At 39.7% G+C, this 72,089-nt stretch overlaps 1 protein-coding gene across 6 annotated transcripts; it reads left to right on the top strand.

The window, feature by feature from the left end:
• Positions 1-12,095: 12,095 nt before the first annotated feature.
• LOC128119316 (zinc finger protein 431-like) lies at positions 12,096-67,636 on the top strand. Of its 6 annotated transcripts, XM_052752729.1 has the most exons (7): positions 12,110-12,308; positions 21,093-21,246; positions 54,626-55,044; positions 56,667-56,745; positions 63,076-63,202; positions 63,404-63,464; positions 64,628-67,636. In XM_052752729.1, exons 5-7 carry the CDS (start codon positions 63,169-63,171, stop codon positions 65,838-65,840), a joined length of 1,308 nt encoding a protein of 435 aa, XP_052608689.1. In that variant the 5' UTR covers positions 12,110-12,308; positions 21,093-21,246; positions 54,626-55,044; positions 56,667-56,745; positions 63,076-63,168; the 3' UTR covers positions 65,841-67,636. The 6 variants fall into 6 exon arrangements, with proteins under 6 accessions (XP_052608691.1, XP_052608689.1, XP_052608690.1 ...); XM_052752730.1 differs by lacking the exon at positions 56,667-56,745; XM_052752731.1 differs by lacking the exons at positions 21,093-21,246; positions 54,626-55,044 and having other exon boundaries at positions 12,096-12,212.
• Positions 67,637-72,089: the final 4,453 nt, after the last annotated feature.

Here is a 72,089-nt window from a genome sequence, read left to right as displayed (position 1 = left end):
AACATTCTTATATTCCAAGGTCCCACAGAACAGCTCACTGAGCTCTCAATACCCAGTGGCTTTTCTGGCCTGAAGTCCCAAAATCCTCCCACAGTATTCCCCAAAAGAACATGGCCAGGTCTGTCACAGGAACACCCACTTATGTTACCAACTTATCTTAGGGTTACTATTGCTGAGAAGAAACACAATGACCAAAGCAACTTGGGGATGTTACTAGAGTTTTCCTGGTCCTGCCTGGCCCATGGTCAAGACAAATCTCTCTTACCCACCAGTCCCCAAGCTGCTCAGACCCAACTAAGTAAACACACAGAGATTTATATTACTTATAAACTGTATGACCATGGCAGGCTTCTTGCTATCTAGTTCTTCTATCTTAAATTAACCCATTTCTATTAATCTCTACCTTGCCACGTGGCATGAGGCTCACCGACATCTTCACATGTTGCTTGTCATGGTGGCGGCTGGCAGCATCTCTTCTTCAGCCTTCCACTTCCCAGAATTCTCCTCCCTCCTTGTCCCACCTATACTTCCTGCCTGGCTACTGGCCAATCAGCACTTTATTTATTAACCAATCAGAGCAACATTTCACAGCATACAGTTATCTACAGCACTTCCCTTTTTCTTTTTTTTCAAAAAGGAAGGTTTTAATTTTAACATAGTAAAACTACATATAACAAAACAATTATCAAACAAGAATTACAGTTACAATATCTAGTTTATTTATAATTCTAGTCTATTTGTATTTGGTAAAATTAAAGAAGATACCCTATCTATCTTATACTTGTGAGGCTAAGGTTTCATATCTAACTTATCTTTTATCATAACTAAGGAAAATTATAACTAGTCTTCAACTACATCAAAGACCCCAGAAAGATATACTATTACCTGAGAAACAGAAGGATGCAAGCAACTTTCAGGAGTCTTGCAGGGTAGACAGAGACAGCTGGCAGCCTGGATAGTCACCTAATGTTCCTTTGTAAAGTTGGTGCATCTGTCTTCAACCCACAGGACCAGAGTCTCTCAGTCACTTCTCTCTATGTCCTGTAGAATGTCTGGCAGTTTCCTCTGTGAAGCAAGTAACCTAAAGAACCATTTTGTCAAGCAAAGTTCAGTGGTCACCTTTCTATGGGTCCTGCATGTCCAGTTGATCAAGCAATTCAGGCAAGAACAGTTTCTTGTCCAAATGGCTATTTTTGCCAAGAAGAAGATAAACTCCATATGGAGTGTCTTCGATGTCCATCCTCCTCTCTGAAGTAAATCCAGTGCTGCCAGGAGCAGACATACCTCACTGTCCAAAAAGACTAAATTTTTAAAACATTTTAAATGCCATATTCTGTAGGTCTTTGAAGTGTTTGAAGATTACCTACCTAATTGAATTATATCTATGTATACCTAGAAAACAACATAACTATAATTTTGACTATCATAGAAGACTAATTATTAATTTATATAATATATATTTCTTAATTATCCATTACAATTTAAATGAGTCACATAAACATAATACCTCAAATGAGAATAGAAACATATATATAGTATAACAAAATTAAGTTTAAACTTGTATCAATAAACTAAAATCTATACCAATGTAAAACATTTCAAACAAGTTGTTGTTCTTTACAAGTAGGTTCATTAATCTACCCATTCATCCTATCATATCTAAACTATCTCCTTTTCTTCTTTAGAAAGAGATTGCATTTATAATCAACCTGTTTTAAATAAACATATTGGTTTTTCTCTGTCCCACACCAGAGGGCTCTTCTGATATGGGACAAAAGAATTTTTCAAACTTTTTTTTTTTTTTGCAATATGCTTGGGTTTAGAGAAAGAGTGAACCAATTCCATCTCCAAAGCAGCTTGGTATATTTGGGAATTTGGGCATAGCTTCTCTTACTACTTCCTGCTGGAGGGGGACTCTGTATCTTATGGGGACACAAAGAAAATTTTAAAATTATAGAGTAGTCCATGAGGGTGTATCGTCTGAGCCAGTTGCCTTGAAACAGTTCTGGATGTTGGATCATCTGGACCATGGAGTCATCAGAGACCTTTCAGGGGATCTTAGTTGGTCAAACCTGATGTATCTTAATCTGGAACAAATCCATAGCCTCTTGCTTTCTGTGGAAACAAAAGCAGAGCCTACTTTCCAAAGCAACATATCCTTACATCCAAACTTTGAAGTCAAGGTACCTTTAAAATATCCATATTGGTTTAACTCAACAGCTTTTACGATCAAATGTTTTTCTGCAGTTAAAAATCCCAAAGACAACACAATCCAGACTCTCTGTGTAATATCCATCTTTATTGGCTTATTTTTATACTACCTTACTGTCTCTTTAAAGACTTTATTTTTAAAAACTATGTATTTATTTATATAACTGTATATATTCCTTTTTCTCTCTCTTCCAAGCCTATGTACATTTTTACACACATTGTAAAGCATTTAAAGTCTTGTTTCATCTGAATCTGCCTTATTGTGTAACTATTGCTTTAAACTGCCGCATTTGTAAGACCAAAATGACCGCTGTGGCTGTTGGCTCTGCCCACCTCAGCTTCCCAACATGGCAGTGGTACGTTTTCCACCAGTTCTGGGAGCCATCAACTCTTGGAAACAGTGGGTCTTTGCTTTTATCATAGCAGCGTGTAAGCCCAGAAACCTCTTCTTTTTTTTTTTTACTAACAAAAACTATATCCAACACACAGCATAGTGCACAGCTTGGAGACACCTCTGTGTAACATAGTGTAAGACAAGCTCGCACACATGCATGCATGCCATAAACTTGCCATAGAGTAGCTCAAACATGTAGACTGCAGCTAATTTGAGACAGACAACTAAGAAGCTGTTTTAGCTCTGTTTTAGAATCGTCTTTCTCAGGTTTTAGGTAGAAACTCGCTCGAGCTGTTGAAGCTGAGAAAGAACTGGCCTTGGTAGAAAAGAAAGTACATAAAGGGACATGTGGATCATATCAATCCAAAGCTGGATTGCATTTTGGTTATTTTACCGTCGAGACATTCTCCTACAGGAATATTAATGCAGAGGGAAGATATTATATTGGAGTGGATATTTTTACCAAATAAACTGAATAAAAAATTTAAAAATTTATGTGGAAAAAATCTCTGACTTGATTTTGAAAGGAAAATTGAGACTTTGTCAATTAGCAGGAATAGACCCAGAAGAAATTTTCATACCTTTAACTAAGGAGGACATTGAAAAATTATGGACAGAAAATGAATCTTGGCAAAGAGCTTGCAGTAATTTTTTGGGAGAAATTAACAGCAAATATCCCAAAAGTGATAGAATTGATCTTATAAAGAGAGCTGATTGGATCTTGCCTCAAATTGTACAGAAAAAACCCATATCTGGATTTCGTACATTTTATACAGATGCAAACAAACAAGGAAAGGCAGGTTATAAATCAGAAAATTTAAGTAAAGTGGTTCAAAGTCCTTATAATTCAGTTCAAAAATCAGAATTGTATGCTATTCTGTTGGTATTAATAGATTTTTCAGAACCTCTCAACATAGTTACTGACTCTCAGTATGCTGAAAGAGTGGTATTACATATTGAGACTGCAGAATTTATCCCTGATGCTTCAGAATTAACTTCACTATTTATTCAGTTACAAGATACAATCAGGAAAAGGAGTCATCCTTTATATATAACTCACATCCAATCCCATACTGGTCTGCCAGGTCCTCTAGCACAAGGTAATGATGAGATTGATAAATTATTGATAGGAAATGTGCTGGAGGCCTCAGAATTTCATAAAAAAAAACATGTAAAGGTTTAAAAAAGGATTTTTCCATAACCTGGCAACAAGCCAAGGAAATTGTAAGGAAATGTCCTACTTGTTTCTTTTACAATCAGACGCCATTACCAGCAGGATGTAAACAAAAGGGTACTCAGAGGAATGAAATCCGGCAGATGAATGTGTTTCACTTTGCAGAATTTGGAAACTTGAAATATGTACACCACACCATTGATATTTATTCAGGATTTCAATGGGCAACTGCTTTGAGTTCTGAGAAAGCTGATTCTGTAATCACTCATTTGCTAGAAGTTATGGCCATCATGGGTATACCTGCACAAATTAAAACTGACAATGCCCCCATGTTGGGCACCATTTGTTGCTAGAGTTTTTCCTGGTCCTGCCTGGCCCACAGTCAGGACAAATCTCTCTTACCCACCAGTCCCCAAGCTGCTCAGACCCAACTAAGTAAACACACAGAGATTTATATTACTTATAAACTGTATGGCCATGGCAGGGCTTCTTGCTATCTAGTTCTTCTATCTTAAATTAACCCATTTCTATTCATCTCTACCCTTGCCACGTGGCTCAAGGCTCACCAGCATCTTCAAATGTTGCCTGTCATGGCAGTGGCTGGCAGCGTCTCTTCCTCAGCTTTCCACTTCCCAGAATTCTCCTCCCTCCTTGTCCTACCTATACTTCTAGCCTGGCTGCTGGCCAATCAGTGTTTTATTTATTAACCAATCAGAGCAACACATTTAGCATACAGAACATCCCACAGCATGGGGAGGAATGGATTTATTTGGCTTCCAGTTCCACATCATAGTCTATCATTGAAGGAAACCAGGACAGGAACGCAAACAAAACTGTAACCTAGAGGCAAGCTCCCAATCAAAGACCATGGAGGGGTGCAGCTTACTGGCTTGCTCCCCATGGCTTGTTCAACCTGCTTTCTTTTCAGCATACTGTCTCTCATGATAACAGCTCTGGTCCCCCAGGACTCCTTAATCAAGCATGACCCCACTCATATCAATCACTAGTTAAGAAAATGCCTTATGGGCTTGCCTGTAGCCTGATCTTATGGAGGCATTTTCTCAGCTGAGGCTCCCTGTCTCTAATGATTCTAGCTTGTATCAAGTTGACATAAAACTAGCCAGGACAGTATATACATTACATTCATGGCTGGTAGCCAAGAAGTCCAGAAAGGCAAGTCATATTCCTCCCAATTTGAGTTACAGATGGCCATGGGCTGACAAAGAATGACTCCAATGGCTCAAAGAGCTAGAGTAGAGGAGGCTTGCACAAGTGTTCTCACTTTCTTTTTTGAGAAAAGGTTTTGCTTATAGCCTGAGCTTGCCTAACCCTCACAGTGATACTCCTGTATCTGTATGCTCAGTACAGAGGTTACAGTTGGCTCCCAACCCTAGCTGCTTTTTTAAAAAATAGATACGCAGAATTTATTAGCTTTCTACTGACTTTGCCCTAAGTCCCCCTGAAAATAGTGTATTAGAAGCTGTACTTCTGCAACTTGTTTGGCATGAGGTATGAGCTTATACCAGACCTACTGATCCCAAAGCTTCTATCGTTCTCTTCCCATCCTTGGTCCAAATCTTCAACACTTAATCTTTTGGGACCCCAATTTCAGGGGTTTCAGGTCATAGCCCAAGCTGGATTTAACTTTTGATGTCTTGCCTCCACTTTCCAAGTGCGGCATGATAGGCCAGTGCCACTGCAGAAGGTTCAGAAAGTGTTAATGTTTTAGGTGACAAAAGTTAAGGTAAGAAAGGTGTGAAAAATCCTAAGCTTGTCTTGTTAAAATTATCAATGCCTGGTGAATATCATCTGGGTGGTTTAAATTTGGCCTGTGGTTTGGCTAGACACTCTTCCACCTGTGAGACAGGGGAATGACTCCACTTCATATTGTGTGTATCCTAGCAGCTCTGTGCCCAGGAGGAAGAAGGGAAAGTGCATATAGAGTACAGGAAGACAGCAGGGGTTAGATATTAGAGGCTGGGGAGGAGTTCTACTATTATGCAAATCTCTGAAGAACTGGGACAGGTCTATGCCTGAGGTGGAAGCCAAGGATCAGAACTAAAGTGCCCAACCCTTCAGCATACTGTCTCTCATGATAACAGCTCTGGTCCCCCAGGCCTCACTAACCAATCAAAGCCTCTGGGAGGACCAGTCACTCAGATTGGGTGGAGGACTCTTCTACGCTCCATGCTTGCTGACTCAGCTCCTGTACTAAGGGATTTCACAATGAGCCCTTGTGCTGCAATGTGAACATGACTGCTGGGAACTGTATCGAAGTACAAGTGAGTTCAGATGCCACTACATGGTGAGCAAGGGGCTTCTGTCCTCAGAGAGGGATGAGCAGCAACCTGAGCCTCAGAAGCTAGTGTGGTAGGTCCTCCATAAGGATGAGTTGAAACTAGTAGCCAGATGCTGAGCCAAATGCCCTGCGGCAATTCTCTGACCACTGTTGATTTTGTCAACCAGATTTGCACTTAACTATTTAGAAGTCTTGCCCACTTGGAAACTAAATATTGAGGCTCAAGCTAACCTCTCAAAATTGTACAGCCAATTTTTTTCTGCCTTTATCCCCATAGTATGAATTAATTCATCTGGGGAAATTACACAGAAAGTCACTCACTCTGCCCCAGAAGGTCCTTCTTTATTGTGGAGACCCCTGCAGTTCACTGTCTTAAACTTCAGTTTGTGATCTGGCTATTGTCTAATCTGTTTCCCCCTGCAGTGTACACAGCACACTGTTCCTCCTCTTCTAGTCTGAAAGGAGAAGCCATGCTCCACACACAAATCCTTTTCCTATTACTACCATAGACAACTCACTGTGTGACTCCAAACTGGTAATTTTAGACTCTGTGGTTCTATATATCTGTAATCCAAGGATTTAGGGTGGTTAGTCAGGAGGATAACAAGGGCAATTTCCTGTGAAGCTACAGACAGGGTTCAAGTCCACCTCAATCAACATTGGAGATGTTGACTCAAAACTACTTTTCAAAAATGCTGGAGATGCAGTTGTTCTATAATTAATATGCCATCCTAGGGAGAAATCATATCACCCATTTAGAGATTAATAAAGAAAAATCTCTTTAATAGCAGTGCAAATTCAAGTCTGACTAATGCTTAAAGAGGAGCTGGTCTGGAATAGATTTTGATAACTTATGTATACCTTAGGTCTATGCATTCCACACACCCATAAATCTTAATCCTTAAATCTCTTAAATCTCTTTCAGATCTGGCCCCTTGTTATACTTTAAACAGCTGAAATAGAGACAGAAGACTGCAAGTCCAGTCCTTAGTTAGAGGGGAGATTTATACCCTAAAGATATTTCCAGGATAATTTTTTGAACAAAATATCAGCTGCTGAAGTCCTATGTCATCCTGTGCTGTCCTTGCTTCAATGCAAGGTCAAACAGTATCTTGCTAATGGCATTCTCTCTATGGGGAAGCACTACTTTAATTCAAAGTCAGTATATCTAAGAGTTCTTCTAATTATTTTTATCCTTTTAAAAAGTCAAATATTTGTATCACTTTTAAATTTCATTTTCTGTACAAGGATCACTGCTCTAATCACTATTTGTTTCTGTTCTCCAATGTTTCCCAGTCATTAAGAATTTCACTTCCATTTTCTCCAGTGGTTATTATTCACTTATTTCTGTTTGGAACAATGTCTCCTATAACCCACACTTGCCTCACACTGTGTCATTGAGAATGACTTTGAACACCAATCATGTCTCTGCCACCCAGTGATGTGAAGACACATATGTCAATCATTCCGGCCTTGGCCCTGACTGGTCAGTGAGGAGGAAAAGGAGACAGTGTTCTAATGCAGCCCAGGCTTTTATTGGGGAGTACCAATGCAGAGGTGTTTGTGTAAGAATGGGAATTCATTGTCCATACATTACAAGCTGTTATAGTCCCAGCATAGAAAGGGAAGGGAGGCAGGAAGGAACTTTAAAGTTTTCCAGTTTTGTCTGTAGTTGGGATCACCAATGGGCAAACAGTAAACCAATTATACTTGATCAATAAATGTCACAAGTGGCCATTTCTTGGGCTCTACAGAGCAGGTTTCTTGGCCAGGAGATTGACCCATTGAAATGTTAGGTCTACACCCAGGACAGAGATTTTATTCTCTTGACCAAGGGCCTTTATCTCTTAACAGGCATTCTTTACTACTTTTAAGTTTCCTCCTTCCTAAGGTTTCCAGAATCACTTAGCATTATAGATCAGAATTCCCAAAACACTTTTGGCATCTTTGGCCTCTGACTAGGATAGAATTGCAAGAGTCACAGTGACTCTTCTGGCTTTTAGTCAAGAAAGCAACTAGTTAATTTTCTTTGGGGTCTTTTTACTCTAAACTGCCTAGTTGATTGCTAACTCCAGTTCTTATCCCACCTCCCTCTGAAGAGATAACCCAAACTGCCATTATGGGATTAGAGCAATGACTGATCTGTCCCTTCCAACCGAATTTGAGGTATCAGGTGGCAGTATTGGCTACCCTTCCAGAGGGCCTCTCACAAGGACCAATCTCTCAGATTCAGACAGGAAAGGAATTCCTTTACTGGTGTCTGGAAAGGACTAAAATGTCCAAAGTCCATGAGACATTCTTGATGGGCTCACAGTAGCCCCTGTTTATTAGATATTTCCCTTTAACCTCTATAGTTGGTCTCCAGAGTGATGAACCTACAGTAAGCTTTCACACTCTTTCAAGGCTGTTTCATCAGCCAAAAGTTAGCATGAAGCCCTTCCCATGTAGCTTCTGGAGAGGGAGAGAAGAGGTATTTAGCATCATTTAATTTTGGGATTAAAACAATCATGGACCTGTCTTTCTTGGCTGTGGGCAGGTGCTCAGGGAGCCAAGGTCTGACATCTCACATGTGGGCAACATCTTTTTATGAAGAAGAAAATATTAGTGAAATTGGTTGTCTAAATAATATCTCATGTAGAATTAAGTTGAATGTCTGTGGAGTGCAATTCCTTGGGCTTTACCAGTTCCCTTAGTCTTTGGTTATACTTTCCTGCTGAGTGATAAGAACCATGCAGGTAGGTAAAATTAATCTTTCTTTCTGTGCTGTCAAGGCTAGTTGAGCAACTAGTCCTCAGGGGTCACTTGGGCTTGAGGGGAACCTGTAGTTGGAAAGTTTCTCTGGTCCCACTAGGACCCTGCAGTCCCATAGCCCGCTTATAAAATAATCACTCAGAATCTTATATTAATTATAACTACTCCACCATTTGCTCAGGATTATTACTGACTAGCTCTTACACTCAAATTAACTCATAATTCCTGTCTATATTTAGCCACGTGGCTTGATACCTTTTCTCAGTTCTGCCTTCTCATCTTGCTTCCTCTGTATCTGGCTGGCAACTCCTGACTCAGCCTTCCCCCAGAATTCTCCTTATCTGCTTGTCCTGCCTATACTTCCTGCCTGGCTATTGGCCAATCAGCATTTTATTTATCAACCAATCAGAGTAACATACATTCACAGCATACAGAAAAATATCCCATAGCAGGAACCTCAGACTCTTAGCCTTTCTTTTACCAGTTGTCCACCAATGTGAGGATAAGTCAAAGGCTTTGTTTTATGTACTGTGGCTTCCTTTGAAGCCTTGAGGAAATCTTCCTCCACATTGACCCTCCTTTTTGTAGACAAGACAGTATTTCAAATTTATTGAGTGGGGTCACAGTAGGGTCTCGATAGCCTCCATGAACAAGACAATAAGTGATCAATGGCCTTAGTCCCCAGGGACCTCATTGACCTTGTAGGGAAAGGGGAGAAATATTCTCCCTTTTAATCCTTTTAACCATATTAGAACAGCCTCCAAAAATGATTATGAAACACCAGAAGATCATTTTTATACCAGCTTGGTTCTTTTAATTACTGTATACTATTTTAGTAGCCACATTTAACTCAATAAACTTTTGTTTGACATACATTTTAGCCAGTCCTTGGAATAGTTGATATCTGACCTTACCAACTTTAATACAATATATGATCTCTAAATCTCGTCTTTTATGTACCTTAACTTATTCAGACCTTCATAACTTGCAAAAGCTTTCTAGTCTTTTTTATTCTGGAGCCACCCAGTCATTATCATTTTTATATATCTAAGTCCTTTCCTAAGGCCATTTCCATGTTTATATTCTTCTATCTTGTTATTTTATGTACTTGTTCCTTTTTATAATACCAGGAGACATAAGAACATTAACAAATATATTTATGATCTATTGTGAGAATTTTCTCCCCTGTGGAGGGGGACGAAGCAATGTCTATACCATCCCCATAAGTCCCAATGACAATGCAAAATACAATTTCACAAAAGTCCACCCTTGGGGGAACCAATGAGTTTATTGAGCTTACTTACTGAACATGATTGAGGAGATACTTACAGGAGTTTGGATACTGTGGTGGTTTGAATCAAAATGATCCCTAAAGTCCCATAGGGAGTGACACTCTTAGGAAGTGTGGTCTTGTTTGAGGAAAAGTGTCATAGTCACTTTCTGCTGCCTGTTGATCTGGATGTAGAACTCTGAATTCTTTCCTCAGCACTAATCTGCCTACATACCATCATGCTTCCTGTCATGATGATAATGGACTAAATCCTTTGAAAATGTAAGCCAGCTCCAATGAAATGTTTTCCTTATAAGAGTTGCCATAGTCATGGTGTCTCTTTGCAGAAATAGAAACTCTAATTAAGACAGATATCCAAAAGCAGCAACACATGAATGTTTTCATTCAGTATGTACAATGGCTTTCCCACACCTGTATATGTGGATGTCAACTTCTCCTTACTCTTCTACTGCCTATATATTCTACCATTACATTACATTTCTCAGTGTACCTGGATAACTTTCTTATAAATGCAAATACAGAATCCACCTCCTCCCAAGTCTTTCCCAGGCTATGTGCTGTAGCTCCTCCCCAAACCACAAGGTCACATGTCATTAGGGTTGAATTGCATACAGTTGCCTGGGAAAGAAGCTGTATACTCAGAAGGAGGGGATACCTCCTTCAATGATGAACTATCAACAGTCAGCAAACCTGGTTGTGGTCATTCTTTGTAAGCAGGCATAGCTGAACATCAGAAGATGCCAACTGTTTGTCTTAAGACATTGCTGAGCAACAAGAATTAAATAAAAGACAGCTGAATAGAAACTGCATATAAAATAATGTAATAAATTACACATTTCCTAGTACAATCTGTTAAACTAAACTTTAAAGAAAACATAAGACAGTCTTCATAGAATACATGGCATTACTACTATAAACATGCCTTTGGTTTTTAATGGGTGTATGTTGGCAATATAAAGAAACAGCAAATACATAACAAAACATTATCAAATTGATGTGTACAGCAGCTAGTACAAAACAACTAAGAAATCCCTCTTTAAACTGTGATGCTCCAGCTTACTATAGCGAGATCTTTACACAGAACATTCTCTCTATCCTCTCCATAGATGAGCATCCCATTACCTGCTTTTACTACAGACATGTGAACAATAACAATATACATAAAAGGTGAATAAACATTTACATTTTAGCATCCTAATCTCTAACAGGCCTGGTTAATACACTAGTTATCTTTGGGATATTTTAGAAGTAGCCATCCCTTAGCTAAATTATACTTTGTGTAACTTACTATCTCCTAAGCAATGGTAAGTCCTTTATATTACCAGTTCTACTTTTCTACATCACAGCTAGTAGTGGAGTGTTACCCAGTACATGAGATGCCCTTTACAACCTCCACAAAATTAACTCCAACTGAATCTCCTAAATGTCAAACTGGAAGTGCAGAGCTTCTAGAAGATACTTGAAACTAGGCCTTTATGAATTTGGCAACCTGTCTAGGCCTTGGGAGGTTTCTCTAAGGCCCTGATGTATAGAGAACAAAACAGAGCTCTTTGTCTAAAACCAGGAATATGCTTGGGAGAGCTGGTCATGTTCTGAGGTCAGGGCCTTTAGGAAGGATTGCTTCAGATCCTGAGAACTCAAGTCTTTCCCCACATGGGGTTGTGGTTATCAGTCCCAATGCCACTGTGAACTTTGTTTATAATGTTCTTGAGACACCCTGTTTTCTTTTTGAGCAACATTGATTAGCCTCCTGAATTTGTGTACTTCCTTTTAAAACTGTACCCTTTGGTTTACATTAACAAGAGGCTTGCTGTTGAATTTGGTGCAAATCTCCAGCCCATTTGAGATAGGTCTGTGCTGAGAGTGGAAGCCAGGGCTGGGAACCACTATGCCTTGTTCCTTCCACTCACCCTATCCAGTCACTCAGGCTTCACTAGCCAATCAGAGCCTCCAGCAGACCGATGGGCGGGTTCTTCCGATAGCAAGGCTTCTTGCTCAGCTCCTCTGCTGAGGAAGTAGGAAGTTGTCTCTAGTGTTGTACCTTGTGCTCCGTTGTGGGGAGAGCGTGAGTGAGCTCGGCAGCTACACCATGGTGAGCAAGGGACTGTTGTGTCTTGACTGGGTGGAGCAGCCTGCTACGGTGATAGAGGGGCCATTGTCCCCAGACTGGGTGGAGCAGCCAGCCACGGTGAGCGAGTGTCTATTTGCAGTCCCCAGGCGGGGAGGAGTGGCCGGCCGTGGTGAATGAGGGGCTGCTGTCCCCAGACTGGGTGGAGTGGCTCGATGAGCCTCGGGAGCTGGTGTAATGGGTCCTCCCCCAGCTGGGTAGGAGCTAGTGGCCAGACGCAGAGGTTCGGCGTGTTCCTGCCTGGTGCTGCGTGCCCTGCGTGATCCTGAGTGGTCTTGCGTGGTCCTGCGTGATCCTTGCAATTCCCTGGGCTGGTGGGGCAGCCTCTGAATAACTTCTCTGCATGGGCTAAGTATGCACAGAGCATTGGAGCGGGACTGTGCTTAGAAATACCTAGTTGTTGACATCACTGTGAAATGTTGGTGCCTGTAGTGCTTGTATTGTCTTTATGGAAGACAGATTTGCCAAACTCAGGGAGCCCTGGTCCCTCTAGTAGCTTACAGAAGTCCTCCATGTTTAACATTTAACATTTATGCTTAGGATCCATCTAGAGTTAATTTTGTGGACCTTGTAAATGGTATCTCCTATGTAAAGTAGCACTCCACTGCTAAACTGTGATATAGAAGAGTAGAATTAATGGTAATAGGATTGATGGCATAAGAATTTACCAAATCATATGAGACATTAAGTCACATAAAGCAGAATTTAGCTAAGGAAAAGCTCCCTTCCAAATACCCCAAAGATAAGTAGTATGCTAACCATGCCTGTTAGAAATTAAGTAGCGTGGTAAGATGTAAATGTTTGTTCACCAGGATTAATCAGCCATTAAACTCCATTCTCATAACAAAGGAGATAACCCTGATTTACAACCAGGCAAAATGCCCAACTCTCATCAAAGAACAGGCCTCTAACTTGCTGCTCAAGGGTTTATTACAGGGTCACAACCAACATTAAGTCCTGATGTGCCATAAAGGTATATTAATTCTAGAACAGCTGCATCTCTAGCCTTTTTCAAAAGTGGTTTTGAGTTAAGGTCTCCCATGTTGATTGAGGTGGACTTGAACCATGTTTGTAGCCTCACAGGGCATTGCCCTTGCTATCCTCCTGACTAACCACCCTAAATCCTTGTAGCACCACAGAGTTCTAAAATTACCCATTCAAGTCACATAGTGGACTGTCCTTTGCAGCAACAAGAAAAGGATTTGTGTGTAGAGTATGGCTTCTCCCTTCAGACCAGAAGAGGAGGAACAGTGTACTGTGTACACTGCAGGGGGAAACAGACTAGATAACAGCTTGATCACAGAATGAAGTTTAAGGCAGTGAGCTGCAGGGGTCTCCATCATAAAGAAGGACCTGATGGGGCAGCATGAGTGATTGTCTGTGTAATTTCCCAGCATGTATTAATTCCTTCCATGTGAATGAAGGCAGACAGAATTTGGGGGTATACAATTTAGGGAGCATAGCTTGAACTACTGAGTATTCAGTTTTCAGTTAGGAAACTCTCTTATGCAGTTTTGTGCAGCCCTGTATGACACAGTTAAGCAATTAAGTCAGCTCAGAGGTTTGAGACATAGGCCATTGGCTGTAACTCTGTGTGTCAGCTTACAGCACTCAGTGACTAACATTTTACATGGGACAAAGTCATAAAGTCTCTTTTTAATGGCATTCTCTGTAGCAGGGAAGTGTCTATTCCATTTCAAAGTCAGTATAGCTAAGTGTTCTTCCAATTATTTTTATCATTCTAAAAAGTCAATTATTGGTATCATTTTTAAATTTTCATTTTTTAAATTAATTACTGCTCTAATCTCTATTTGTTTCTATTTTCTAATGTTTCCTGGTCACTAGGAGTTTCATTCCATTATTTTCTTAAGTGCTATTTATTTATTTAGTTAGTTATTAGTTTGTTTATTTAGATCAGTTTAGAGCAGTGATTCTCAACCTGAGGTGGTGAAGGCATCCTTTTGGGGGATCAAATGACCCTGTCACAGAAGTCACCTAAGACCATTAGAAAACACAGATATTTATATTACAATTCATAACAGTAGCAAAATTACAGTTATGAAGTAGCAGTGGAAATAATTTTAGAGTTGGGGTGGTCACCACTGTTATGATATATTATGTGGGAGGAACCCCAAGGGTATCCTGCGTGTGCAGGAAAACATGCTGGCATGCAGGGCAGATGCAGCAGCGGGCTGGTGGGTGACCCACTCCATGTGGGCATGGCAGCAGGATGGCAGGTGGACATTCACAACTCAGATGCTACATCTGCGTGTTAATGGTTTATTATAATAGGGATACAAAAAGAAGATAGGAAAGAGGAAGAGAAAAGAGAAAAGAGGGGGTTGAAGAGTGCACACCTCATGGGACTGGAGGGAGAGAGAAAGGGGCGGAGTTCTTCCTTAAGAAGAGGCTTCTACATCAGGACACAGGGCGGCACCAAGGAGCAGGTCAGAGTATTAACAACCACAACATGAAGAACCTATATTAAAGGTTCACACCATTAGGAAGGTTGAGAACCACTGGTTTAGATCAATGTCTCCTGTTGCTCAGGCTTGCCTCACACTATGTAGTTGAGAATTGCTTGAACATTTAATCCTGCCTCTGCTGCCCAGTGCTGGGAACACAGTCCTGCTACTCATTCTAGGCTGGGCTTTGACTGGTTTGTGAGAAGGAAAAATGGACCAGTTAATGAGTGTCCTCCAACCTCTCTGGCTTTTATTGGGAACTTAAAATGAAGAGAGACCTGTGTCGGAATTACATTCACTGACCAACTGTAAAGCAGGTGTAGTCACAGCACAGAAAGGGATGGGCAGGAAGGAGGGTTTCCTGCTATGACAGTAGTTGTCATTAGCAGTAAGTAGTGAGGCAATCAACCTTAGATGTTCCATAAATGTTCTGACTGGCCATTTCTCAGTTTCACAGACCAGACAGTCAAGAATCTGGATAAAGAACTGAACTTTGATGAAACCAAATTACTGTAGTTACACTAGTTCAACCAAAATAAAAGAATTGGATAAAATGGTATGGCCTTGCCTAACACATTATTATTTTCAAAGTTTAAGATGTTCGGCCTGAGAGAAATGGCATGAGTAGTACTTGGTGCTCTAATACAAACCCCTAGTCTCTGGATCACATGGCCATAAAGCCTGTTTCTACTTTTTAACATATTTTTTTGGATTATATTTATATCATTCCCACTATCTCTTTCCTGCCTTCAAGCCCTCCCATAGACCCTTTTGTTTATGCCCAGATAAAGGGGACCCCCAAAAGACCACCATGGAGACCAAATCCCATATGTAAAAGCAAAGAGCCTTTATTTCAAGCTCACAGCTTGGACTCTCTCTCTGACACAGTGGTGAGAGCAGAGAGCCCTGAGCCCAGGCAGGGTGGGGTTTTTATCATTGCAGAGGTTGGGGTGAGGAAATTTCCAGGGTTCGGGACCCTGATTGGCTGTCATGTGTTTAGGGGTATAGGGAAGGTTTGGAATGTCAGGTATTTCCCCTTAGATGCAAGCCCTCCCTGGGTGGGGTTAGCTCATGGCTTCTCCTGCATCCTGGTATTGCCTGCCAGTAAGCCTGTCACAGAGGCTGTGTCTGGGCCTCTAAGCCTGTCATGGCAGTTGTGTGGTCAAGCTGTTTGGGGCTCCCCGACACCTTTATTGTTTTCTAATCCATGGCCTCTTTTGGCTTTAACAATTACTGTTTGAATGTGGCCTGTGCTTTGCTGCAGGATTCGCAGCAATGAAGCAAAGAGTTGGCTGCACTGAATATTGAGTGTGTAATGGCATGTGCACACAAAGGACCCTGTGCCTTAGAAGAGGAACAGGAAGTGCTCTGAGAGAATGAAAGATTCTACTAAAGTACAAATTTCTTAGACTAGAGCCTTGTCTGACCCTAGAGTGGAAGGGCAGAGCTGGGAAGACCTGTGTTTTCTGAGTCATTCGATCTTTCTTCACCCAGTAGGGTAACTGCTAAAGTCCTGAAGCCCAGCTAGGTGGTCCTAGCTAACAAGGGACTCTGGGAAGGCATAGCAATCAGGAGCACCAGTGGGAGGTAGCTTGCAGGTTCTTTCTAGGATTCTCCTCTAGTTCTGTTATAGGGAGCTCTAATGAAGACCATAAGCCATGCCATGGTGAGTTTGGGGCCACTGTCTCCGGATCAGGAAGAGCAAGTGGGCTGAGCTGTCAGAGGCCTAACTGTTGGGACTGGGATGGACCATCAGTCAGACTGTGGTTCTGTTTGTCCATGTGATGACTTGAGCCTTGGCCCTTGACTTCTGAGCCTCCCTGAGTGTGGATTTCCTGGGGAGAGGAAGGTTCTGCCACCCTGGCATGGGAGGCTGTGGTGCCTGTACTATCACTGTCCAGTGTGCACACATAGGCATTGCTTTTGATATGCAGTGGAAAGACAGATTGGAAAACTGAAGGTCTGGTTTCTAGAAGTTCTGAATGTTATATTCCACTTTCAGGTTTGTCTTATAAATGTTACAGATAGTTTAGAAACTGGTAGAAAGGAGGTGATGGGGATCATCCTTCAGCAATACATGATTAGAATGCTTTTAACTTTCTGCTACTGCCAGCCATCATGGTGTGATTCAGGGAAGTTCAGTTCCAGGAGACAAAAGGAGTTTCTGAGTTCTGGAGGTATCTCAGTTTTTCATGGTTGGGCGTGTAAATAGGGCAGATGCCACATCTTGTGCCATAGTCTGTGTGGCAAGAAGCAGACATTAAATTATTCTTCTACATTATTTTGTGATTGAACATCATTGGGGCGGGTTTTGCCTGAAACCATAAGGGAGCCTGAGGTACTGTAGAGCCCTAGTAGGCTTTGGAGGAAATCACCTTCATTTGAAGAGAGAACTCTAGAGCATGGAACCCCTCTGGAAGAAATATCAGTAGCTTATCTTTCTCTGGAAGAAAGATCAGAAAGTTAACAGTTTGAGGGTCAGTTTTAGTTAATTTTGTGGGAGTTGTAAGTCTGTTTATTTAATTTCTATACACATAGACTCTTAGGTAGCGGGGTAACGTAGGTCAAGGTCACAATTTTCCTGCCTGTTTCCTTTAATCTTTTTTTTTTAATGACACTGGTGTTTTGTCTGCCTATGTATCTGTGTGAGGGTGTCAGATCCCTGGAACTGTAGTTACAGACAGTTGTGAGCTGCCATGTGGGTGCTGGGAATTGAACCTGGGTCCTCTAGAAGAACAGCCAATGCTCTTAACCACTGAGCCATCTCTCCAGCCCCTCCTTTGATCTTTTGATTAAAAGTTGGCTATATTTTCATGATTTTGCTCTTGGCTTTTTCTCTCCATCCCATTTATTCTTTCGCAAACATTGTACATGTTCTTGATTACCATAACTTTTGTGGTAAATATATAAAAGTCACATTGTGTCCATGTGTGTACTGTTTTTTCACATTCCCATTGAGCATTCTGAAGGTTTCCACTTTGCATGATTTTGTAATCAGCTTTGTTGTGATAAATTGTTGCCCATTGTCTTTGGATTGTATTCAGTTTATGGTGCAAATTGACCATATACAACATCTTAATATTGATACATCGTGGTCCCAAGAATCTTTTATATACTTTATTCATTTAGGTTTCGTTGTTGTTAATCCATGAAAAACTTTTAGATTATTGGATAAAAAGTTTTATGGGGCTTGGTAGGTCACTCAGCACAAATTCTTCTTGTAGATGACCTGAGTTCAAATCCTAGCACCCAAATTAGGAGCCTCGTAACCACCTGCTTCTCCAGGTCCAGGTGATCTGATACCCTCTTTTCTGGTGTGTTACCTGTACACACATGGAAGACATTCTCTCAGACATACAAACATGTGCATCAAAATGAGGATTAATTTGTTTTCAAAAGTGCTTGTGACTTATAAAACAGAGCAAAACAAGTTGCTTTAGGTGTATAATACAAGTCAAACAATGTTTTGTTAAAAGTCTGTTATCTTGCATTTGGTTTGGAAAAGTTTTGCTTTCCTCACTCTGATGCAGACTTACATCTAATCATCCATCATAGGAAAGCGATCCTAACTTTTGTGAGCAAGAAGGTAGATATGCATAGTTAGTATAACAAAAGTTATATTTTATTATGCTGATGGTCATCACACAAGGTTCACACTCTAAATTCCTAACTGTGCTCCTAAGCCTATTTCCCCAAGGCTGCACATGTATATGATATATTTTATCTGAAGTTCAGGTTCAGTCTCTAACAGAAGTCTCTGATTCAAGGGTCAGGATGCTGAGGAAGATGCTCTAGCTGCAAGACTGATCAAGGTGATGTCTCTCCACATGTCAAGAGCTGAGCATCACTCTTGGTCTCTGCTTATATACTGTCCAGTGGGTGTCATGGGGTTCTAGGATTGTGTCTGGTTATCTGGAGTGAGTGATATCACAAGGCTCTGGTTATCAGGTACACTTGGGTGTAGTCAGGTTCCCAACTAAGCTGTTTTTACGTGTCTAAAAGACTTTTTTTAATTTTTACTATGCTCATTACACTCCATCTGTTGGTCCTTGAGGCATAAACAGTGCCAATGCAGACCACATATAAGAATTATTAACAATTTCACAGCAGTTTGCAAATTTGGGCCACAACAGAAAAAGGAGAAAGCATACAACATATACTCTAATTACTAATAGACAAACAAATGCAGGAAAATAAATCTCAGGGACTATAACATACAATTATTAAGCAAAATGGTTGAAACAATATAAATCACAGGATATTGTTGTGATCCCTCTGGCATATATTTTCCCAAATTTATATTTTCTCAGGTTTAATATACCCCAAGTTGAAAACACATTTAGAAATAAAAGGAAATGCAGTGACTTTCAAATAAAAATGTTGTAAAAGGGGCATAGTAAGGTTGGAGTTATAGGACTCTGAGCTAAGCCAATCATTGTAGAGCATCATTCTAACCTGATCAGTGTCAAGTAGAATGTGGTTCATGGCCATAGGAGAAGTTTTTCTTCTTTTATTGATGAAAAGAGCAACTAAGAATCCAATACTCTTCATAATTGGCTTCCAGTGATATTTCTCAGTTGTTTGTATGTTAACATTATGAAAAACAAATGATGAATATAAAGCATTAGGAAGTCTGGTGAGTCTCCAGAGCCATCCATCTCTGGTCTATGACCAATGTATACAGACCCAGTCTTTTGGTAAAAATGACAATGACATGTGGGGCTGAACCAAAAATCTGGAATACAATAATCTTGGCCTGAGGTATCATTGTGGAGACAAAACATTTCCTGAAGAAGTTTCCTTAATTATGACTTGTACATGTGTGTCTGCCAGAATCATACATAGGTGGTTTGTTCCTTCTGGTGTAATAGCTTCTGGAGCATGTTGTCATAGTTCCTTCTAAAATGAAGTTTATTTAACAAGGCCAAAATAATCATAAGGAATTATATGCCAAAAGGGCAACATGATGTATACAAAAAGCCAAAAGCTCTCCTTTATCCAGTGGAGTAAGTTCCATGTGGGGAAGCAAGTATACTCAAATCTAAATATCCTACCATTCACATCAAATAAATAGCAATTTTTAAACTTGGTAACTTTATGGGTATAGGCAACAGTGTCTGCTTTGAGTAGAGCTGATAAACGTAGGACTCTGTCTGTCTGTCCCACTATCCCTAGTAATCTCATAACCCATTGACTGTAATTGTGGCATGTTAAAGGAAGAACAGTGGAAATGCTGTTAATGGCTTCCTAGCCTTTCTTAGCAAGTCATCAGGTTCAGGTTCATTATTATATAGGGTACCTGAGTCAAAAACATGTCTCTGTTCCAGGGTTAGGCTGGAGATCTTAGACGTGCTTACCTGTCCTGAGAAAGGAGCTGTAACTTAGAATTTTTGACTGGACATGAGCCTAGTGGTGCTTTAATTGCTTACATTTTTTTTATTTTTACTTTCATTCATAAGTGAACTCCTAAGTACTTGTTGGCTTTTGTTTCCTTTTCATGTGCATCCTTGTTGATTAGTTCCATTTGCAAGCAGTTTGTTAGTCATTTTCCTCACTTAGTCATTTGCTAAATTATGCTTCACTTTGTAATTCACTTCCACCATGTATATGCCTTCTCCAGGAATAAAACAGATACCAGAATCCATTCTTTCATAGTCCTTTACAACAAGAATGAGACATACCATAAAATAATCTTTTTTTATTCAGAATTTGGTTCTTAGTATAGAACTTGCTAGAATGGATCTTTATATTATAGACCAGGCTGGCCCAAACTCACTGAGACTCACCTGATTATTATAAAATCACTTTTTATTCTAGAACTCAGTATATCTTTGACATTTACTACGCACGTGTATGAAATATATACTTTGTTTTGTCTTTCTTTGAGACAAGCCCCACTGCCTCAGCCTCCTGAGTTATGAGATTAAAGGAATGATCCACAGTTTCTGAATCTGTTTTTGTTTTCATTGTGTTCAAAAACAAAAATAAGTCTTAAGAGGATCCTTACAATTTTAAAAACTTAAACAAGAAACTTAAGAATGGTACAAATAGTATAGGAGAGAAGGCTGTGGTGTCTTTGTAGGGATTCCATGAAACTGTTCACAGAACTTCAGTCTTAGAATATCCATTCCTGTCCTCGGAATTAGTGTGAAGAGGTATATTTAGATAATGTGGTAGAGGACATTTTTTAATGTTGAGCAATATCTCAATTGCATATTTATTAGTTCCTATATTTGTGGGACTTTAGTAAATTACATATTTCTTTCCTTGAAATTAGAAAATGTTTTTAGTAGATAGGAAAACTGCTTGTTTCAGAGAGTAAGTACTGCTTCTAAGGATTTGTAAGTTTCTAGCTATATGATGTTTTTCATCCCACCAGGTCTGGAAATGTGTTCTCATGTTCTAATATATTCACTGGATATGTTGAGAATGCCTCATCAGAAAATCTGAAATCCTGTCAAAATGTTGAAAAGCCTTATGGATGATACAAGCTTAGCTGGTAAAGTCTAAAGAGACACCCCAAACATCAAAAGGTGCTGGAAACTTTTTTGTAACACACTAACATTTTGGAGAATTACTCAGTATTGCTCACTGGAAATAATTTACGTTTTCTAGATATAATTTAATAATGCTTGCATCATTTTATAATAGTATTCAGCGTGGCCTTATGCTCCTTGGGATACATTTAAACAGGGTTTTGAATTAACAATAGAAAACTGCTGAGATACACTTGACCCTAATGTTGACATTTAGCATCCCTATTATTACAATTTTACAATGAAGGAAATAAAATGGGAAACTATTGATAGGTGAGTCTGGAAATTCTCTCTTTGCTGGTAAGTTCTAAACTCAGAAATGAGACAAACTGAAAACTTATTTGGTAGTGTTTAATAATATGGGATAAATTAGTTTAAAACTTGTGTATGCTCTTATAATACGTTTGTTAAACTTTCCTCAGCGGTTAGTTTTTAACCTAACTAATTTGTAATGTCAAATTTAGGACTGTGGACATTATACTACAGTATACGTGTATAGCTCCTGGCCAGGTTATTACTTGGTAGTGTTTTCTATTTAAAAAGGTGTCTCAACTTTAAATCATACCAAAAGTTTCTCTAGGAAGAAGCCACCTTCCCTCTTCTTAGGATAAAGCTTCTTTATTATGATTTTAATAAATGAGGTTGAAAATTTGGTACAGAATTTAAATATTAATATTTGTATTTCAATAATTTGATTAACTAATAAGTACTTTTGGTCTAGTGCAAAGAGAAATATTTTTCTTTTAAAAATAACCTAGCTTTAAAACAACACTGACAGCAAATAGCCAAACTAGTGGAAACACATGAACTATGAACCAATAGCTGAGGAGCCCCCAACTGGATCAGGCCCTCTGGATGAGTGAGACAGTTGATTGGCTTGAACTGTTTGGGAGGCCCCCAGGCAGTGGAGACGGGACCTGTCCTTAGTGCATGAGCTGGCTGTTTGGAGCTTAGGGCCTATGCAGGGACACTTTGTGCAGCCTGGGAGGAGGGAACTGGACCTGCCTGGACTGAATCTACCAGGTTGAGCTGAATCCCCAGGGGAGTCCTTGCCCTGCAGGAGATGGGAATGGGAGGTGGCCTGTGGGGAGGACGGGGTGGGGCAGGAGGAGGGAGGACAGGGGAATCCGTGGCTGATATGTAAAATTTTAATCAAATTAGAAAAGAAAAAAAACACTGACAGAATTACATTCATTAAATCTTTTCAGGTGAGTTTAAAAAAACACAGGAAATATTTTGTGATCAACAGAATGAGGTTTAAATATAAGGAGTCTGATTTTATTTTCAATTTTTGTTTTTGTTGACACAGGGTTTCATTGTAGTAGCCTTATCCAGTCTTGATCTTCTTGCCTCAGCATCCCTAGTTACTTTTTTAAAAATTGTATTCACATATTTGTGTATAGGGGGTGTGTGGAGGTCAGAAGTTCTCTCTCTCCAGTCATGTGGTGCTTGGAGATCAAACTCTGGTCTGGCTTGGCAGCAAGCCTCTCTACCCAGCTTTCTCACCAGCTGCTCAGTAATGCTTTTATTTTTTTTAACTTTTTGAAACAGTGTCCCATGCTGTGGATTCCTGATCCTCCTGCCTACACTTTTGAAGTGCTGGAGTATATCCACAATCTGAATTCTTAATGTTTCAACTCTGGTACTTTTCCTTAATTTTAGAAAACACCTAGGCATGCACATGGTCTAAGCATGTGTGCTTATAAATTTTGATATTTGAACAATAATAACAAGACATTTGTCTTATAGCTTTTTGTCAAGCCATTATTTTTACATTTCTGTTTTTTTTTTTTAGAGAAATAGCTGTTGAGTATAATTTTATTGAATTTCTATTTTATAATACAAACATTTGGATGGTCCACTTTGACTGTTGGACCACTTCAGTCTCCTGTCCATATTTAAAGGTAGTCTTAAACTAATTTCTGTTTAGCTAGACTAAAAAAAGTGTAATGTACTTAGGGCTTCTGCTCTATGAATTACAGGAATTCTGGTAATAGCTTTGCTGTTTAAGTCTCTCATCTGCCTAAGTGGCTAGCCTTGCAGTCTCCTTTTCTATGATATTTTGTTTGTGTTTTGACAAGTAAAGTTTACCTGGAGATCAGAGGATGGAGCTAGCCACTAGTTAGCCATAGAGGCCAGGCAGTAGTGGCATATACCTTTAATCCCAGCACTTGGAAGGAGAAATCAGGAAGATCAGGAATTCAAGGCCACCCTGGGCTACACAAGCTTGAACCAGTCTAAAAAAAAAATAGAGCCAGGCAGTTGTGGTACATACCTTTAATCCTAGCACCTGGGAGGCTTATGCTTTTTATCCCAGCATTTGGGAGTCTCATGATTTTTTGATCCCAGACTTGGGAGGCTCATGCCTTTAATCCCAGTACTAGGGAGGTGGAGACAGGAATATAAGGCAGGTGGAGACAGGATGGCCTCCTATTCGGTCTGAGATTTCATAGAGGTAAGAAGTCTCTGGTGGCTGGCGCTCTGCTTCTCTGATCTTTCAGCTTTCACCCTCAATATCTGACTCTGGGTTTTTATTGTTAAGACCAATAAGGATCACACTTCAGTCTCCTGTCCGTATTTAAATTGTTCAAAGTGTAACCTGGTGCATGAACCTAAAAGAAGCTTAAGGATGACAGCATATGTGGAATGCAAAATCTGTCCTAGGCTGGCTCCATTGTGAGTAGCATTAGCTATTGATGGATGCATGCTATCATTAAAGAGATTTTTCCTTATGAGTCTCTTAACTGTGTGAGGTGATTTCTCCCTGGGAAGGCATATTAATTCTAGAACAGCTGCACTTCTAGCCTCTTAGAAAAATGTTTCTGAGACAAGCTCTCATGTTGATTCTGGTGGTATTGATTACAGTCAATTGCTCTCCAGGGAAATAACCTTGTTGTCATCTATATTACACCCCCAAAATTCTTAAATACTGTACCACCTCAGAGTTTTAAAATTATCCATTTGAGTAATGTATCTATTACAATAGTAACTATCTATTTCAGTCACAGGAAAAGAATTTACATATGGAGCATTGCTTCTGCCTTCAGACCAGAATAGAAGGAATAGTTTAGTGTGTGCACCACGGGGAAAACAGGGTAGACAACCAGCTGCTGGAGTCACCATTATGAAAAAGGACCTGACTGTGGCAGGGTCATTGATTTTGTAATATCCCAGCATGTATTACTTCATGTCATGTGAATGAATGCAGACCAGATTGGTGGGTATTCAATATGAGAAGATAGCTTGAGTCAATGAATGTTGAATTTCCAATAGCAGAACTTTCCTATGTATATATGTTCAATCCTACTTAACAAAGTTAAGTTAGCTCAGTGGTTCGAGATACAGGCCATTGATTGTAACTCTGTGTGTCAGGTTATGGATCTCAGAAGCCAACATGCACATATGGGCAATATCATATCAGTCTCTTATTAATAATATTCCCCTACTATGGAATTTTTCAAATTCAATATAGCTAAGTTTTTTAATCTTAAAAATGAATTATTTTTAAGCGTGAATTATTGGTATCATTTTTAAATTTTAAAATTTCATTTTCCTTGAACACATTTTTCTGTTTCTCTGTTTCTGTTCTCCAATGTTTTTTGATCATTAAGAATTTCATTCCTTTTTTTCTCAAGTGCTATTGATTTATTCATTTCTGTTCAGAGCAATGCCTCTTCTAGGCCAGGCTTGTCTTAAACAATGTAGTTGAGAATTGCTTTGAACACCTAAACCTGCCTCTGCTGTCCAGTGCTAGGAAGACAGTCCTGCAACTCCTTCCAAGTTGGGCATTGACTGATCATTGAGAAGAAAAAATAGACCCGTTAATGAGTGTCTTCCAATACATCTGGCTTTTATTATGGATTTCCAAATGAAGAGGGACCTGTGCATGAATTAAGTTTATTGACCAACTTTGAAGCTGGTATTGTTACAGTGCAGAAAGGGAGGGGCAAGAAAGAGGGTGAGAGCTTTTCTACTTTGACAGTAGTTGAAATCAGCAATGGGGAATCGAGTAATCAATTTTAGATACTCCATAATTCTCCTGACTGGCCATTTCTTGGGGTCAATAGACCACGGCAATCAAGAATCAGAATAAAGAACTGAACTTATCTTAAAACCAAATTACTATAGTTAATCTAGTTCAACCAAAATAGAAGATCTGGGTAAAATACTGTGACCCTGCTTAACAGGACTGTTATTTTTCTGGTTTAAGATGTAGAGCCTGAGAGAAAGATGTAAGTAATCCTTTGTGTGCTCTCATTATATATTCCTAGTGATGAACACGTGGCCATAAAGCCTGTTTCAACTTTTCAAAATTATTTTTTGAAATATAACTATGTGGTATCCACAGTCTCTTTGCTACCTCCAAGCCTTACTGTGACCCCCTCATTCTTTTCTAATTCATGGCCTGTTTTTGCTTTAACAACAGTTACATGGTAACAGCAGTTATTGCTTGAGTGTGACCTATGTTTGGCTGCTGGACTTAACCAGCTATGAAACAAAGGGTTGGCTGAACTGCACATTGTGAGTGTAGTAGAAGGTGCATACAAGGGATTCTGGTCTTGGAAGAGTAACAGGAAGTGCTTTGAGAGACTGGCAGAATTTCTACTAAAATACAAATTTCCTAGACTAGGGCCCTTTCTACCCCTAGGGCAGAAGGGAAGACCTGAGAAGGCCTGTGCTATCTTAGTCATTTGATCACTGCTCACTCAGTAGGGGAGCTGCTAATGTCCTGAGGCCCAGCTGGGTTGCCCTAGCTAATGAGGCATTCTAGAAAGATTTAGCAATCAGGAATACCAGTGGGAATTAGCTTTCAGGTTCTTCCCAGGATTCTCTGCTTCTGCTATAGGTAGCTGTGAGGGAGACCACAAGCCATGTCATAGTGAGTGTGGGGCCACTGTCCCCGGACAAGGAGAAACAAGTCTGCTGAACTGTCAGAGGTGCTGGGGCAGGGATGGACCACGGGCCATTGTGTGGTTCTGTTGATACATGTGATGACCAACCTGTGCAGTGGCCCTTGGCCTCTGAACTTCCCTGTTGTGTAGATTCCCTTGTGAGGAAGAGGTTCTGCTGGCTATGGGAGGCTTTGATGGTTGTAATATCACTGTCTAGTGTACACACACAAGTATTGCTTTAGGTGTGCAGTGGGAAGACAGGTTGGAAAACTGAAGGTATGGTTTCTAGAAGTTCTCAACTTTGTATTCCACTTAAAGTTTGTTTTATAAATGTTACAAGTAGTTTTGAAACTGGTAGAAAGAGGTGATGGGGATCATCCTTCAGTAATACATTGTAGATGTATCCAACCTTCTTATTAAATAATAAACACAGAACCAATGCAAAGAAGAAAGCCAAGAGGTCAGAGCTAAGAGCTAAAACCTTACCCTTCCTCCTGCGGTGGTCCTACCTCTCCGAACCAGAGCTACCCCTGTGTTAAAGTCTTTATACAGAGTTCCTGTCCTGCCTTCTCATTGGTTGTAAACCCAACCACATGACCGCCTCCTCACAGCCTGTCTGTATAGGCCTCCAGGTTTTCCATGATTGGTATTAAGATTAAAAGCATGTGTATCCAATAATGGCTGTATCCCTGAACACACAGAGACTTACCCAGCTCTGCCTACCAAGTGCTGGAATTACAAGCGTACGCTACCACTGCCCTGCTTTCCTATGGCTTGCTAATAGCTCTGACCCCCGGGCAACTTTATTTATCAACATACAAATAATATTTTAATACAAATAAAATATCACCATATTTCCCCTTTTCTATTTTAATAAAAAGGAAAAAAAAGAAAAAGCTTATAACTAATATAAGAAAAACTATATACAAAAGTACAATAACTATATACAATATATACAAGTAATAAATACCTAAACAATGTCTAGTCCATTTGTATTTGACAAATTCAGAGAAAATAATTTCATTATCTATCCTATTTTGGTAAGTCCAAAATGTATCCTAATTAATCTTCAACTATAACTAACTAAACTTCAACTATAACTAACTAATCTTCAACTCCCTCAGAGACCCAAGAAGGAAATAATATTAGCTAACAAAAATAAAAACAGGAAGTGCACATAAGCAACTTCCAAAAAATTTGTGAGTTGACAGAAACAGACAGCTGTCTGGACAGTCACCTGAGGTTTCTCCGAAGTGCTGGGGCATCATCTTCAGCCTATAGGCTTAGCATATCTGACAGACTCATTTGTGAAGTAGGATGTACACAAGGTCAACAGTTCAACCTCACATTGAGTGAGAGTAGTCCATGTACCAGAAACACCTGAATTCCACTAGTGTCATGTCATGATTCAGGATTTTAAATTCTGGAAATTGTTGATGGTTTTTTAATTCAGCTGTCCATTCTTCTTGGCTGTGTATATATGGCTTCATCTCAGCATCCCATTCTTCTCCATATCCCTCCATCAAATGCCAGTCTACTATTGAGAGGCGTGAGCTTAGTTACTCTTCAAGAACAACTGTTTCAGCTGCTGTTCCATTGCACATCAGAGGCCATCGGCCCACTGCCTGTTCAGCTGCCTTCAAAGAAAAGGGCACTGTACCTTTTTCAAATTGCGAAGGCCACTTCAGGGATGGTGCCATATTGTCCTGGCCTCTGAAGATGCCTTTTGATAAAGCCCTAAACACACTTGTTTTGGCAAGAATCAGTAATCCTTTGTTTTATGTCCTGTCTGTCCATTTTGTCCTGTTGATTCGAGGATACTTTGTTGTCCAGTGGCTAACTTTTGCCACAATGAAAGTTAACTCCATATGCAGTTTCTTCAATGCCCATATTTTCTCTGAAGTAGATTGGTACTGCCAGGAGCCGACATGTCTCATAGTCATAACAAAAAAGAAAAATTTTCTAAGTTATTAAAACATTTTAAATGCCATATTCTGTAGATCTCTGAAGGGTTTGAAGATAACCTGTCTATCTAAAATATATCTACTCAATCTTGAAAACATACCTAATATAACTACAAGTTCTATTATAATATCTAACTACTAACTTTCATTTCTTTATATCCTAATAGTTGGTAATAACATTCAAGGATCAGAAAATTGCATTACATTGTTAGATGAACGGTACAATTAGAAAAATATATATAACATTTTCTAACAATATCAATTTCAATATATATAATTTGTATACAATATAAAACAATCCAATCCAATGTAAAGTATTTACAATACATGATTAGAATGCGTTTAAATTTCTGCCTCCTCCAATCACAATGGAATGATTCAGGGAAATTCCTGGGAAGAAAAGGAGTTTCTTGAGCTGCAGGGGTTTTTCAGGTGTGCATGGTGTTGGGTTGGTGGAGAGGGCAGATTCCACATCTTGTGCCATAATCCATGTGGCAGGAAATAGACCTTAAGTTATTCTTCTACATTGTTTTGTGTGTGGGAATCAGTGGGGCTGGATTTGCCAGAAACCACAAGGGGACACGAGAGTTTGCAGAGTCATAGCAAGAGCACTTCTATTTGCAGAGAGAGCTCTAGAGAATGGGGCCACTCTTTGGAAGAAATATCTGTAGCTGGAGGGTCAGAAACATAACACTTTAAAGGTCAGTTTGAGTTAATTTAGTGGGAGTTGTAAAGTCTGTTTATTTAATTTCTATACATATAGAATCATAGATAGTTGGGTAACATTGGTTAAGATCGCACTTTTCCTGGCTGAATTTCTTTGGTCTTATGATTAAAAGTTGACTGTAGCTGGGCAGTGATGGCACATGCCTTTAATCCCAGCACTTGGGAGGCAGAGCCAGACAGATCTCTGTGAGTTCAAGGCCAGCCTGGTCTACAGAGCGAGATCCAGGACAGGCACCAAAACTACACAGAGAAACCCTGTCTCAAAAAAAAAAAAAAAAGTTGACTGTATTTTACTGCTTTTGTTCTTGGCTTTTTCTCTCCATCTCTTTATTCTTTCACAAATATTATACACATTGTTGATTGTTGTAGCTTTGTGGTAAGTATAGAAGTCACATTGTATTCATGTGTGAACTGTTTTTTCACAATCCCATTGAGCGTTATTAGTGTTTCTACTTTGTTTGTAGCTTTGTAATCAGCTTTCCTGTTATAAATTGTTGGAAATTTCCTTTGGTTGTATTCAATTCATGCTGCAAATTTAACCATTCACAACATCTAATATTGTTGCATCATGTTCCCAAGGACCATTTATTTACTTCTTTATTTAGGTTATGTTGTTGTTGTTGTTGTTGTTAATCTGCAAAAGACATTTAGTTTATTGGATATAAATACTATGGTACTGAGCAGCTCAGCACAAATTCTTCTTGGGGATGATCTGAGTTCAGATTCCCACACCCAAATTGGGAGGATTATAATCACCTGCTTCTCCAAATCAAGAGGATCCGACAACCTCTTCTCCTGTATGTCACCTCCACATAGGGAAGAATTTTTCTCACACACACAAACATACACAAAACAATGGGGATAAGCTTGTTTTCAAAATTTCTTGTGATTTATAAAACAATAAGAACAAAACAAGTTGCTTTAGGTATATACTACAAACTATACACTGTTCTTTAAAAATCTGTCACCTTCCTTTTGATTTGGAAAGTTTTCATTTCCTCACTCTAATACAGACTTACATCCAATCATCAATCATAGGAAACAAAATGGTTTTCAAATGATCCTAACAAACATCCTTTTCTTTATCATGAGAAAATGAGATCCTTTTAGTAGTCAAATCTATTTTTTATAATGTTAAAACATTAGAAAGCTTCAGGGGAAACTCTCCATTTGAACAGCCCTCCTTAAACAACCAATTTTTCTATTATTAGCAAAGGAGATAGCTAGAATGCACAGGATGAATGTTGGCCAGTGATTTCTTGGATTTGGATTTTAAGTAGAATCTTGTAGTTCTTGTTTAAAGGACCATGATATATTTGTAGGTATGTCTTTGTGTTTCATTTTGTCAGTGGTTGTAGGGAAAATGGGCCAGCTAAAGAAACCCACCCTGACCCTGGAACTCAGAACCAGTGAAAGAAACACTTTATCCCCAAACCCAAAACCCAAGAAACATGCCTTGACTCTGAAACTAGTGCCAAAGAAACACACTTTGTCCTTAGAATCAGAGCCAGTGAAAGAAATATGTCCTGACCTTAGAAAAGCTAAGAAAGGCCAGTGAAAGAAAGAGTTTGGCTCTGAAATCAGGGCCATCTTTGCCCCTGACCAATGAAACTAACCAATCCCTGAACAGAAAATCTCCCTGGAGAAACTTTGCCCATAAGAAACCCTATATATATATATCGAAAAAAAAACCAAAAAAAAAAAAAAAAAAGAAAAAAGAAACCCTATATAAACCACCCTGCCTGTTCAGTTGTTGACTGTTCTTTTCCACCCTGGTAGAGGCAGCCACTGTCCTAGACTCCTCCTTCCCAAATAAATATCTTAAAAGAGTCTTAGGTATGAAGATCTTCATTTGCCAGCACAGGGAAGAAGAACCTTGCTAAGATGTCCCTTAGGGGACTGAGCAGAAAAAAACCATGCAGAGACGTTCCCTTAGGGGGCTGAGCAAGGCAGAGCTGAACAGAAGAACCTTACTGAAACTTCTTAAGGGAATGAGCAAGGTGGAGCAGAAAAAGTAACAACTTTTCAATGGAGGAGATTGCTTCATTTCTGCAGGGGTTTCCTCTTTAGCAGAGTGAAACAAAAGAAGCAATATCTTGGTCCAGAGAAGGAGCAGAGCTCTCCTGGGAAGCCCCCTTAAGTGGGGTCTGAGCAAAACTTGGCTGTAGTGGCTCTCCAGGAGAGGAGCAGGATTGCTATATCCTGTGGGGAGACCATCCCCACTGTACCACAACTCAGAGTATAGCCTGACTCCCCAAACAGTAAGGATACCTTTTCATCCAGAGCTGAGCTGTCCCATTGCAGCTCCAGCCACCAGAGCTGTCCTAGCAGTTCAAGGTATAGCCTGACTCCCCAAGCAGTCAGGATACCTTACTGCCACCCCGCCCCCAGAGTTGTAATACTCTCTTACAGTGGTGCCACTTGATAGGTTTTTCACCCCATAAGCCTTTCCACCAACGCAGCAATCCAAATCAGACTAAATTAGAAAAAGCCCCAGTTTAATGGGTAAAGCATTCCCAAGTGATTCTCTGGCCCCACAGAGACCACAAAACTGCGTGTCTGTTTTCTGGGATGCAGCTTATATACCCTGTGGGAGTGGTCTTGAGCCTCTCTGGGGGAGGAGCTGTGTTTGGCAGGTTTTAAAGGGGCAGATTTGGGGCGAGAGATGGGGGAGGGGAGTTGAAGTGGATCTTCCACCAGAACATTCCAGACTCTTTGGGTATATGGAGGCCAGTGTGCCAGGGGTTGAGGTGGTGCTCCCACCCAAACACCACTTATTTTGTTGATTTTACTAATTATCATCTAATAATTTTGTTGTTTCTGTAGATAATGATAGACCTTCACCAATTTTTGTATTCAGAAAATTTACTATATTTTGCTATGAGTTCCTTGAGTTTTTGTTGGTTTGGAAACTTTCTATGGAGATAGTTTTATTTTCTTGATCTTAAAGCCTTGCCTCTCCTCGTTTCTTGGCATATCTTTGTTTTCTAGTTTTTGCTATCTTCATGTTTGGGTTGTTGCTGCTTAAATGATTGATATGGTTATACTTTGGTTTGGGGTTTTTAAAACCTTCTCATATATTATTGTCTGTTTGTATTAATTGGCTCCACCAGTCAACAAGATGCAGCCTAGAATCAACTGAGGTAACATCAGTTGAATGCATGTCCCCATCAGAATGGCTGGTTGCTGTCTGTTAGAAATTGTGTTGATTGATGATTGACATGGGAAGGTTCTTCCACTGAGGTTTCAATACCCTAAGCAAGTGGATCTGAGATGAATAAGGGAGTTAGCTGAGAATGAAACAAGTGACCAAACAAGAGAGAAAGCCAGTAAACAATGTTTCCCTATGGTTTTTGCCTTCAGCCGTGACCTCGAGTTCCTATCCTAATGTGGGTTGTGATCTATCACTATCAGCCAAATAAACCTGTTCATTACCTGAAATGCTTTTGATTAGAGAATTTAATCACAGCCAGAAACAAGCAAGTTAGAACAAAAAGTAGTACACCAAAAGTGATTTTCTTGCTGCAAAGTACCTGGGAATGTTGATTTTTGGAGGAATGTTAAAGATATCAGGACTTTAGATGGCAAAAATCATAGAAAGCTTCACACAGAACTTAATTAGCTGTGTGGTGATATATTGTGCACCTCAATAAAGCTTATCTGGGAAACAGAGGACAGAGCCAGCCACTAGATTAGACATAGAAGCCAGACAGTGGTGCACACATCCTTAATCCTATCGCTCCACACAGAGACAGATCCATCTGGACTCTGTGAGTTCAAGGCCACACTGGGAACAGAGCCAGGCATGGTGGCACACACCTTTAATCCCAACACTTGAGATCTCATGCCTTTGCTTGGGAAGTATACACACCTTTAATCCCAGGAAGTAAGATAGCAGAGCAGAAAAAGGTATATAAGGTGTGAGAAAACAGGAACTCATTCTCTTTTTTTGGTTTTGTGAGAAAAGATTTCTCCTTGTAGTTTTGGTGCCTGTCCTGGATCTCACTCTGTAGACCAGGCTGGCCTTGAACTCACAGAGATCCACCTGCCTCTGCCTCCCAAGTGCTGGGATTAAAGGCGTGCACCACCACTGTCTGGCCAAACTCACTCTCTTTAGACTGAGGGTTTCATAGAGGTAAGAACTTGTAGCTGAAGTTTTCCTGCCTGGCCCACAGTCAGGACAAATCTCTCTCACCCGCCAGTCCCACAGCCGCTCAGACCCAACCAAGTAAACACAGAGACTTATATTGCTTACAAACTGTATGGCCGTGGCAGGCTTCTTGCTAACTGTTCTTATATCTTAAATTAACCCATTTCTATAAATCTATACCTTGCCACGTGGCTCGTGGCTTACCGGCATCTTCACATGCTGCTTGTCATGGCGGTGGCTGACAGTCTCTCTCTTACTCAGCCTTCCACTTCCCAAAATTCTCCTCTCTCCTTGTCCCGCCTATACTTCCTGTCTGGCCACTGGCCAATCAGTGTTTTATTTATACAGAACGATATCCACAGCAAGAACTACTGGCTGGCTTGTTCCGTTTCTCTGATCTTTCAGTTTTCACCCTAATATCTGGCTCTGGGTTTTTTGTTTGTTTGTTTTTTGTTGTTAATAAGACCATTTAGTTTGTTTTACTTAATCAGCTGTTCTTGTAGAACTTGGAATATGGGAGTATGTAGGTAGAGTTTCCTGTCCCACCAGCCTGTTCCCAAATAACTACACTGAGCCTTATTGTTAATTATAAATGTTCAGCTGATAGCTTAGGTTTGTTACTAACTAGCTCTTACGACTTAAATTAACCCATATTTCTCATCTATCCTCTACCATGTGGTAGTACACCCTTCTCCCCCACCCCAACAGCATGTTCATTGCCTGCTTCCTCTACATCTGGCTGGTAACTCAGCCCTCTGTCTTCCTTTTACTCTCTTTTGTCTGCAAGTCCTGCCTAACTTTTATCTGGCTATTGGATATTAAGCCCTTTATTAAACTGATGAGAGTGACCAATCTTCACAATGTACAAAAGGATTATTCCATGGCATTTTCCTCTTTTTGTCTAATTAAAAGGGAAGGTTTAACTTTAACAGAGTAAGACTATATATAATAAAACAGTTATCAAGTAAGAATTGCAGTTACAATATCCAGTCCATTTGTATTTGACAAATTTAGAGAAAATACTCTATTATCTATCTTATCTTTGTGAGTTTAAAATTGTATACTTAATTTACTTTTTATCATAGCTAAGGAAAATTCTAAGTTTAGCTATTTAGTCTTTAACTCCATCAAAGACCCCAGAAGGATGTAATATTACCTAATGACAGGAACATCTGGCTGCCTGGACAGTCACCCGAAGTTCCTCTTCAACATTGGGGCATCTGTCTTTGGCCTATAGACCTAGTATATCTGATAGACATTTCTGAGAAGCAAGTAATTTTGAAGGACTGTCCTACCTTGTCTTGGCAAAGTTTGGCAGCTGCTTTCTTTTGAGTCCTCCTAGTCCAGTTTGGACAGTATACTGCCAGCAATTGAGGCAAAGACAGTTTTTTGCCCAGTGACTAGCTTTTGCCATAAAGAAAGCGAATTCCATATGGAGTTTCCTCAATACTAGTTATCTTCTCCGAAGTGCTGCCAGAAGTGGATATGTCTCACTGTCAAGAAAAGCCCTATATTATTAAAACATTTTAAATGCCGTATTCTTTGAAGTGTTTGAAGACCATCTATCTATCTAATTATATCTGTTTAACCTTGAAAATATACATGACTACAAGTTTGATTATTATAGATGACTAACTACTAACCTGTATTTCTTAATTACACATTATATCTTTAAATGAGTTGCATAAAGCACAATACCTCAAACAAGAGTAGAAACATACATACACTATAACAAAAATAACTTTAAATTTGTATCAATAAACTAAAATCCATACCAATGAAAGACATTTTGAGATTAATGGTTGTTTTTTTGGATTAAAGTAGATTCAACAATCTAACTGTTTTTCTATCATTCTTATATCCCCTACTTTTTTTTGGAAAGAGATCTTTGAATCTAACTCTTTTGTTTAGCTTTTTTCTTGACCATGACTAATAGCAACTTGTAACCACCACCACCACCACCCCAATGATGACAAACATCCGTAATCCATCCTTCTGGGAATGTGGATGTTGTTTTCTCTATACTGCTTCCTGTTGTTTGGGGGTGCTGGCATCTTTGGGGAACCTTGAAAAAATCAGGATAATGGCTAAGTCCTGGCTGGAGTAGTCTGAGAGGCTGGATGATCTCAACCAGCAGCCTTGAAGCTATTCTGGATGCAGAACTTTGAGAAACTTGCAACAGAGGTGTTTTCAGTTGTTGGATCGCCTGGCCCACCCCCTTTTATTGGTGTCTGGTCCCCTTGCTCTGAAAATACATAAACTTTTAAAGGTAACATACATATCTGCATTAATACAAGTATAGACTGCATTGTACATAAGTCAGCTAAAGATTTTTTTGTTTTATGTTTGAACAGGTAAAATATACATCACGTGGCTTGTAGTTTTTGTAGGTTTATTTTTTTATATTTGTAGCCAGGATTTTCAGGGGATCTTCCTCAATCAAATCTGAACATCTCCAACCTTGAATGAATCTACAGCCTTTCGTTTTCTATGGGAAAAAAAGCATAACCTCTTCCTCAAAACAGCACATCTTTTGACTCTGTGAGTTCAAGGCCAGCCTGGACTACAGAGTGAGTTCCAGGAAAGGCGCAAAGCTACACAGAGAAACCTTGTCTCAGAAGACCAAAAAAAAAAAAAAAGACATTTTTAAAATGTCTATTTTGGTTTAATCCAGCAGCCTCCATAATCCAGTGTGTCTTGTCAGCTATCACTTGTTTATCAGCAATCAAAAAATTTAAAGAAAACACAGGATCCAGACTTTCCATGTATTTTTCCATCTTTATGTGGCTTTTTTCTTTTATATTACTTTACTCCTGTTTTAAGGACTTTATTATTTTTAAACCATCCTTTTTTCTATGACTGTCTGTATACTTTCTCTTTTCCTTCTCAAGCTTATGTACATTTTTAAACACACTGTAACCTATTTAGAAGTTTCTTTATCTGGATCTGTCTTTATTGAGCATCTGTAGTGTTCTCTGATCTCATGAGATGAATCTTAAGCTGGAGCTAGCACATGACAGCTGGCAGCTGGCTTCATCCCACAGGGGTGCTGCTGGGAGGTGTGTCTCTATGCTGTGACTGGCATGAGACTGTGAGACTAGCAAGCCACATTTGGCTTTATTTTTGTGTTTGGAACCTTTTTTAAAGCTTTCTCAGGTTTTATGTGGAAATTCGTGCCCCTTGTTGGAATGCCATTTGTGTTGGAAGACATTGCTGGCTAGTCAGGGTCGCAGCCTCCCCCATGGCCTGGCAGCTTATCTCATTAGGGCAGCAACATAGAGCTCCCTCCCTCATGCAAAGCTTCTTGCTCTCTACCTAGCCTTATCTGAAGAATGTCACTGAACCTGGAGGACTGGCCTTATCTAAAAGCTGTCTCTAAACCAGATGCCTGATTCATCTTTAGTTTGACTGTGTGTGTTTGCGTGTATGTGTGTTTTATTAAGAAATTTTTTATTCATTTTGCATACCAATCACAGATTTCCCTCTTCTCTCCTCCAGCTCCTCCAGCCCCCACCCCCACTTTAGCTTGACTCTTGGCACAGATTCTTGCTAAGGAGACTTGCACTAGGAGCTCTGCTGTAGGACCCTATTGTCACATACTAAGCCTTGTGATAGGACCATGCCACTTAATGAAAATTAGGGTTTGTCCAAAGGCTCTACAATCCTATCCCTTATAGACTGGAAAAAAATTGAGCTGATTCACAAAAATCTGTCTCCTGGAGGGATGTGTCTGTTTGTGCTCATGGGCCATGCAAAAAGTGTTCTGTTATCCCTTTGTTGTTTATTATGTGGCACCAATGTTATTCCTTAAGTGGCACTGTTTACTATGCAAAAAAAGCCATGAGGTACAACAAAACCCACTATAAGAGTTTATTAGGGAAAGAAAACAGAAGGGGGTGCTTAGTCCTATGGAAATGGTCATGCAAGGAGAAGGGGAGAGGGGTATGTGTGGTCTGCTTTTATGGGTTCCCCCACACATGCACATATGGGCTTATGTAGCTACACCATGCATGCACATAGATTACCTCATCACGCTGTGTGCAAATTACGTGATCGCACAGTGCATGGATTACGTAGGATATAAGGCCCTGGGATGACTAAGCCACTTGCTTGGCTATTGGATACCACATGTGTGGTCATGTAGCTGAGGGAGTGGCCAGGACTTCCAGCACCCTTTTGCCTCTTTCCCCTCTTGACCTGGTGGCCAACAGGCTGAGAGGGAAAGTGGACCCTCACAGATGGCACCTGAGAACAGCGATTTCTGGAAAGTGCAAGAATTGGTGAGCACCCCTTCCCTGATGGTATCGGCTTCTTTAGCTTGGCTGTCCCAACTTGAGGACCAGCAATCTCCTTCTCTTCTTTCTCTCCTTTGTACCTCCTTTGTAGGTCTGGATTAAGGTTAGTCGGCAACTGAAGTCAGGGCAACTCTCTGAAATTGACAAAAGGTCTTCTACCTGATTTCTGGACCTTGACAGTCCAACTGGGCGTGAACAAAGACCTTTATTTTTTCTCTCTTGTACAAAACCTGGTAATGCAGCAGCCAGTTAAATGCCACTAGGGCAGCTGCCAACCTCTCAAATCTGCAGACAGGCTTAAGCTTGTTAGAACGTCTCAACCCCCTGGGCTAAATTGCCTCAGGAATGTTGAATGCCTCTGATAGCATTTCCTCTATTTTCTATAATAGGAAATTCTTCACATAAGAACGCACAGGAGTACAGCCTGTCTTGGCTGACATGCGAGTGAGCACAGTGCACAGCCTATCTCTTGGAAGTCCTGCTATTCGAGCAGGGGCTGAACAGAGACTCCCTCCCGAGTCACCCTGCCTTGTGAACTGGGCGGAGCAGAGTCCATGTTCCGCGTGAACAGGACAAATGGAGCCCCCTGTCCAGGCTGCCATGTACAGGCAGCCTGCTCGTGGGGGCGATCTAAAGCCCTGCTGGGGCCCCTGTCACTGCTCTTTCTCTCCCTAAACTACATAAATTTCCTGTCCATACGTTTGTTACAATGTATAAGTCAGATGGAAAGGTTCCTGCCCCTACAACATCTGCAGCTGCAGATTCCTTCTGCCCTGCAAGAAGGAGAGGCCTCTACCCCTCCCCAACTCCCTGCCTCAAAAACAAAAACTATGTTCTCCCACCACCACAGCACAGCCTGCACCAGGGGTGGGAGCCCCTAGCCACACTGAACTCGTGTCCCAACTGCAGCTTGTAGACAGCCTACTTGAGGGGTGGCGGCTTTTTGTCTCAGCTGGAGGCCCACATGAGCCACTGCTTAGGCCATCACAGATTAAGGGCACTCACCCCATGCCGGGTGGCTCCAATGGCAGCGGTTGATGGATGAATGGGGGTGATGGATGGACGAGGCCAGGGATGAGGTCTGTGGGAGACTGCTCCCCCCCCCCCATGGCTAGGATGGCCTTGTTGGAAAAGGGGCTGGGGAAGATAGTGCCAAAGTGTGCCAAACCACCTTGCACCCTCTTGGTAGCACAACCTGCTTAATACCAGGCCTGCTGAACTCTCCCGCAATCCACTGCACTGCCTCCCGCCCAGGGAAACCTCACCTTTCCTCCCCAAGCCGGCAGCCACTGGGTGCAGGACACTTCCACCATGCTGCCTTTTACCATCTCCCCAAAACTACAATCCTGACTACAAAACCTTAAAGACCCTCTAAAATTCCTTTTTTCTATATCTTAAAATTATTAACTTTTCTCTTTCTATTTCAAAGTCTATAGGATGCCCATCAGGCAAAATTAAAAATCTATATAATTCACAAAGAAATATCCCTCTCATGGGAAGTTTTTGTGTGTCTATTTCTCAAGAAAGCTGTGTTGTTAACAGTTTGTCTGTTCATCAGTTTGTGCATTCTGGTATGTCCATAAATGTCATTTAAATATATCATAAAAACAAAGATGGGTTAAATATCTGTGGGGCGTTTACCCAACCACCCCCACAGTTCCCCAGAGTTTTCTTGAGTGCGAGCAGCAGGAAATATTAGATAGAAGGATTTATTCCGGAGAATATCGTGGAGAGAAACAGATAGAAAATAAAGGATAGCCTCGAGAGGGCCTGGAACCTATTCCAACGGGCCCCGACTGTCTCTGCCCCAGGGTTTTTATAGAGACGCCAGGGAGTGGAGCAAAAGACCTCCTCCCCCAGCACAGCCAAGTGCAGACCATCCCAGACACCTGCACTCAGGCCCATGGTCCTAATCATCCTCTATTCGGACCTGCTGGGTAAAGCCACAAGGAACCCGAGAACGGGCTCCCACAAATATCTTTGTCTCTTATTGTCTTTGCAAGTCACCATGTGGCTACTCCTTATTTGCGGGACCTCAGAATATATCTGAGCCCTCTGGCCACTAGATTCAGGTTAACAAAAGCTTACATATCCTTTCGTATGGATAACATTAAGGATTATTTTTTTGATGCTCTATTTTATTAAAAAGCTGTTTCTAGAGTTGGGATCTGGCTCTCCCCTTCCCTAAATTCAAGCATGTTTAAAAGCCTCTTTATGTCCTTTATCAGGCTGAGCCTCCTGACACAGACACTAAAAAGGAAACATCAAAAAAAGTTAAACTTAATTTATATAAACATTCTACACCTCCAAATTTATAAGTTCATTTTATTGGATTTAGTTAAAAAAATCTATAAAAGGATGTAAAGTTTAAACCTTAAGTTGTGAAGATCTAAACAAATGTCTTAAGGTCTAAGAAGGTATATTAAGGTATATAAATATAAGCTGTAAAAGTCTGAAGATGTAAAAGCTTAAATTATGATAAAAATGACTTAAGTATTTAAATGCAAGTAATTAATTGTAAGTTATTAACTTATATAAATACAAATTATGAAGGTCTGAGGACATCAAGACCTGGATTGTGAGGATCTAAAAAAGATGTTTTGGAGATACTTGGATGGATGCAATTTATAAAGATATAAAAATGGCTTAAGGTATATAAAAAATGTTTCAGATTTCTCTCCTTTGCTATGGTATTATGATATTAAGACTTTAAAAGCTCAAAGTTTTAGCATTAACGAATGGAGTTCTGACATGCTATTAATCTAGCTCTAAAAATACGGACTACTTATTGTTTAGTCACAAGCTCAAGAGTTTCCACCGGGTGGGGGGTGGAGGGTGGAAAGGGGGTGGCAGCGGTGGCAGCGCATGCCTTTAATCCCAGCACTTGGGAGGCAGAGGTAGGCAGATCTCTGTGAGTTCGAAGCCAGCCTGGTCTACAGAGCAAGTTCCAGGGCAGGCTCCAAAGCTGCACAGAGAAACCCTGTCTCAACCGCCCCCCCAAAAAAAGATCAACAACCACAAAAGTGTAAGTTTCCTTTAGTTATCCTCTAAATATAGACTTAAAGGTACTTCTCATTGGACTAAAGACATCTCTGTTCAATCAGTAACTGATTCTCTGGACATAGAAAAAATGTTCATGCCTTTTATCCCAAAGCCATAGCCTTTGCTATGACACCAAGATGTAAATCTGTTCCAGCTGTTTTACAGACATCAGTTAACTGCCTTTTCTATAATGTAGATTTCAGTATAATGATAATACTAATATATCTAAAACTTTCATCTCCTTAGTAAAAACTAAAATTCATATAAGCTTCCAGGAATCAAAATCATAAGGCTTGCATCTATCTGTCAACAAATCAAACAAAAAGGGTTCCAAATGTAAAATTTCTCTTTTTATTTTAACTTTAAGTTCTGCCCAACCTGTATCTTAACAGAGTTCCACCTGGCTGACAGTCACCATCCCCCGCCTCAACAAAAACCCAAACAAAACAAAACAAAAAACACCTGTAAATTACAAGCTACTGAGCTCTAGACTTACTAAATGCTAATATAAACCAGTCCCGCTGATATAAGTGCTCCCTCCCCGTCACCTGGAACAGCTAATCAGATGCTTCTTACAAACAAGCCTTTGCTTAAGCCTCTCAGCCTTCCTGGGCCCTGACAATATATGCCTCAGCTCACCTGAAAGCAGCTGTGGAAGGCATCATCCCTGCTACCATAACAGTGGCTAGATAGGTAAGTTAAACAAACAAACAACTCACTAACACCAATGGCTAATGAGACCAGGTAATTTCCTGGAATTCTGGGAGCTGTAGTTCTTAAAAGATAACACCTACCCAAGTACCAGGTAACTTCCTAGGACTCTGGGAGTTATACTTCTTAAAATATAATAACAAAGCCTTATAAAAAGGTATGATTACATATGGGTTTTGTCCATATAAGCCCCAACAATGTATATCAAAGCCACACAACTAAAAGGTTTCCAGATGATGGCTCTGACAAGATTCCATCTTGGTCAATATTTAAAATTTTAATAAAAGCTAATTTTAACTTTACCTCCTGTCCCATATTTGTGTGTGTGTGTGTGTGTGTGTGTGTGTGTGTGTGTGTGTGTGTGTGTGTGTGTGTATGTATATGTATGTATGTATGTTTCAAATCTGGGACAAGAGGCTGAGATGCCTATTTAACACATCAAAGCTAGACCTGCTGCCAGGTTCTCCCAGTGCCCCCAGTCCTTACCTTTTACAGGGTATGGCTCACATACCCTGTCCTAAATTTAAAAATTAAAAGAAAAACTAATAAAGGTCAACTTAAAAACAAAAATGACCATCTACACCTCTAGCAATACAGTTAGCAAAGACAATGGCCACCCTAAAAATATTCTATATCTACAAAAACTTCAAACACCCTCCCATCTTGGTACGATGGATGGCCTTACCCCATGAATGGAATATGAAAGAGACCTGACCTCCTCATAGCAGGAAGAGGTTTCTTTGCTTGTGTTTTTTTGTTTTTGGTTTTTTTTTCTGCAGAAAGGACCAACTGAGGCCTATTTGGATCCCAGCCAGAAATGTCCAGCAACACACCCCCAACCATAAAGATGGCTCATCTCTCACTGTCTGGTCAGGGACAGAGAAGATGGAAGAAACTCCACCCCTTGAAGAACAACAAAATCTCCTGAAGGGACATCCATGACCTGGTGGCCACTGCCCAAGCCATATGCCCTCCCACCTCCTCTGCTATTTTAATGGCAGTCTTTATTATAGGGCTGTCCTGCCACCATTTAACTCCCTAATTCTCAACCCAACAGTCACCACTGGCATGATGTCTTTGAGGAAACCTATTCGGACAAAAAACAATGAGATTGGATCCATAGACTGGCGCAACCAAGGATGCCATTCCTATTTCAACACCTAAATAACCATCTCACCATTATTGTAGATGACTCCTGAAATGAAAGATAAAGAACAGGAGTCATAGGAAAACAGTTATGTTAAATATCTCTCTGCTGATGTTCATATTTCTCAACAGCTATTGCAGACCTCCCAGTCCATGCTAACCCATAGAAATATTCTTAAAGAGGAGATACAGCTAAGAAGAAATGCTCAACCCACCCTAGCTACAGTATGTTCAATGTGTTGTTAACTTTCTCCCTTTCACCACCTACCTTAATGCCTCTAACTACTTATTTTATATATCGAGCAATAGACCTCTGCTGGCAGCTGTACTGGTTAGTACCCCTCTCCTTTACCCTAGGACCAGTGTCTCACTAACGTCACTTTTTCCAGGCTGACATGTAAGATAACCTCCTGCACAGACACCCCCTGCCAGGGTTTACACTATTGTATGATTATTCCACAGGTCTGTCCATATGAAGAGAAAGAAGTGACACTGCTGCTAATCAAAGACAAAAGATATTCCTTCCTTTACTGATAGCAATAAGACTTATCATCTTGTCATCTCCTTTGGATCTTCCAGGGCTACAGCAACTGCCATCCTCCAGACATATCATCTGTCTGGAGACTTCAGATACAGACTTGATCAGACAATGATATCTACAACTGAGAGCCTTGAGTCACTTGAAAAACAGATGAAGTCTCTTGCCAGGGTTGTGCTCCAAAACAAAAGAGCATTAAACCTCATAAGTGCTGAACATGGGGAAACTTGCTTGATATTAGGGAAAGAATGTTGCTTTTATGTAAACAAATCAGATGTTGTTAAACTAACGTCAACACTCTCAAAAAACTATACAAAGACCTACTCTCAAAATCCCAGTCTGTATAACAAATTAGCTGGTTCCATAAACACTTATTTTCTTGGCTCCTACACTTTATTGGCACTCTAATTATGCTGTTTTATTTTGATGTTTGCCCCCACCTGTAGCTGGAGAATTTCTCTCCAGCTCCCGCCAAGTCCCGGCAGTCTGACAAACCACTTATAAAATAAACACACAGATGCTTATATTATTAAACTGTTTGGCCTAATGGCTCAGGCTTCTAGCTATCTAGTTCTTACATCTTAAATTAATCCATTTCTATAAATCTGTACCTTGCCATGTGGCTCATGGCTTACCAGCATCTTCACATGCTGCTTGTCATGGTGGTGGCTGGCAGTGTCTCCCTCCGCCTTCCTGTTCTCTCAATTCTCCTCTCTGTTAGTCCTGCCTATACTTCTTGCCTGGCCACTGGCCAATCAGTGTTTTATTTATTGTCCAATCAGAGCAATTTGACATACAGACCATCCCACAGCACCCACCTTATTCAGTTCGTCCAGTGACAGATCACCACCATTGCTTAATTACCAGCAGTCAGGTAATAGTTTACTACCAGGCCCTGGAACCTTCTGGCACAGACCACAGGTTCCTTAGGGATTAAAATGACACCTCTCTATTAAAAAAATAAAGTGGGAGATGTTGGAAGACATTGTCTCAGAGACAGAGGTCTCAGCCTCCCCAGGGCCTGGCAGCTTATCTCAGTAGCTCAGCAGCATAGAGTTCCTTGCCTCCAACAAAGATTCCTGCTCTCTACCTGGCCTTATCTGGAGAATATTCTAGGGCCTGGAAGACTGACCTTATCTAAAAGCTTTCTCTAAACCAGATGCCTGATTTGTCTTTACCTTGACCCTTGGCACAGATCCTTGCTAAGAAGACTTGCTCTAGGAGCTCTGTTATAGGACCTTACTGTCACATACTAAGCCTTGTGATAGGAGCATGCCTATATATTCCTTATAGTCTGGAAGAAAATTGAGCTGATTCACTGAAATCTGTCTCCCAAAAGGCTGTCTCCATTTCTGCTCCTGGGCTGTGTACAAAGCTTTCTGTCACTCCTACTTCTTTCCCCTTTCAGCCTGGTAGCCAACAGGGTGAGAGGGAAAGAGGATTCCATAATTTGTAGGTGGAGTTTTCTGTCCCACCAACCCACTCCCAAATAACCGCACAGAGATTTAGTAATTATAAGTGCTTGGCAGATAGCTTAGGCTTGTTACTAACCAGCTCTTACAACTTAAATTAACCCATATTTTTTATCTATTCTCTACCATGTGGCAATACCTTTTTTCAGCATGGCAAGTTCATCTGCTTCCTCTGTATCTGGCTGGTGACTCTGGCCTCTTTCTTCCCCATGGGTTTTTTTTTTTTTGTCTGCAAGTCCTACCTAACCTCTACCTGCCTAGCTATTAGACATTTAAACCTTTATTAAGCCAATCTGAGTGCCAAATCTTCACAGTGTACCAAAGGATTATTCCACGGCAGAAGTGTTGCAAGTAATGCAGAAAATAGGTTTTCAGTGGGAAATAGACTCCATGAAAAATTTAGCTAGAGGTCATTTACATAATATTTTGGCCCCAACTTGTTCTTATTGAGTAACGTGGATTTAAAAACTAATGGGCTGATTTCTTAGAAATAGTATTAATTCTGTTGGATGGTTATTACTGATGATTCATTCACGTCTATAGTGAAAAAGAAACAAGTGGGACAGAAAAAATGAAATATTTTTTTTTAATGTGTTAGTTTATTTTTCTCAAAACTGTTTCAGTATCAATACAATCATCACTTCTTTTGTCATAGTAGGCCTACAGAGATTAAATACAATAAATAAATTTGAGGACAGAATAATTGGGCCTTTGCTCAATGTTTACTGAGAAAAATGTGTTACTAAGATTTGCAATATAGCTTGCTACTTAACTGACTCCTTGGCAAAGATATTTCCAATATAAAATATTTCTCTGCAAGTGTTATTTATAAACACATAAACTTGAAGAGCCTACAGAAGAAATTAAGGAGGAAAATCAGTCTCATATTTGACATAAATTTCTTTTGAGGAGTTCCTTAGAAAAATTTCTGGATTTGAATTTGACATATTAAGCAATGTTCTGACAGAGACAATAGAGAATACTATAGTTAAAAGTGGATCAGTTACCAGAGATGTTAGCAAATTCCATAGTTTTTACTTGATAAAACAAAAGTTCACCCTCTCCAGAGGATTCAAACTGCTAAATTTTTGCTATAATTAAGAGACCATTCAGGCGGTGGTGGCGCATGACTTTAATCCCAGCACTTGGGAAGCAGAGCCAGGCAGATCTCTGTGAGTTCAAGAATTCGAAGCCAGCCTGGTCTACAGAGCAAGATCCAGGACAGGCACCAAAACTACACAGAGAAACCCTGTCTCACAAAACCGAAAAAAAAAAAAAAGAAAAAGAAAAAGAAACCTTCCACTCATTCTAACTGCAATTGAAGAATAAGCAAAGTTTCCACTGAGTAGTTGCCATTTCAAGTCACACACCCCTGCCATCCTCACACCTACTGCCTTTTTTATAGTTAAATCTACCCAGTACAACATATTAAAACCAGAGGGGAAAAAGAGGGAAAGTTTGATTAATTAATTAAGAGAAAATATACACAGAAGAAGCAAATTCCCAGAAAACATAGCAATACCAAATAGTCTTAAATTACTCTAATCACTTACTGAAAATTGTAGGCAGATGAATTTCTAAAGGGTCTTATTACATAAAAAACATGGGAGCCAGATGTTGGGGTGAATGCTGAAAGGTCAAAGAAGCAGATAGCTAACCTCACCTTGCCAACTTCTCAGCCAATCCTGTTTCCACGAATCCTCAGACTAGAAGCCTCTGAGTCCTCATCCAAATGGATCTTAGCTGAACTGCTACTAAAAGCCTAAAGAGACCTCTAGTTCCTGGTCCTCATGCCTTATATACCTTTCTGCTCCCTGCCATCACTTCCTGGGATTAAAGGCATGTATCTTTCCCAAGCAAGACATGAGATCTCAAGTGCTGGGATTAAAGGTGTGTGTCACCATGCCTGGCTTCTATGTCTATCTAGTGGCTGTTCTGTTCTCTGATCCCAGATAAGTTTATTGGGGTGCACAATATATCAACCACATTTCCCCTTTTTTTTGTTTAAAATTTTAAAAGGTTATAACTAATATAAGAAAAAGTATATACAATAAGTATATACAATATATACAGTCAAGAATTATATTGACAATGTGTAGTCCATTAACATTTGACAGATTAACAATGACCAGTCCATTAACATTTGTCAAATTCAGACAAAAAAATTTCATTACTTATCCTATTTAAAACAAGTGGTTCCTTTTAAAAAATAGATTCAATAATCTATCTTTTTATTTTATATCCATATTTCTTTTTTCTTTTCTGGGTAGATTCAAAAGTCTACCTTTTATCATTTCTTTTATTTTTTTTCATTTTTCTTTATTAAGAAATTATCTTCTCACTCTACATACCACCCACAAATACCATCTCCTCCCTCCTCCCACCCCCAGCCCTCCCTCCCAATCCACCCCACATCTCCACATCCCCCAAATCAAGGTCTCCCATGGGAAGTCAGCAGAGCCCGGCACACTGAGCCTAGGCAGGTCCAAGGCCCTCTCCACTGCACCAAGGCTGCATAAGGCATCACACCACCTGCATTGGGCTCCCAAAAGCCTGCCCATGCATCAGGAATGGATCCTGATCCCCCTGGCCGGGTGCCCCCCAAATAGTTTGAGCCAAACAACCGTCTTCCTTATCCAGTCCCATGGGGGCTCCATAGCCACTAGTCTACAGTTCATGGGCTTCCACCGGTGTGGCCAGTCATCTCTGCAGAAATATCTGTTTTGTAGAGAAAAACAGCCCTAGGTAGTTTTAGATGGCAGTCCTGTGGTGAAACAGAGGTAGAAAATTTCAAGGTGTTTAGCATTATTGAAGAGAAGGTCCTTGCTTTGCATTGGAAGCATAAGAAGGTACCCCAAGGGTAGGACTCCATCCATCTAAACCTTCAATTTATGGTAGGAATAGGCAAAGTGATTCCTAGTCCCAGGAAGCAACTTCACATAGAACCTACTGCAATTCTGGTCCAAGCATGGCAGGGTCCATCACAACTTAGAAGGCAAATTTGGGGGCTTATCAATGTTGTACTGGTTTTGGAAACAAGAAAAATGCAAAATTTAAAGGTCATGGATTCTTACTCAATGGTTTCAGTTCAGCACTCTTGCACTCATGGCACAGCCATATCTGATGGGAATGGCAAAAATCATAAGGCCAGCACAACTACTTGAAAAAGATCTAGAAAAGCTGAGCCACATGATGGCCACTGTGCCATCTTTGGTTTTCATCTCTATCTGTTGCATACTTGGGAGACTTTTAATATTTGTACAATTTGGGAATATTGGCTTGATGGAAAATTTCTTATCAATCATTTATGCCTTCTCCCAGGACTATTGCTTCTAGGCTTTCCCAGGAAAGTCCTGAGCATACTACCCTTCCCACATTCAGGGAGATATCCTTATCACTTGAAGGTCTTCCTTATGCCTTGCAGGTTGTGACACATAAAGAAGCCAGAGGTCTCTTTAGGAGGCTATGAGATATTCTTTAAACATCTGTCCCTGTACTTACTCAGGAACAAGATATTGAAAAGAAAGTAAACTTCAAAAGGTCAACAAGATTCTGTGGGCTAGAGGAGTTGGCCACAGTTCAAATTGCAAGCCTCTTCTCACTATACACTCAGGCAACTATGTGGCATATACAGCAACAAAGTGAGATTAGCTGGTTACCTCTGCCTTACACAGAGACTTATATTGGTGAGCAAAGAATGGAGTGGATAGATGGGATATATGATAAAAGAATGAGATTTCAGGACCTCCCTTTCTTAGAAAAGTTGGCACATGAAGGTCACTGTGATGACATATGACCAAAGAACAACAGAATGCCAGGATTAGACATATAAACAAATTCTATAACTATATAGAATTTAAACATTGTATTATGCCAGAATTTGAATAGTAATTTCAGATGCTTTGGCCTGAGGAATTTTCTTGGGCACTCTGACAATTAAGAGTTAATAATACACTACTCGGGACATGGCAGTATGCTCAGGCTGGCTTGAAGATTTTGTTTTGGCCTAGCAACCTTGAAGCAACTAGTGCTACCAGCCTGAGAACAGGCTGTCATATTCCTTTAGATTCTTATTGGGTTATGGGTTAATGAGTAAAAATGAAAACCTTATCAATGATGTCAAAACTTAAGGGAAAATGATTGGAAATGTTAATTCTGTTCTATCAGTTTATTAAAGATGACTAAAAGATAAGCAAGAGGAAGGGAAACACATGCCCCAAAACAAAAATATTATCTATGATTTGGAACAACATGAACTTATTTCTGCTACTACATTCTGTATAAATAAAGAAGCATTCTGGCTGCTAGTCAGTCAGACTGCAAGATTCTGACTACCACCATGGCCTTCTTCCCTTGCCAATTCCTTACATCCTCTGCTGGGACCTGTTCAAGTTTGGCAGAGTCAGAAATCCATTAAGAAGACTGCAATAGTTCATTGCATGATTCTCGGAAGATGAAGCCTGTGTTGTATTGTGAAACTATAGGATGTTGAGATACCCAAGCTATGAGACATCTGCCATGGAGAACTGCATACAGGGAGTGAAAGTAACAAAGGAGAAACATGTATGAAAATTTGCAGGGTTAGAGATATCTAAGACCTTTAAGAATGAAGCCCCATGTGTCTGAGACACAGCTACGGAATTTGGTGTTTGCCCTGCTAAGTTTTAGTCTTTACTTGGTTCAGTCTTCCCTCACTGTGTCCACATTCCTCTTTTTGTTTTACTTATTTTTCTCTCATACAATACATCCTGACTACAGTCTTCTCTCCCTCCACCTCTGTAGCTGAAGTTTTCTCCAGTCCTGCCCAACCCCACAGACCCCACAACCATTTATAAAATAATCGCTCAGAAGCTTATATTAATTAAACTGCTCGGCCATTAGATCAGGCCTACCACTAACTAGCTCTTACACTTAAACTCAGCCCATTTCTATTAATCTATATGTCGCCACATGTTCCATGGCTTTACCTGTTGCCTTTACATGCTGCTCCCTGGGCGGCAGGCTGGTGTCTCCTGACTCAGCCTTCCTGTTCCCAGAATTCTCTTCTCTGCTTGTCCCGACTATACTTCCTGCCTGGCTACTGGCCAATCAGCATTTATACAGAGCGATATACACAGCACACTTCAGTCTCCTCCTTGCTCCCAGATCCACTCCTCTTTTTTCCCTTCAGAATACAGCAAATATCCCAGGGATATCAACCAAGCATGGCATAACAAGTTACAATAAGAATAGGCACAAACCCAATATCAAGCCTGGACTAGGCAACCCACTAGGAGGAAAAGGATCCCAACAGCAGATAAAAGAGTCGGAGACACCCCTTTCCACTTTTAGGAGTCCCACAAAAACACTATGCAACACAAACATAATGTATATGCAGAGGACCTAGCAAAGACCCTTGTAGGCTCTGTGGTTGTTGTTTTAATCTCTGTGAGCCTCCATGAGCCCTGCATAGTTGATTTTGTGGGCTTTGTTCTCTGGGTGTCCTTCTTTAAATTGGAAAATTTTTTATTGACTTTTTGAAAATATTTTCTAGGCCTTTGACTTGGGAATTCTTTCCTTCTGTTCTTATTATTCTTAACTTTTTTCCCCCTATTTTTCCATACTGTTCCAGGAAGTGTGCACTGCACTTAAGTTTTCACATCCCTTGCTAAAAGCTCCACAATTCCAGTCATCTATCCCTGTATTCTCACCCTCTATCTCTTTTTTTTAATTTATTTTAATTTATTTTGCAATACAATTCAGTTCTACATATCAGCCACGGATTCCCTTGTTCTCCCCCCTCCCGTCCCCCTCACCTTCCCCCCAACCCCCCCCATTCCCATCTCCTCCAGGGCAAAGCCTTCCCCACAGATTGAGGTCAACCTGGTAGACTCAGTCCAGGTAGGTCCAGTCCCCTCCTCCCAGGCCGAGCCAAACAATCCTGCATAGGCCCCAGGTTTCAAACAGCCAACTCATGCAATGAGCACAAGATCTGGTCCCACTGCCTGGATGCCTCCCAAACTGATCAAGCCAATCAACTGTTTCACCCATTCGGAGGGCCTGATCCAGTGGGGACCCCTCAGCCATTGGTTCATAGTTCATGTGTTTCCATTCATTTGGCTATTTGTCCCTGTGCTTTATCCAACCTTGGTCTCAACAATTCTCGCTCATATAAACCCTCCTCATTCTCACTAATTGGACTCCCAGAGATCCACCCGGGGCCTAGTCATGGATCTCTGCATCCAGATCCCTCAGTAGTTGGATGAGGTTTCTAGCACAACAATTAGGGTGTTTGGCCATCCCATCACCAGAGTAGGTCAGTTCGCTCACCCTCTATCTCTTGTTCACCTAGTACTTCCTGCTCCCATCCTCAAACACCTCCCGTGCACCCACAAAAGCTATTCTATTTCTACTTCCCAAGGAGAGCCATGTATCTCTCCTAGAGCCATCCTTGTTACTTAGCCTTTCTGCGTCTTTGGATTGTACTATGGCTAACCTTTACTGAACAGTTAATATCCACTTATAAGTTAGTACATGCCATGTTTATCTATGTGCTTCTGGGTTCCCTCACTCAAGATAATAAAGAGCTCAAGAAACTAGATAACAAACCAAATAATCCAATCAAAATGGAGTACACATCTAAACAGAATTCTCAAAATAGGAATCTAAAATGGGTGAGAAACACTTGAAGAAATGTTCAATATCCTTAGCCATCAGGGAAATGCAAATGAAAACTATTTTGAGATTTCATCTTACACCTGTCAGAATGGTTAAGATCAGTAACACAAGTGCCATCTAATGCTGGCAAGAATGTGGAGCAACTGGAACTAACTAAACTGCTCGACCATTAGCTCAGGCCTACCACTAACTAGCTCTTACACTTAAACTCAGCCCATTTCTATTAATCTATATGTTGCCACGTGTTCTGTGGCTTTACCTGTTGCCTTTACATGCTGCTCCCTGGGTGGAGTTCATTGTTCATTGTTAGTTGTTCATTGCTGATGCAGGTACACACTTGTAGAGCTACTGTGGAAATCAGTATGTAGTCCTCAGATATTTGGAGGTCAATCTACCTTAAAACCCAGCTATACCACCACTCTTGGGCATATACACAAAAGATGCACCTCCATCCTACCACAAGGACAGTTGCTCAACTATGTTCATAGCAGCTTTGTTGGTAATAGCCATAAAATAGTATGTCTGTGAGAGATTGTGTTGATTAATGATTGATGTGGGAAGGCTTCTCCACTGAAGGTGGCAATATCTCTAAGAAAGTGGGCCTGGGCTGGATAAGATAACTATATGAGCATGAGACAGTGACTAGGCAAGAGAGAAAGCCAGGAAACTATGTTTGCCCATGGGCTTACTCTTCAATTATTGGCTTGAGTTTCTATCCTACACTCCCAAAATGATGGAGTATGTTTTGATATGATCAGCCAAGTAAACCCATTCATTGCCTGAAATGCTTTTAGTTAGAGGATTGAAGGACAGCAACGTAAAAGCAAGTTAGAACGAAAGATGGAACACTAAAAGTGATTTTGTTGCTAGGTAGAACCTGGGAGTGTTGTCTTTTGGAGGAATGTGGAAGATATCAGAAAATTAGGTGGCAAAAGCCATAGAAAGTTGCACATAGAACTTAATTGACTTTTTTTGTAGGATCAGGAAGATGAGAATGTTGAGAGTCATGGCAGACAGTGGAGGTTGAGGTCATAGGGTTTCAGTCAGAAATAGATTTCAAAAAAAAATTAAGCTAGAGGTCATTTGCGTGATTTTTTGGCTCAAAAGTCATTTTATTCTGCCTATGACCTGGCAATTTAATAAGGTAGAATTAAAAAATAATGGGCTAATTTCTTAAATGGAGTATCAAAATCTGTTGGATGGTTACTGCTGATGACTCAGGTCTACAGTAGAAAAAAAATCGAGTGGGACAGAAATAAATGAAAATGAGAAGGTAGTTTCAGATGACAGTCACGTGCTGAAACAGGCAGGAATTTTCAAGGAGTTTATCACCACTCTATAGAAGGCCCTTGCTCTGGAATCAAAGCTTCGCAAGGTGCCCTAAGGATAAGACTCTGTGCAGCCAAACCTTCAGTTTATGGAAGGAGTAAGCAAAGTGATTCCTAGTCCCAGGAGCAACTCAATGCAAAATCTGCTGCACCTGTCATCCAAGTGTGTTAGTGTCTATCCCAATTAAGAAGTCAGACTTTGCACAATCACCCATGATGTGCCAGTCCTGGAAAGAAGAAAGAATCTAAATTTTAGGTCATGAATTTTTAGTCTGTGGTTTCATTTCAGCATTGTTGCAGGCATCTGTGTTTAGCAGATTCACAAACTCAGTGAGGAAACAGAGTTCATTGCATGAAGCTGTGAGGATGAAGCCTGGGTTGCATTTTGAGACCACAAGATGTTGAGATACCTAAGCTATATCTGCCATGGAGAGCTAGGTGCACATATGGAGTAGATGTAACCAAAAAGAGAGATGTATGAGAAGTTGCAGGAATAGGGCTATCTAGTGCTATGGGGTGTTCTGTATGTTAAATGTGTTGCTCTGATTGGTTAATAAATAAAACACTGATTGGCCAATAGCCAGGCAGGAAGTATAGGTGGGACAAGCAGCGAAGAGAATTCTGGGAACAGGAAGGCTGAGGCGGGAGATGCTGTGAGCTGCCGCCATGACAAGCAGATGTTAAGATACTGGTAAGCCACAAGCCACGTGGCAATTTATAGATTAATAGAAATGGGTTAATTTAAGATATAAGAACAGTTAGCAAGAAGCCTGTCATGGCCATACAGTTTGTAAGCAATATAAGTCTCTGTGTGTTTACTTGGTTGGGTCTGAGCGGCTGTGGGACTGACGAGTAAGAGAGATTTGTCCTGACTGTGGGCCAGGTACGAAAATTCTAGCTACAAATGGCGCTCAACGGGTTGGCAAGAGTTTCCACCTAAAACCTAAGGAAAAAAGATTCTAAAACCGAGGTAAAAACAGTTTCCTAGTTGTCTCTCTCAAGTTAACGGCAACCTGCAGGTTTGAGCTACTGGCGGGTTCCTGGCATTTGTGCTTGACCTACAGTATGGTGGGAATGAGGTGTCTACAAGTGGCACATTACGCTGGTGTGTGATGGATTTAGCCTTTGCTAGTATTAAAAAAAGAGGTTTCTGGGCTACATGCTGCTTGGACAAAAGTATAGACCCATGATGGCTCCTAGAGCTGGTAGTAAACTGTACCACTGCCATATTGGGAAGCTGAGGTGGGCAGAGCCAGCAGCCACAGTGGCCTTTTCAGTCTTAAAATGCTGCAGTTTAAAGCAGTAGATTCACAATAAGACAGATTCAGATGGAACAAGACTTTAAATACTTTACAATGTGTGTATAAATGTATGTAGGTTTGAAAGAGAGGGGAAAAGAAATATATACAGTTATATAAACAAATAGATAGTTTTTAAAAATAAAGTCTTTAAAGAGACAGTAAAGGTACTATAAAAAATAGGTCACATAAAGATGGATATTACACATAGAGTCTGGATTGTGTTGTCTTTGGAATTTTTAACTTCAGAAAAAAAATTGATTGTAAAAGCTGTTGAGTTAAGCCAATATGTATATTTTAAAGATATCTTGACTTTGTTGCTTTGGAAAGGAGGCTCTGCTTTTGTTTCCACAGAAAGCAAGAGGCTATGGATTTGTTCCAGATTAAGATACATCAGGTTTGACCAGTCAAGACCACCTGAAAGGTCTCTGATGACACCATGGCCCAGATGATCCAACATCCAGAACTGTTTCAAGGCAACTGGCTCAGACGATACACCCTTACGGACTACTCCATAATTTTAAATTTTTCTTTGTGTCTCCATAAGATACAGCATCCCCCTCCAGCAGGAAGTAGTAAGAGAAGCTACATCCAAATTCCCAAATATACTATGCTGGCTTTGGAGATGGAATTGGCTCACTCCTTCTCTAAACCCAGGCATATTGCTAAAAGAAAAGATTAAGAGATTCTTGTGTCCCAAATCAGAAGAGCTCTCTGGTGTGAGACAGAGAAAAACCAATATGTTTATTTAAAACAGGTTGATTATAAATGCAATCTCTTTCTAAAGAAGAAAAGGGGATATGATATAGATATAATAGGATGAAAGGGTAGATTAATGAACCTACTTTTAAAGAGCAACTTGTTTAAAATGTTTTACATTGCTATGGATTTTAGTTTATTGATACAAGTTTGAAGATAATTTTGTTATACTGTATATATACTTCTACTCTCGTTTGAGGTATTATGTTTATGTAACTCATTTAGTTTGTAATGGATAATTAAGAAATACAGATTAATAATTAGTCCTCTATGATAGTCAAACTTGTAGCGATGTTAGTTTTCTAGGTATACATAGATATATTTCAGATAGATAGGTAATCTTCAAATACTTCAAAGACCTACAGAATATGGCATTTAAAATATTTTTAAAAATTTAGACTTTCTAGACAGTGAGACATGTCTGCTCCTGGCAGCACCAGATTTGCTTCAGAGAGGAGGATGGGCATCGAAGACACTCCATATGGAGTTTATCTTCACCGTGGCAAAAATAGCCATTTGGACAAGAAACTGTTCTTGCCTGGACTGCTTGATCGACTGGACATACAGGACCCATGGGAAGGTGACCACTGAACTTTGCTTGGTGAAATGGTCCTTCAGATTCCTGCTTCACAGAGGAAACTGCCAGACATTCTACAGGACACAGAGAGAAATGACTGAGAGACTCTGGTCCTGTGGGCTGAAGACAGATGCCCCAACTTTACAAAAGAACTTTGGATGACTGTCCAGGCTGCCAGCTGTCTCTGTCTACTCTCACAAGACTCTTGAAAGTTGCTTGCATACTTCTTCCATTTCTCAGGTAATATTATATCTTTCTGAGGTCTTTGATGAAGTTGAAGACTAGTTATAATTTTCCTTAGTTATGATAAAAGATAAGTTAGATATGATACCTTAGACTCACAAATATAAGATAGATAGGTTATCTTCTTTAATTTTGCCAAATACAAATAGACTAGTTATTATAAATAGACTACATATTGTAACTGTAATTCTGCTTGATATTTGTTTTGTTATCTGTAATTTTACTATGTGAAAGTTAAAACCTTCCTTTAAAAAAAAAAGAAAAGGGGAAGTGCTGTGGGGTGTTCTGTATGTTAAATGTGTTGCTCTGATTGGTTAATAAATAAAACACTGATTGGCCAGTAGCCAGGCAGGAAGTATAGGTGGGACAAGTAGCGAAGAGAATTCTGGGAACAGGAAGGCTGAGGCAGGGAGACGCTGTGAGCTGCTGCCATGACAAGCAGATGTTAAGATACTGATAAACCACAAGCTACATGGCAACTTATAGATTAATAGAAATGGGTTAATTTAAGATATAAGAACAGTTAGCAAGAAGCCTGTCATGGCCATACAGTTTGTAAGCAATGTAAGTCTCTGTGTGTTTACTTGGTTGGGTCTGAGCGGCTGTGGGACTGTCGGGTGAGAGAGATTTGTCCTGACTGTGGACCAGGCAGGAAAACTCTTGCTACATCTAAGCCTTTTGAAACTGAAGCTCCAGGGTGTCTGAGACAGAGCTACAGGATTTGATGTTTGTCCTGCTTTGCTTCAGTCTTGCCTTTGTCTAATCTTTCCTCAGTATATCCCCATTCATTTCTTTTGGAATACAAATAGGTATTCTGCACTCCCCATTCTCTGTGTATGTTGGAGAGATGTAACTTGTTTTCTAATTTTACTAGATGTCACAATCAAGAGATTGTCTTGAGTGTCAGAAGAGATTTTGGAATTTGAACAATGTAAAGGCTGTTGCAGACTATGAGGAGCATTGAAATGACTAAATGCATTTTTTTTATGGATGATCATGAGCCTGTAAGGTACCTTGGTCAGAATATATTTGATGAAATGAAAAACCTCCCAGATAGGATGATGTATTTGATCATGTGTCTCTCCTTGGTGGCTTTCTATGGGTTGCTTGTGAAACCTTTAGTAGAGCAGCCTTTCTAGATGAAATTCCTCATTGGAAATGGGTATTAGTGTCTATAGCCTCAGTCCATTTGCTGTTCTTTGTGTCTACTGTATTGTGGTTGAGACTAATAAGCCAGCTTCCTTCTTGTGCTGTCATACCTTCATTACCATTATAGACTCTATTTCTAAATCACATAAGATACAGTAGAAGCAATTTCTATTCAGTGCTAGGCCAGTTTGCTAGCCTGCTGTTTAATTTGTTTATTTCTTTTTGAAGACAAGATTTGACTTGTAGCCCTGGTTGTCCTGAGAGTAGCTCTCTACACCCGGTTAGCCCCAAAATCAGAGATCCCCCTGCCTCTGGCTCCCAAGTTCTAGGATTAAAGTTGGGCCAAGATTACTGGTTTGTTTTGTTTTTATATTATTGAGTGATGGGCCTGGAATGTAGGTTTGTATACATGTCAAGGATATGCTATTGTGTTGAGCTTCACCCACATCTTGAATTTTTAAACTTGGCAGAGGGTATCATTCTCTTTCCCAGGATGGCAGTATTCATGACATTAATGCTGCCTGCACCATCTGAGCCACTGGATTCCAGGTGTGTGACATTCTTTTTACCTACTGTGCTTATTTTGAATTCATTTGAATGAACATGAGTCTTTTACCTGTATGCATGGATGTGCACCACATGGGTGCCTGATCTTCACAGTGGTAAAAAGCCAGTATCAGAATCCCTAAACTTGGAATAATGGATAGTTGTGATCCCCCATGTAAGTACTGGCAATTGAGCCCACCTATATGCAAGACCAGGAAGAGTTCTTTAGTACCGAGCCATTTCTCCTGCCCTTGATTATTTATGATCAACATTTATACGGCTGATGTTTTCATCTGTCCATTTGTAACTGTTTCAACATGGAGTGCCTTTTAGTAGTGCTGTGGATATCGCTCTGTATAAATAAACACTGATTGGCCAATAGCCAGACAGGAAGTATAGGCGGGACTAACAGAGAGGAGAATTGAGGAAACAGGAAGGGAAGGGAGAGACTGTGGGAGCCACCACAAGGACAAGGAAGATGTAAGGTACCAATAAACCACGAGCCACGTGGCAAAGTATAGATTAATAGAAATGGGCTAAATATAAGAGTAAGAGCTAGACAATGATAGGCCTGAGCTAATGGCCAAGCAGTTTAAATAATGTAAGAGTCTGTTCGTTTATTTTATAAGTGGGCTCTGGGACTGGTAGGACTTGGTGGGAGCTGGAGAGAAATTCTCTAGCTACAAATGGCGCCCAACGTGTTGGCAAGAGTTTCCACCTAAAACCTGAGTAAAAAGATACTAAAACGGAGCTAAAAACAGTTCCTAGTTGTCTCTTTCAAGTTAGCAGCAGCTTGCATGTTTGAGCTACTATCTACTATGGCGGGTTCCTGGCGTGCACGCTGGACCTGCAGTATGGCGGGAATGAGGCCTCTGCAAGTGGCACATTAAGCTGCATAGTGGATTTAGCCTTTGCTAGTACAAAACAAAAAGAGGTTTCTAGGCTACATGCTGCTTTGATAGAAGCATAGACCCACTATTTCTGAGAGTTGATGGCTCCCAGAGCTAGTGAAAAACGTACCACTGCCATGTTGGGAAGCTGAAGTGGGCAGAGCCAGCAGCCACAGCACCATTTCAGTCTTAGTATGCTGCAGTTTAAAGCAATACGTTCACAATAAGACTGATTCAGATGGAATAGTTTACAATGTATGTAAAAATGTATGTAGGCTTGAAAGAGAGAAAAAGGAATATATACAGTTATATAAACAAATAGTTTTTAAAAATAAAGGCTTTAAAGAAACAGTAAAGGTAATAAGCCACGTAAAGATGGCTATCACACAGAGAATCTGGATTATGTTGTCTTTGATATTCATAACTAAAGAAAAACATTTGATTGTAAAAGCTGTTGAGTTATGCCAAAACGTATACTTTAAAGGTACTTTAACTTCAAAATTTGGATGTAAGGATATGTTGCTTTGGAAAGGAGGCTCTTCTTTTGTTTCCACAGAAGGCCAGAGGCTATGGATTTGTTCCAGATTAAGATACATCAGGTTTGACCAGTCAAGACCACCTGAAAGGTCTCTGATGACACCATGGCCCAGATGATCCAACATCCAGAACTGTTTCAAGGCAACTGGCTCAGACGATACACCCTTATGGACTACTCTATAATTTTAAAATTTTCTTTGTGTCCCCATAAGATATAGCGTCACCCTCCAGCAGGAAGTAGTAAGAGAAGCTATGCCCAAATTCCCAAATATACCATGCTGGCTTTGGAGATGGAATTGGCTCATTCCTTCTCTAAACCCAAACATATTCCTAAAATAAAAGGTTAAAAGATTCTTTTGTCCCATATCAAAAAAGCCCTCTGGTGTGGAACAGAGAGAAACCAATATTTTTATTTAAAACAGGTTGATTATAAATTCAATCTCTTTCTAAAGAAAAGGGGATATGATATACATATATAGGATATAGATATGATAGGATAAAAGGGTAGATTAATGAACCTACTATCAAAGAACAACAACTTGTTTAAAATGTTTTACATTTGGTATAGATTTTAGTTTATTTTTAAAATGTTTTACATTGGTATAGATTTTAGTTTGTTGATACAAGTTTAAACTTAATTTTGTTATACTGTATGTATATTTCTATTCTCATTTGAGGTATTATGTTTATGTAACTCATTTAGATTAGAATGGATAATTAAATAGATTAATAATTAGTCATCTATGATAATCATACTTATAGCCATGTTAGTTAAGTCTTCTAGGTATACATAGATATATTTCAGATAGATAAGTAATCTTCAAATACTTCAAAGACCTACAGAATATGGCATTTAAAATATTTTTAAAAATTTAGACTTTCTGGACAATGAGACATGTCTGCTCCTGACAACACCGGATTTACTTCAGAGAGGAGGATGGGCATCGAAGACACTCCATATAGAGTTTATCTTCACCTTGACAAAAATAGCCATTTGGACAAGAAACTGTTCTTGCCTGCATTGCTTGATCAACTGGACATACAGGACCCATAGAAAGGTGACCACTGAACTTTGCTTGACAAAATGGTCTTTCAGGTTCCTGCTTCACAGAGAAAACTGCCAGATGTTCTACATGACACTGAGAAAAATGACCAAGACACTCTAGCCCTGTGGGCTGAAGACAGATGCCCCAACTTTACAAAGGAACATGAGGTGACTGTCCAGGCTGCCAGCTGTCTCTGTCTACCCTGCAAGACTCCTGAAAGTTGCTTGCATCCTCCTGTTTCTCAGGTAATATTATATCCTTCTGAGGTCTTTGATGTAGTTGAAGCTAGATAGTTACAGTTTTCCTTAGTTATGATAAAAGATAAGTTAGATATAAAACCTTAAACTCACAATTATAAAATAGATAAGATATCTTCTTTAATATTATAACTGTAATTCTTGCTCAATAACTGTTTTGTTATATGTAATTTTACTATGTTAAAGTTAAAACCTTCCTTTTTGAAAAAGAAGAAAGGGGAAGTGCTGTGGATATCGCTCTGTATAAATAAACACTGATTGGCCAATAGCCAGACAAGAAGTATAGGCGGGACTAACAGAGAGGAGAATTGAGGAAACAGGAAGGGAAGGGAGAGACTGTGGGAGCCACCACAAGGACAAGGAAGATGTAAGGTACCAATAAACCACGAGCCACATGGCAAAGTATAGATTAATAGAAATGGGCTAAATATAAGAGTAAGAGCTAGACAATGATAGGCCTGAGCTAATGGCCAAGCAGTTTAAATAATGTAAAAGTCTGTGTGTTTATTTTATAAGTGGGCTCTGGGACTGGTAGAACTTGGTGGGAGCTGGAGAGAAATTCTCCAGCTACAAAATAGGATCTTATTGGTTTTACATTTTAAACTGGGACACTTCAGGTTTCTGGAAGATTAATATAAAACTGAAATGAATGCATACCTCTTTGTAGGAACTTCAGTGAAAACCTCTGAGTTCTTTCTATCTTTTTTGTTTAATTGATTTTTGCACAGGAGACAGGGTCTTAATATATACTTTTGGCTGTCCTGGAACTGACTGCATACTATAGGCTGGCATTCAGTTTTGAAGCAGATATACTTCCCTCTGCCTTCTGAGTGCTGGGATTAAAGACACTTGCCAATACACCCAGCTTTCAAATCTTATTTTTCTTTCTTTTTTTTTTTTTGTTGCTAGAGTTTTCCTGACTGGCCCACAGTCAGGACAAATCTCTGACACCCACCAGTCCCACAGCCACTCAAACCCGATCAAGTAAACACAGAGACTTATATTGGTTACAAACTGTATGGCCGTGGCAGGCTTCTTGCTAACTGTTCTTACAGCTTAAATTAATCCATTTCTATTAATCTATACCTTGCCACGTGGCTTGTGGCTTACCGGTACTTTACATCTTCCTTATCCTGATGGCAGCTGGTAGTGTCTCTCCCCCCCAGCTTCCTGTTCTCTCAATTCTCCTCTCTGTTAGTCCCGCCTATACTTCCTGCCTGGCCACTGCCAATCAGTGATTTATTCATTGACCAATCAGCAACACATTTGACATACAGACCATCCCACAGCACTTCCCCTTTTCTTTTCTTAAAAAGGAAGGTTTTAACCTTTACACATCTCCAAAGTCAGCTTGGTATATTTGGGAATTTGGGCGTAGCTTCTCTTACTACTTCCTGCTGGAGGGGGGCGCTGTATCTTCTGGGGAAACAAAGAAAAATTTAGGATCATGGAGTAGTCCGTGAGGCTGTATCATCTGAGCCAGTTGCCTTGAAACGGTTCTGGATGTTGGATCATCTGGGCCATGGTGTCATCGGAGACCTTTCAGGTGGTCTTGGCTGGTCAAACCTGATGTGTCTTAATCTGGAACAAATCCATAGCCTCTTGCTTTCTGTGGAAACAAAAGCAGAGTCTCCTTTCCAAAGTAACATATCCTTATATCCAAATTTTGAAGTCAAGGTACCTTTAAAATATGCATATTGGTTTAACTCAGCTTCCTTTACAATCAAATATCTCTCTGTAGTTAAGAATCCCAAAGACAGCATAATCCAGATTCTCTGTGTGATATCCATCTTTATGGGGCTTATTTTTTATATTAATTTTACTGTCTCTTTAAAGACTTTATTTTTTAAAACTATGTATTTGTTTCTGTAACTGTATATATCACCTTTTTAATCTCTTTCAAGCCTACATATATTTTACACACATTTTAAACTATTACATCTGAATCTGTCTTATTGTGAATCTATTGCCTTAAACTGCAGCATCTGTGGCTGCTGGCTCCGCCCACCTCAGCTTTCCAACATGGCGGTAGTATGTTTCCCACCAGCTCTGGGAGCCATCGTGGGTCTATGCTTTTATCCAAGCAGCATGTAGCCCAGAAACCTCTTTTTTTGTTTTGTACTAGCAAAGGCTAAATCCACCAAGCAGCTTAATGTGCCACTTGCAGAGGCCTCATTCCTGCCATACGGCAGGTCGAGCGCGCACACTAGGAACCCACCAGTAGCTCAAACCGGCAGCTGCTGCTCATTTGAGAGAGACAATTAGGAACTGTTTTTAGCTCTGTTTTAGAATCTTTTCTCAGTTTTTAGGTGGAAACTCTTGCCACCACGTTGGTCGCCATTTTTTTTTTTTTTGGTTTTTTGAGACAGGGTTTTTCTGTGTAGCTTTGCGCCTTTCCTGGGACTCACTTGGTAGCCCAAGCTGGCCTCAAACTCACAGAGATCCGCCTGGCTCTGCCTCCCGAGTGCTGGGATTAAAGGCGTGCACCACCACCGCCCGCCCTTATTTTTCTTTTTTGTACTTAGTAATTGTTCATACAATTTTTCTGATGTGTACTCTGTCCTGTTGATCTGTTAACTTGTCTATGTTTGTTAATAGGCATGTTTCTTGCAAAGTTATCCCATTCAAACAGTTCAGAAATGACAGAAGTTCTTACAGGCCATAAGAATATATCATAGAGATTCAGCTGTGTATTAAAGTTGAACTTTGACCAGCCAAGGTTCTGTCAAAAGGCAAACCTATTTGTTATGAATATTTGATGTTACCCAGCCTTTACTATTCCAGCTGTCTTCTGCTATGAAATCCTTGCTTGTCCAGACCAAATGGTAAACAATTCAGCTCCCCAAATCTGCTGTACCTACTAAGTTACTAACTGCCCTGCTGAGCTTAGGAGACAAGCTGGCAAGAGACACATAGCTTTGTTTCCTGTGCTAATGAAGCTCAGACCATCCCCTCACCTTGAGGAGGCCTAGTGATTCTCCAGAGCATTTTGACTGAGAACAAAAGAGGTTTTTACATATCAAGGTGAGAGATAAAACAATATTCCTGAGGAGGCAGGGAACCACGTGCCCAGGAGTAGAGAGTAGCATAGATGGAGAAAGAGGATACAGAGAACGAAGATGAGGCTGAAAGCATAGGAGTTAGTCTTTAGCTGGACTATGAGCTAGGGCGCTGGACAGAACTGAAGTTATGGAGACAGGATTTCATCCCAGAGAAGTAAAGTAGATAGATATAGAGCTTGTTATGTCTAGAGTTATTCCTGCCTTGAATGCCTGGTGGAACTATAGCTGAATTGATGTAATTTTGTCTTAGAGGAATAAAATTAACAGACATAAGAACATAGTGTATGTAGTTTTTTTCCCCCTGATATCCCATGCTGGACATAGCAAATCCCCCTTGAACCCTGGGGAATCAATAAAAAGTGAACCTCCTATTTGGTTTCCTTCTAAAGTGACTTGGTGACTACATTATAATGTCTGTATGGTGGAGTAAGTATGCATAGCACCAGAATTATATGTCTATGTCTATATTGTCAAAGAAGTATGCATTTACAATGCTTTCAGTATCATGTTTTCTGTTGTACATATGTATGGGATATTTTAGAATGCAGTGACCTATGAAGATGTGCATGTCAACTTCACTCAGGAAGAGTGGACATTGCTGAATTCTTCCCAGAAGAATCTCTACAAAGATGTGATGCTGGAGACCTACAGGAACCTCACTATTATAGGTAAGACTGAATTTTCCTTCATGTTTTCAAATAGAGGGACAACTGTTCTTTGGTTATTGATGCTCTTCTGTAATTTGATTGAGAAAGAGGAAGAACGAGGTTAGTAAATCAGGCATAGTTCTAAGGTTCACTGAAGATAGTAACTTAAATTTTGCACAATTTTCAATAATATACCATATATTTTCTGGTAATCTATTTTAGGATACAGTTGGGAAGCCCATAATATTGAAGAACATTATCAAAGTTCTAGAAGACATGAAAGGTAATTTTCATGTGCAAGCTGATATAAATGTGACTCTGAAGAAATTGTAATATGTGCTGGAAGTTTTAAAGAAAAGCAGCAGTTTAAATAAGCACAGCTTAATGTGCATTGATGAATATTAAGTTCTCACAAAACTGTATACTTCAGTTATCATGAAGTGAATTTCATTTTCAAGGCATTCTTTAAAGAAAGAAGATAGGGAAACAATAACAATGTCTTAACAGATATCACCATTTGAATCATATCCTCATTAGAACTATGCTATAGATCTGCCAATCCATTTATTTTCATAGTGCTCATATTACAAAATGTATACACATTAAAGAGGTGATAATTAGTGTCCAAAACCCTCTAATAAGCAAATAGTCCATAGTAAAGCTACTGTTACTGTTATACTTGTGACTTTGCTAAGTTTAGTGAAAGAGGGAGTTAGAGTCCAACGTCAACGGGCAGTTATTGTGGAGAAACCTCAATCCCTATTCCACATGTCTATGAGGAGCAAAAAGTAAAAGTATGTGAATTCTATGGGAAAACCTTTTGTTTGTTATTCTTCCCTTAGTAGATATATCATTTGTCACTCTGGATATAGGGATATGGAAAGATGTAACCTCCTTCTTAGAACAATTAGAAGGTATGTAGTAGTCCCCACATTGAGTAAACTTGTTAAATTTTATTCAAGTACATAAGTAATTGGCTTTCAAGTTTCATTGTTAATACAGTAACAAACTCACATTGCTAAAAGCCCTATGAGTACTAGGAACATGTGAATACTTCTCTTTGTCCTAGTTCACTTAACAAATATAGTATGACTCACAATATAGGAAAATTTATGAATGCAATAGTCATGGTAAATTTCTGAGTTCTTCCAGTTCTCTTCAAGTGTGTGAAAATTTTCATATAGGAAAAAGATTCTGTAAGTGTGAACCATGTAATAAAGGTTTTTATCATACAGGTATCTTCAAAGATACAAAAAAAAAACCCTTAATGAAGGGGAACAACATGAGTATAAATACAGTGACAAAAGCTTAAGGTCTTTCCTCTTTACAATTAGACCAATTGTAATTTTACAATTAATTGTAAAATTGACTCATTCAGATATAAGGATTCAAAAGGGTAATGAATGTGGTAAAGCTTTTACATGTGCCAATTATCTTTCCTTGCAGGCATGAAAGAAGTCATATGCAAGAGAAACCTTCTGAATATAGTCAATGTGTTAAAGCTTTTGCATATCATAGTCATCTTCCAAGGCATGGAAGAACACATACTGGAGAGAAACCCTGTGAATGTAATCAATGTGGTAAAGCCTTTGCACACAAGAGTAGTCTCCAAGTCCATAAAAGAACTCACACTGGAGAGAAACCCTATGAATGTAATCAGTGTGGTAAAACCTTTGCATGTGACAGTAATCTCCGAGTACATAAAAGAATACATACTGGAGAGAAACCCTATGAATGTGATGAATGTGGTAAAGCCTTTGCACGCCTTAGTAATCTACAAATACATAACAGAACACATACTGGAGAGAAACCTTATGAATGTAATCAATGTGGTAAAGCCTTTGCACGTCTTAGTCATCTTGAAATCCATAAAAGAACACATACTGGAGAGAAACCCTATGAATGTAATCAATGTGGCAAAACATTTACCCGTCCCAGTAGTGTTCAAATGCATAAAAGAACACATACTGGAGAGAAACCCTATGAATGTAATCAGTGTGGTAAAGCCTTTGCTTGCCACAGTAGTCTCCGAATACATAAAAGAACACATACTGGAGAGAAACCCTACGAATGCAATCAGTGTGGTAAAGCCTTTACACATCATAGTCATCTTCAAGTGCATAAAAGAACACATACTGGAGAGAAACCTTATGAATGTAAACAGTGTGGTAAAGCCTTTAAGCATCACAATCATCTTCAAATGCATAAAAGAACACATACTGGAGAAAAACCCTATGAATGTAATCAATGTGGTAAAGCCTTTGCATATCACAGTAGTCTTCGAATACATAGACAAACACACACTGGAGAGAAATCCTATGAATGTAATCACTGTGGTAATGCCTTTGCACATCTTAGTACTCTTCAAAGGCATGAAAGAACACATACTGGAGAGAAACCCTATGAATGTAATCAATGTGGTAAAGCCTTTGCACGTCATAGTCATCTTCAAAGTCATGAAAGAATACATACTGGAGAGAAACCCTATGAATGTAATCAGTGTGGTAAAGCCTTTGTATGTCATAGTCATCTTCAAAGGCATAAAAGAACACATACTGGAGAGAAACCCTATGAATGCAATCAGTGTGATAAAACCTTTGCATGTATCAGTAGTCTTCGAAATCATGAGAAAAAATCATACTGCAGAGAAACTCTATAAAAGTAGTCAGTGTGGTAAAGTTTTGCACTTTATACATGAATAAAACTTTGTGTGCAATCAATCTGTTAAAGACTTTGCATATTACAGTAGCCTTTGAGTGCCTAAAAAACTAATACTGAAGAGCTCCTTATTATAAAGTATTTGGTAAGATGTTAGCCAAAACACTTACATTCAGTTGCACAAGAGTATTTATTCTGGAGAAGAAAAATTGACAGTGTCAACAATCTGTTCAAGCATTATATCTGTCTTTGTTTTGTTTGTACCTACAAACTCATGTGAACAAAAGCCCTTTGAATTTAAACAGTAAGACAACCCTTTTAGATTTCATACTTCTTCAATTACATGAAATAGCTAATTCAGATGTAAAACTTTATGGATGTGTATTAGTGCCTTTTCTGTTTTTGTAATATAATGTCTATGTCAACTTATAAATGAGTTTAATTTGGCCCTTGGTTCCAGAGGTGTACAGGATATCCATGAAAGTGGCATGGCAACAAGTGTCGGACATGGCAGCTAAAGCAAGAGGCTAAGAACTCAGATCCCTAATCTGCAGCATGAAGCAGAGTGGAAATGGAAATGATGCATGGATATAAATTCTCAGAGCACTACCCCCAGTGACATATTTCCTCCAGCAGTGCAGTATTTCCTAAATCTTCCTAAATGATACCACCAACTGAGAAGGATTGGTTTCTCTGACTTCAAGACTACACACTTGCTTTCTGTTATATGAACGAACTCATGATAAAGAAAAAATCTGCAAGTAAGCCTTTAGATGCCTCAACACCTGTCTTACAGGAATTAATGCTTACAAAAGACAACCTTTCATGAGTGAAAACTTGTTTGTTTAAAGATTTGTTTTCATTTTAATTGCATGATATCAGTGTGTATTTGTATGTGCATGTGTATGCTGGTTCCCAAGGTTAGACCCTTGGATCATCTTATAGCAGGAATTACAGAAAGTTGTCAAATACCAAACCTTCGTCCTAAAAATGAATTTTTCTTAACTGCTCAGCCATATATCTAGTCCTATAAATATTTTAAAGCCTATTTACATCATTTTGAAGTCAGGAAATAGGGAAGAACTCATACAAGAGAAAATCCCTATTCATGTAAATGATTTGGTAAAGACTTTATACATCACAGTTGTCTTTAAGTCCAAGAAAAAAATCTTGTTTCATTTTCATCATATCCTTGAAGGAAGTAAATTACTTACCATGTGGTTTCTATTTTGAAACATTTGATGTAGATACTAAAGTGTGTTATATGTATGGTTAGTGACCTTTATTTTTTGGTCCTTATATTTCTCATGTGACTTTTGTTGTTCTTCTATTGTGCTTTTACTTAGTGATAGGTAGTTTTCTGCTGCAATGTATAGAATGGAATGCCCATCATGTAAGTAATCATTGTTTATTTAAATATCAGGCAGTATGTGAACATATTGTCAAGGAAAGGATGTCTGTGAAATGGTCATAGGTTGCTGTTCCTGGTTTTGTTTTCCATATTTTCACAAATTCCCTTGAAATTTTGTTGTTTGTTATTCAGTGTTCCTTGGATGTAGTAATTATTCAGGAATACATTTGAACTTATGATCCTTATGTGTTAACCTTCTGAGTACAAGTCCAAGAGTAGGTGATGTAGTCTCAATATTTGCTGTTTTGTCAATGCAATTTAACATTGTTAATGTTAAAATGTTTATAGAAGAGAATAAAAGAAACATTAAATAACTCATGTATATTCAGAGCAGTATTTTTATTTATCTGGTAGAGATGTAATAAAGTGAGATAATCAGCAATCAACTGTGTATCTCATGACATAATTCTGCCTCTCATAAATAATATATATACATATATATATGTATATATATATATATATATATTTAACATTCCATACTTCTTCCTGTCCCCATTAGTTAACCATTTCACAATTCATCTTGAAGTACTTCCTTCTAAGGGAATTGTTTAGAGATGTCATATAATGTAATGGCACTAAGATTTATTTTGTAACAAACATTTACGTATGTGTGTAATGTGATTATGAATTTGTAGGCCATGGCAGATATGTGGAGACAAGAAGACAGCTTTGTGGGGTCTACATTTGGTCCTCTTTATATGGTGATGAAGGTCAGGTTTCCAGCCTTGCATATCACAGAGATTTTGCCCTGAGTTTTCTCACTGGTGCTCAAATAACATTAGTAGAAATATTACATCAATAAACTGTTGTCTTTTCAGATTGTAAACATAATTTCATACAAGGATAGAGGAACACAGGACAATTTGAAAAAATAAATCCCCTTTACATATGAAAATAATTTATACTACCATTCATGTTTTTAAATTTGTTTATTCTGAGGACTAAATATTTGTTTATATCACTTTCTCAGAATCTCAATTGAATGCCAAGGAATTGCCTTAGCCAGTAAAGTTGGTTGCTGCTAAACCTGATGACCTGAGTTCTAGCTCTGGGTGACCCATATTACTCCTACAAATTTTTCTCTTTTTTTCTACACTTGGTCTGTGGCATATGTACACTCCTACATCAGCATACCTATAAATAAATTTTAAACCTAAATAAGTGTCATAGAGGTCACTTGCTGCCAAATGACTCCTTGGATTTCATCACTAAAACTCACATAGGGGAAATAGATAATAGACACCTGTAAGTTGTTTTCTCAGTGCTACATATACATCATGGTGTATACACACAAATACAGTTCAAATATTTTTAAATGGATGAAATTAACAAAGCAAAGAAAATAACTCAATTATTGAGAACATATGAAATGATTTGCCAGTTTAAATTATTATAGAACATATTTCAAGAAGTATTACTTTTCATCAAAGTAATGATGGTTTCTTTTTAAATCTTATTTTATCTTTTCATTCTCTGATTCAATGACAGATTATTTAAGAAACATATGAGCTGGACTTAGAGGTGCATGCCTGTAATCTCAGCATTTGGGAGGCTGTGTTGGGCCAATTCCTGTGAGTTTGAGGCCAGCTTGGTCCGCATAGTGAGTTCCAGAGCAGCCATTGCTATGTGGACATATCTTGTTTCAAAAAAACTCCAAAAAAATGCATGTCTCAAATTATGGAACTTTTCCTAATATAATCTGGCTGGACTCTGACTTGTTTTGACAAAACCTTTTTGTTATCTTTACTCACATGAAGAGAATTGTGATAACATTGAAAATAAAGAGCAACATGGAGAGTCCATTCACAGAGGGCCAGAAGTCCATTGAATCCTTTGACAACCATCTAGAAGAGACTCAGAAGTTTCAAGTCATAGGAGACAGAAGGAATGGTGGGACATCCTCATCTTCTGCATTATAATGACATTTGTGACTTGGAAAGTTGAATAAGTAGTACTGTGCTCCTGGATACTCATGTTTGGTTCCTAGTACCCACATCAGATTGGTTAGAACTACCTGTATTTCTAGGTCCTGGAGATCTGGTACATTTTTCTGACCTTCTAGGGCATCAAATATGAAAGTGGTGAAAAGACAGATATATATGTGATTACATATTGTAAAAAAGGTTTTCTTCATGTGTATGCTATTTTAAGAAAGAATGAATTTTAAATTAGGTCTATAAGTTTTGCCAGTGAGTGTATCAAGTGCATGCCAGGCACCAGTAGAGACCAGAAGACAGTGTCTGATCTCTTGTGACTGGAGGTTGTGAGCTGTCTTGTGGTTGCTGGATATCAAAGTCAAGCCCAGTGGGTGAGTGGCCAGTCTTCTTAGGTGCTGAGCCTTCTATTCAGGCCCATGAACATGTCATTAATAGTAGTAAGGTGTGAATGGCTGATATAAGTTCATCTGTACTTCAGCCATGATGACCCAGAAGAAATATAAGATTGATAGTATCAGAAACTAACTTACAGTTGGTAGTTAAAGGAGATTTTTCCAAGCCCAAATCTCCACAAAATGAGGGGAAAGTACAAAAAATAATCAGGAGAGAAGCTGACAGTAGAAGTCTTTAAAAGGTGGCTGACCATATAACCAAAGCCACAAGACTTGGTTTATCTCTAACGTGGTAAATAGGTAGTAATGGGGCCCAAAGGGGCATATGTCAGGTGTACCCCTGCTTGAGTTTATACCTCCTGTAAGAAGAGAAAAGGAACTTGCAGGCATGAAGATTGACTTGTCTGAATGGGATCATATTCTGCTTCCCTGATGCCTGCAAAGCCTTCAGTTGACAGCTCTGAATGGTGGTGACTCCAGATGACATCCAGGTTGTCAGGAGATCCTGAGATTTAAACAGAAGTTACTCGAAGGCTAAGGCAATCAAGAATTTACAGAGACCTAGGGGTTTGGAGTAATTAATAGGGAGAGGGCTTTGGGTGTGAAAACCGAGGATCAAGTGCCATAGAGCAGTGCTTGAGGTGTACCTAAGCTGGCATGCACTCTACTCTGTATCCCCTCACTTGTGGTGGGTCAGCCCCCTCCAGGTCTTCTACTCTGCTTTTTTTTTTTTTTGGCAACTCATGTAGCTGTCAGTGACAATACCCTACAGCCTCTACTTTGCAATACCCACTGGGATCTTAAAGCTCCTGGTCTCCACCCCACCAATCCCTGGTACCTGCCTTTGGCTAACGACTAGTGAAACAGTAGACACCATGAAATTCCAATTTCCCTGGGAATTTCATTATGGAAAAAGACTAACTCCTCAAGATGAAATGTCTCTACTGAAGAAACATTTACTCCTTATCTGATCACCTTGCAAGAGATAAAGGACCTGAGGATGAGGGAGGATTTTAAAGATGGGGAAAAATTTCACCATATGGCTTAGTTACATTACTTAGTTGTCCACATCACTTACTTTTTATCTAAACCTGTTCATCACCTTATATCTTCATCGCTGTTCCAAATTAGTCACACTGAAAAAATGTCATGTTTATAATTTGTATTAATAATTTGCTCTTTTTTCTTTTATATTTTTCTCTTTTATTTTAAAGAATAGTCTCAGTATGAATCTGTGGCTGGCCTGGAACTCACTATGTAGCCTAGGGTCTTCTAGAATGTCAGAAAGGTTTGCCTACCTTGTCTCCAGTGTACCTGAATTATAGGTGGACACATCACAAACAACTAACTTGGTTTTCTGTTTTTGTTTTTTGTCTTTTGTTGTTGTTGTTGTTGTTGTTTTGAGACAGGGTTTCTTTGTTTAGCCTTGGCTTTCCTGAAACTAGCTCTGTAGACCAGATTGGCCTTGAATTTACAGAAAGCCATCTGTCTCTGCCTCTCCAGTGTACCACCACCACCTAGTGTAACTTGTTTTTTTTTTAATTGACTTAATAAGAGTGAGTGGCTGAGCCAGGCTGGTTAGGGTAGCCAGGACACAGGCTCTGGCCTAACTCCAATATTAGAAGAAGGCTCCCATCAAATGCAGCCCTCCTTCCTTAAAGTCCACTGTATTCCAACTATGAGCAATATTGTTTTTATTTATCTTTGAATCTATTATAATTCATCAAGGGACTAGAGCAGAGTACTGTCATTATACTACAAATGGTGAAACTCAGGCACATAGAAATCAGTGGGTTTTGAATATACTTAAGTGTAACTGCTCATCTTCCTCATCCCATCATTCTAATGACTCACTAAATGAAATTGAAAGCCACGTAAATCAGGTATGGTGGCACATGCCTGTAATACTTAGTAAGTAGAGGTAGGGATTTCAGGATTTCAAAGTCATCCAAGATGAGAATGGTCAATGGGTTAAGGTGGGAGGCACAAAGAACCTAGGGAGACTGTGATTGGCTCAGGACACAGTCTTCCCTGCAGCTCTAGAACTTCAGGGCCATGGCACCAGCAAGTGTTAACTGTGGTATTTATCACCCCAAGTTTTCTATTCTTGAAAATGTTTCCTGTCCAAGGCAGCCTAGGTCACTTTGGGGTCAGACTCATGTGCTGTGGGATAATGCTTTTGTACACTGGTTTAATAAAACACTGAATGGTCAGTAGTCAGGCAAGAAGTATAGGCAGTATAAGCACACAAGGAGAATTCTGGGAAGAGGAAGGCTAAGTCAGGAAACACCAGCCCACCATCCAGGGAGCAGCATATAATGGCACACAGGTAAAGCCATGGAACACACGGCAACATATAGATTAACAGAAATGGACTGAGTTTAAGTGTAAGAGCTAGTCAGTAGGAAGCCTGAGCTAATGGCCAAGGAGTTTTAATTAATAAGCCTGTGTGTGTTTACTTGGGTCTGAGCAGCTGTGGGACTGGTGGGTGAGAGAGATTTGTCCTGACT

This window comes from Peromyscus californicus, unplaced genomic scaffold (assembly GCF_007827085.1).
Source record: "Peromyscus californicus insignis strain IS unplaced genomic scaffold, ASM782708v3 Scaffold_23__1_contigs__length_62951481, whole genome shotgun sequence".
NCBI lineage: Eukaryota > Metazoa > Chordata > Mammalia > Rodentia > Cricetidae > Peromyscus > Peromyscus californicus.
The sequence above is the reverse complement of the archived record's forward strand: the minus strand, read 5'-3'. Positions and strand labels throughout refer to the sequence as shown.

What these genes read in the sequence shown, in the direction of transcription:
- LOC128119316 (XM_052752725.1), top strand. Translation starts at nt 12,210, where the DNA reads ATGGTGAGCAAGGGACTGTTGTGTCTTGACTGGGTGGAGCAGCCTGCT. An exon ending in GGGTGGAGCAGCCAGCCACG is followed by an intron (nt 12,309 to 59,265) that starts GTGAGCGAGTGT and finishes ATGGTCTTTCAG; the next exon opens with GTTCCTGCTTCACAGAGAAA. An exon ending in CAGGAACCTCACTATTATAG is followed by an intron (nt 63,203 to 63,403) that starts GTAAGACTGAAT and finishes AATCTATTTTAG; the next exon opens with GATACAGTTGGGAAGCCCAT.